Below are 70,468 nucleotides of genomic sequence, written 5' to 3'. Positions count from 1 at the left end.
TCAAGATCACCCAGGCTGTGAAGCAAACTTGGCATTCAAGGAAACTGTTTGTGTTTAACAGCTGATGCAATAGGAAAGCAAGAGATGAAAACATCCTAATAAGCATATTGCCTGGTAACCGTCTACGTCTCATTGATTTAACAGACATCTGAAGTAAAGTGGTCCTGAAGATATCGGCCCTGCTGCGCCTGCTCCTCTGTCCTGATGCTAGTTGACTCATAGCATTAATGCCTGTTTGCCATATAGCCTGTCAGTTCTTTGCCGGGACTCAACCAAGCAATAGGTCTGAAACTGAACTCCAATCCAAGGCACCATTCACTGTAGTTGCAACAGAGTATATGTGTTTATTAAATGTTAGTGATTATTAAATGTTAGCCTACTATTGATCACTGACAAAAGGCAAAGTTTGAAAAACAAAGAAATAGAGAAGAAAAAACATAATGACATGATAGCAATGTCTGTACTGGTGCTGAAAGCTCACAGTAGGGAGGCACACCAGCATCAATAACGTTTTTACATGGAGCCTATTCCACTAATAATCAGAATAGTAGCCCACTCAGAATAAAAATGCCTCATATAACGACCTCGATCAGAATAAACCGGCCCATTCCGAATGAAATTTTATTTCATCTGAGAGGGGTGGTATAACCCTTTTATAATTTGTGCGATGGATAAAATTTTGTCATGTAAATGCTCATAATGACATGCATGGTGGCATAAATAGATACTAAGAGAAAGGACATTTGTAGCTCTGATGCAAAACACTTATATTTTAAACAGACTAGACTAAATCTGCACAGGTGTAGCTCTGATATAGCACTTTTTTATTTTTGTTCAAAGGATGCAGTTTCTCGGCCATGTAAAGATTGATAAGGCTTTGTGATTACTGGCATTCTGTTGGTTTCTCTGACAGACAAAAACACACTGCGGAAGTGGAAATAAAACGCGGGAGGGCATATATCTCTTAGACCATTTTACAGTCTATGATCCTAATTCATACAGTAATTAGGCAGCCGTTAAATGGTTTATTAGCGTAAGGGCCTCTGGCATTTCTGCTCAACAGATGTTCAGAAATCATGCAGATGATATCACTTTATTTGACTGAGTTGTATGTGGTGGCAGCCACTATACATAAAATCAGATATGATGATAATGGTGATGATAATGTTAAGCGTAAGACTGCAAATGTAAAAAACAACCTCCTAAAAATCTATTGTTATTGTAATCAAAGCCAAATTATAGCACTGAAGACTCAAACCTCCACAATTTCTCATGATGAGTGGAATCTGACAATCTACCTAAGGGGGCAGAAAATCCAGCCCTCCTGTATTGGACATGCAAAACAGGCTTTTTCAGTTATCGTGGAACTCATTTCTTCGGTTAATTACACTGGCGAGATGAAACAGCATTTCATCCTGGGACTTAGCACAGAAAAAGAGCAGTTGAGCAGGGGTGGAAAACTCCATCACAATTAGATGTATGCACAGCCTTTTTCTGAATTCTGAGCAGGTTTTCCATCGGTGAAAATTCCTGATGATCTGAGCCGGTTTGAGCGTGCGCTGGGTGCTGATGTGACTAACGGAACACTCCAGCGACGGAGCGCCGGTCGGGCTGCCGCGGAGGACTCTGGGTAATAAGGCTGCAGATGAGTGCGACCCAAAAAACAAAATGGGAGAGTGGGGATTGGATGAGTGTGTGTGTATGTGTGTGTGCAAGAGAGAGTTTGTGTATGTGTGTGTGATAGAGAAGGCACACTTCTGATGCTGCCAGCCAAAAACACACTCTCTGATCTGCAGTATAGTTGAGATGACCCCAAGCCAGACTTCACCAAAGAGTACAACATGCTTAAGTGAAGGAACAAACAGTGCTATGGGCATTCTTCAGGTGGTGCACACTGAATGGCGGCACACCAGGCAAAATCAGTAATGGGTAAACAGTTATCTTTGTTGTATAAGTGTATCATGGATAAACATAAACAAGCAAAACAGATTATGTACTATCATTAGCATGTATTACTGCCTGCATTTATAGTTAAGCGAGCTTGTATGTTTTCTTGTTTTGACTCGGTGTGTTAGTATTGCATGAAAGTGTACTGCGGTGTGATTATCGGATGACAATAGCAACAGCAACTTTGCCTTTTCTCTGCTTTCTAATATATTCTGTGTAATTCTCCCTCTCCTCTCTGCAGATGTCCCCGGCAGTCAGGACGGAGACTGGCTAGGACTTGGAGGCTCTAACCTGGGTTAAAGTGTCCTCCATCTGGGCGCACCTCTCGCCCTCATCCCTTCTCTAGGCCTAGATGATGGATGGACTTGAATCAAGGTCAGGATGGAGGTTGCGTACCCATATTAACTACCCTCTTCCACTGATAGACTGTCAGGCCCTTTGCGTCTGGAAGCCTCCCTTTGGCCCCGATGTAAACAACGGGGGCAACAGCGGTTGTGAGGTGGAAGAAAAGAGAAAAGAGTAGTGCCAGTGACACATTACGCAGGCATAATACACATCACTGGAGCTTCGCTGTAATTAAGAGCATTTTCCTTTTTTACTACAACCTGTCTTCAATGGTCTTTTAGTGCCTCCTAATGCAATCAAGCCGCATTCCCCTTAAACAGGAAATGAGTAAAACTTAAGAGTCAGGACTACAGTGGTTTGAGTGATGCCGTGCCGTCTCTGTCTTCACTGAGTCATAAAGTGGAGAGGAGAGGGGAGGTCAACTGGATTTGATTTCAAGGATCTCCATCGTAGGCTGGCAGATTTGTTTTGAAACAGCAGGACAGCTCAAGGCAAATATTTGACCTAGCTTCGACAGACAACTCCCTAAATCTGGCTAGTAATACTTGGAGTAACGATTATACTCCATGCCAGTCCGGAGAACAGTGTGTGCGTTTGTGTCAGCTGTATCCTCAAATCTATAAGTATGCATCACTCTTTCTCCCTCACACACACACACACTTTGTCTCTCTCTTTTGTCTCTCTCATATCTCATATATACATGTAAACATGCACACACACACACACACACACACACGCACACACACAGAGAGAGACACACACGGCCATTTAGCACAGAGAGTGGAAGTCCACAAGTATAGTGGTAAGTTTTGTTGCCATGCAGGAAAACCTAACTAATGCTGAAACAGAATTGTATGTGTCTTCTGTGTGTGTATCTATGTGTGTGTGTGTGTGTGTGTGTGTGTGTGTGTGTAAGTGTGTGTTCTTTCTCACTTGCTACAGTAGGAAATGAACAGCAGTTTTTCTGCCCTTTCTGACAGGAGCAGGTGGATGAGGAAAACCCCAAAATATAAAGGCTTAAAATATAACTAAGTCCTCCACTGTGTTGCTGACAACAGCATGAGGAACAGGAAATCTTTAAACTTTTCTAACGCCACATTTGATCTTTAGTTGAAAGCCCTGTCTCTTATGAATGAATCATTACATGCAAATGCACAGGAGCATTCTTTTAGGTAAAGTTAGTGTTGGCTGTGCACCTATCAGTTAAAATGGGCTGGAGATAAATGATTACATCTGGGAAATATAAGTGGTATTAATGATTATAACTGATGAGAGTTACTGGAATGATAAAGTTGTTAAACCTAAGGCCTAAAAAACATGTAAGACCCATACGCTCCCAGTAACAGACAGACTCAGATGATCATCTCAGAGGATCCGTCTCTTTGTTTTAGCCTAATTTTACAAGTAGAAACAAATATCGATCCATTTCTCAAGACCTCATTCATTTCTAATTTCACAAAATCTCGAGGCGGTCTGGAGACAAAGTGCTTCCCTGCATTATCAAAGCCCGGGGCAGACGCTGATAGAGTGGCAGGATCCGAACATTCTGTCCAAACTCCACCGTATAGCCGGCTGGAAAAGAAGGGTGATTTGGCTTTGCCTGTAGAGTGTCCGTGTCTTCGCGCTCCGCTGCCTCCTTTAAAAGAAAGAGTGTTGCTCTGCTCCTCGCCGAGGTCTTTGGAAGGTGAACGGTAATTGCTGAGGGAGGATTTAGCCTGACGATGGAACAAAGCACCTCTTTTGTTTTACCAAGGTAACTCTTATACTCCGGGATGGAGCAGCAGTACTTTAGACATGAACTTTAGACACGACTATAGCTTGTCGTTGTTACATTTTGCATTTGTGTGTGTGTGTGTAGGTGTGCGTGTGTGTGTGTGTGTGTTGACCACAGAGAAAGAGAGCCTGCTGGAGACAGAGGGAGAGATTGATTCATTTGTGTACATTATGAGACTGCATGCTGTGCCTCGCTCTCATTAGCCGTAGTGTTGGCCCTGTGGTAATGACGTCATGGTGGCAGTATTAGCTTTTAAAGCCTGACCGCAGAGTGAGCGAACTGTGACGCCCTTTTAAAAAAGGATTCTTTCACTCTGACTTCATAATGTGGTTAACTTTTCAGGAAACCCCACACAGCTTTTCTCCCATTGTTTGACTGCCATATTACAGACATATTGGATGGACAGGCTATTACTGGATAAACACAGGCAGACCAACAGACAGACAGGAATTCAAATTGACAGACAGACAGACTCTCTCTCTCTCTCACACACACACACACACACACACAAGATGATGGGCAGCTAGTGGAAAGCTCCTATGGTTTGGAAAGATGGAAAGATGTGGAATGGGCAAAGCTTTTGTATGAAACGTAGTCAGTGGTAGTCTGGATGGCAGGCAGACAGACAGACAGAACTTAAGATAGACACACACACACACACACACACACACACACACACACATACACACATACACACACAGGATGATGGACATCTAGTTGAAAGCTTGTGCTCCTGCGGTTTGGAAAGATAGAAATATGTGGAATGGGCATGGAGATTTTGCATGGATCGTAGTCAGTGTTTGTGTGTGTGTGAGAGAGAGCAAGACAGAGAGAGAGAGAGAGAGAGAGAGGAAGAAAGGGTGAGAAAAGGAGAGCAACAGAGAAAGAAAGGGAAATGCAAAAAAAGTGGAAGGATGGAGGAACTGAAACATGGGGAGGTTTACGGCCGTTTCGAGATGATTAAACATTGTCCTTTCCTGGTACCACATGAAAAACATGTGTGAGTGTTGATCAGTCAGAAGCTGACAAAGAGGTTGGCTCTGCCTGGTTGTCGGGTCTTTCAACACCCTCCAGAGCCTCCTCAGCCCTGACCAGCATTGTTTGTGGAGAAGAAAGCTATCAGAGGATCTGCACAAGATTAGAGTTGCCAACTGTTCCCTCTGTGGCTTCCTGTTTTGCCGCAGGAATTCTTTCGGTGAGTGCAAAAAAGCACATAACTGCACAAATCTGACACGGTTAACCCTTTCCTCTCAGCACGCGCGCTATTGAAAGTTTCAAATATTTAAACACAAGATCTGCCAGTAAAAGAGAAGCTTTTCTAGGCATCGTTCTGGATCTTCATTGAACATGGTTCTTTCAGTGAGACAGGTTGTTCCTCTCTAAGCACATATTCTACCTGTATCTCTTTATTCCTCATTTTGGTTAAAGGTGTTATGTATTATTAAGAGTAAGTTGGCACATGGTGTTTACTTGTGTGTGACATGATGTACCAAACCTCTCAAAACTCAATCAGCAGACTCCAACCTCTCACTAACATCCCACCCTCCTGTCTTGCTAATCCACCTACACAATTTTTTATTTTATTTTTCCCTTTCCAAAACCATTTTCCCGCAGTGCACCCATCCTCCTCCTCTCTCCCTCTTCCCTGTCTTCTCCTTTCATCCCTCGTCTCCTCTACCCGCTTTCCCCGTCACTCCTTTCAGCCCTTCTGTTCCCTTACCGTTTCCCTTCTCCTTCACTCTCCCTCCTCATTTTCACCCTTACACTCCTCCTCCTCCTCCTCCTCTCCTCCTTTCCCCTCCATCTAAATTGCAAATGGCAGCAGTGCCGACTGCCAGAGGAGCTCCTCAATGTCATTAGAGCTGACCCTGTGGATTAACTAGAGGAGAGAGGCGGTGTGTAGAAACTACAGATCAATAACGCGGCTTATCCTCTGGGTTCTTTTACTTCACTTCGGATTTAGATCTAACTAACTGAAACGTCTACTGTATTCCTGTGCAGCAAACAATAGGGATATCACTGGGTGACACAGTGGAAACAGAAATCGTTATGGACACACGCCACAGGAGAATGATCAGGGGGAAGGGGAAGGTGTTTTATGTGGAAATCATGACAAGTTTATCTGAACATAGTGCAACCCCATACCCATTCCACTGTTCCCATACTTTCCAAGCAATTACTCTGTTTGCGCTCACATGAAAACTGGACAAGTAAATAGACATTTTCGATGAGGCGGTCTAACAAGGGAGGCATGTTGCACACACCTGCTGCCTCATTATGGGAGCTGATGAGGACTGCCATACAGATTCAGAGTGGAGAATGTCAGAGGAAATAACATGTTTTCAAATCTGTAAAGGTGTCTAACCTCCGGATATGGGCAACCAATATAACCAAGCTGGAAGAGAGAAATAACAAAGATTAAAAAAAAAACAGTTGTCACTAACTGAAAACCCAGATGACACCAATACTAGGTACAGCTAGATCAAAATACCAAGTGCTGCTGTCTGGATGATCCAATTAACAATGTGATGCGATATCTCCGAGATAAAGAGATAGATGGAAAGATATGTGTGTGTGTTTGTGTGTGTGTTTGTGTGTATGTGTGTGTGCATGTGTGTGCACGTGTCATACTGTGTGTGGTTGGTTTACTGAGTTGGCAGGCGAAGTCAAGACACAGTGAGCTCGACTAAACCTGATAGGTGCCCTTATCAGAGACAGCTAAAGTCAAAGCCCATTACAAATGCTGTGTGTGTGTGTGTGTGTGTGTGCTCCTATCCTCACACACACCCAAACACACACAGACAAACACACACACACACACACACACACACACACACACACACACAGAGACTCTACAGGTCCAACAAGCATCAAAGATCCTGTTGCCTGGGATCGGTAGCTTGGTAGCAGAACGTGCCAAGCACTCACCCACAACAAATAGACTTCCACGTTTACAGCAACCAGATCGCCTGTCTACTGGATTAGAATGTGTGCACAACGTCACGCTACTTTTGAAAAACATTTCCTTTCGTCTCCGTTATTGAAAAAAATCCAATGTTTGCAAAGCACTGAAAAGATTCACTATGGGAGTCGACTGAAACCCCGGCATTGTGTGAAATGAAGCTCAAGAAGTCGAGTCAAAGACCTCTTACTTGTAATCAGAAGAGCTATTGAGGTAAAAAAGGCAAAAGGATTATAATGACACAAAGCATTATTTCAAATTGGTAATCATGTCCAAATCCAGTTTCAGCTTTTTTTGATGATGAATGAAAGCTTCATTGAAAGCTCACCAGCAGGAGAGAGGCGCCTGTGCTTTATGTAATGGCTTATCCATAACCTAAACTTCCAGGGTTGTTGAGGGTAATCCTTATTAACATCAGAGTGGCCCTGCTGGGATCTTGATCGCATGAGAATGCCACTTTGCATGAGTCGCTGTCTGGAACTCCCAGTACCACTAACATTAAATTCTTTCCACTGTTTATAAACACGATGAGAGATGGGTCTTTGACCAGCTAATGGACAGTAGGATTGATTAATGGAGACGATTAAAGTTTGTTGATTGAAGCGACCTCTACCTTTGAGGTCTTGGGTGAGGGATTCTGATCTAAATATCATAAACTGTCCTGTCAAATTGCCCCGATAAAGCCCTGCATGCAATGTAAACACTCAGCGAAAAGAAAGGGAACCATAAAACAAGGGATGAAAGTTTTACTAACTTTGTACTTCTCAGCCCACACTGCTGCAGTTGCCGTCCCTTGCCAGAAGTTAACTGGGGCGTGACGGAGATTGTTTGAGATGGCAGTCATGCAACCCTGCCCCACCACTTCCCAAAATCCTTAAGGTGAATTCCTGCATAAAAGTATACTAATGACAGTCCTGTCAATCTGTTGTGGGCAGTTTGTCTGTGTTGTGTGTGTCCACCGGTGCTTCAGTGATTATCAACATCCCGTCTCCTGACAGCTCCATGCAGCTCTGTATCATCACAGCTGTCTAGGAATTAAACATCGTTACAAGAACTAGATACGCTCCGCCAAAGGTACGTCTTGTACAGTAAGCAATGCATGGCTTCTGTGCGTCTATACACACAGCCCAAGCACAATCTCTGACAAGTCATTTGTACAATACGCTGTGCCTCACTGCCCTCCAGTGAAAATTATTCTCATACTCTACAAAAAACCGCTGGCAGGCCCATTCCCTTCTCAAACAGAGCAAGACAGCAGCTATGAAAAGATATGCGGTCAAAGTAAAGTTGTGCCAGGATTTTTTTTATATGCCTTGCGCTGTCATTCTTAATGGGTCGTTATCAGCATTTTATGGCTGCATTGTGTATCATAAACCTATCAAAGGGCAGTTAAAACAAACGTTATTAAAACATAACACGCAGGCTAATGTTTGAAATGGTGCCGTCTAGCATATTCTAAGAAAACTCATGAAATAATTAATTTGCATCTGCTGGGGGAAAAAAACATGATGGTTTGGGTTCAGAATGACAACTCATGCTGTCCATGTGTTTTGAGTGTACAGTAACAGCCTCAAGCATATTGAGCGTCACAATAAAGTATTTACTGCCATCTAGTGGCTAAATTATTTCAGATTATGATGAAAACATCCACTCTCAAAGTACTACCTCAAAGCACAATACATTTAATATTCTAAACCCCAATTTACCTTACAACCTGGTGACATATAACAAATGTATCAACTGATTGTAACAAAATTAAGTGATAGATAATTATAAAATTGTCATGGCTGTATAACCACAGGACACAGAACAATTCTGACTTACTAGGCATATATGGTTTCAGTATCCAATATGTGAACACACACACACACACACACACACACACACACACACACACACACACACACACCCTCCTCCAGTGGAGTTGCACTGACAACTTGCCCATTAGAGTTGCTGATCAATCACTATGATTACATTATTATTGCTGGGCCACAGACATGCTGAGTGGACACAGCAGTGTGTGTAACAGAGTTTAGATGAGATACATTCCCACAAAGTTACATTAAGCAACATTAGACATACAGAATTCTGTTGCTTTCACAGCAGTAATATCATTTTTTAGAGCGAAACCTTTCAGCGCTTGCTTCAGTCAACCTCCAACATTAGACGCCCTGGGGAACCTCTGTCTCCACCAGCATCCACACTTCCTTCTGCCAGTCCTACATTTTGATAAATATAAACATGCAGACTTACATCTTAGCCTGGAGCCTGGATCTACTTTAGTGTGTCTTTATTTGTTTTCTAAGTATGACTTAACTGATGACTTGACTTATTGTTAATACATTTGTGAAGACACATGGGTGATGAAACATGGAAATGCTCAAAGTGAAATATTGTTTTAACAATGATGCTACTTGATATGATTTGATTTCTTGATACAGATTAACATGTTTAAGACTTTTTAATAGGGTAAAAACATCCCATTCAGAAGCTACTGAATTAATTTGTAATATTCCAAATCCAACCATGTTTCCAAAAAGCATCTTAGTGTTGAGATAAAAATGGTCTGGAAATTCAGACCATTTTTGGCACGGCCCTCAGGCCAAAGCTTCAGGAATTGTGGGTTTAGCTTATATCAGCGATTAATAGAGGAAGCGAGAAGGAAATTGTGTTCACCCTATCCTCATTAAAAACCCTTCAGAACAGACTACTTCCATTTTGGCTGAGATCCCAGTTGTAATATAGTTAGTAAGTTTCTGCCTCTACTCTCCATTTCAGACTTACCAATTCACTAAGTTGTGGTCATCAAAATGCCATCCAGCGACACAGACTTGTGAAAAAGGCAAGGGGTAAAAAAGGAGGCAGCTATTATGAAGTGTAGTCTAACTGAAACAAAAGCCATATTAACTCTGTCTAGCTAGTTAGCCTACATGACCTTCCAGGTTCAAACTGGCCATACTAGCCTGTAGGTATAAGCTAGTTTGCTATATTTTGACCAGAGTTCTTCTTTTCCATTACAACCAATAAGATTATTTCAACCTCCAGAGCAGCTCTGCCTTTGAGAAATGTTTGCATAACCAAAACTCCAGTCTGTCAATCTTTGGTTGTCTTTGTTTTAACTTTGCTACACGTGCTATACAAATAAAGTTTGACTTACTTTTACTTACTTACTCTGGTCAGGTTAGGTTGTCTGGGAGTCAATTAGAGTCAACGATATTAAAGTATTAGTGTAAAAAAACGCAACCACATGTTATGAAGGTATTATTGTAGCAATACACTCGAGAAACCACATAATATCTACACTAAATTTACTAAGAGTGATGTAGAATACGTAGGTGCTGGCAGTAATTTGAATTCAAATGACTAATGGCTCGTATGTCATCCATTATTATTAAATGTACTCAGATTAAATGTTTTGTTGTTGAAAATGCATATGTAAATGAAAATGCAAGCGTATGTGCTATAGCATGCTAGCTTGCTAGCCTGCTTGTGGTAATTGACCATAGATGTTAGCAACTAGCTAACTTGCTTTGATACTGGTAGCTCACACTAGCTGCTAGCACTTCTCACTGTCCCAACTCTGGCTCGGCTTGGAAGGCCGGATGCAGCGGCCCTCGCCTGGATCACACCATGAACCAGACCTGGGGCCGAAAACCCAGCGACTGCTGTGTAGTTGCTCTCTGCAGGGAGAAAGGGATATAATTATTCTTTCTCAGAGTATTAATGAATTTTGTATATGTGTTATTGATCTATTCTACGGTATCTTTATATGTGTTTGTTGGATTAAAGTTGTTAATCTGATCATGTAGGCTAATGAGGTATATTTGTATTTTTTTTCTTAATGTGTTTGAGATATGAAAAAATTAAATAGTTCATAACATGTAAGTCTCATTTTATGTGTGAAAGGGGAGAAAATTAGTTTTGTGTCAATGCTCCAAAACTAGCCAAGACAGCAGAATTTCACAGTAAGGAAACATTCCTATAATGACATCTATAGTGACATCTATGGCTCTACAATTGCACATTATTATCATTATTATACATTATATAATCACATTAAGGCTACAATATGTAACTTTTTGCCTTGAGGCAGCAAAGTGTGTTGCTAGTCCTGCCTGCCTCCTCTTCAGTTGGGCAAGTTCATGTCCCAACACTCATCACACCTTTAAACGGCATCTAGTCTAAGGCTGAGGTAACTGGCATCCATAAAACCCACCAAAGCTGTTGAAGAAGCAGACTTTGAATGCAGCCAATGGGCATAAGAAATAGCACTGCTGATGTTCACTCGTGTTTCTGAACAGGCCATGTCTGCCGCACATATAGCTTTGCTTCTTTTCCTACTGCTTTCTGCCATTGTGCTGTTGCAAAATGTCCCGAACATCATTTCAAACAGGGTCACAGACATATGCATACAGATAATGCATAATATATCATAATTATGTATTATTTAATTATGAATAAAGTTGTATATTGCAGCTTTAAATAACATGCTGGGAATCGGCTAGCCACTGGCTGGATAGCTGATTATTTATTATTATTATTATATTTATCACTAATTATTAATATTTACCTCTGAGGCTAATTTTAAATTCAGGCATATCTGCATCAGTGACCTCCTCCAACAAGCAGATTCATCTTCTTTTTTGCTGTATTTTCTGCTACTACTGCATAGTCAGTGATAAGTGGTATGGTTAAAAAGTAAGAGGGGATTTATCTGTAGCAGTGGTGAGTGGGTAGCTGATGACTTGTTTTGACAGCAGATGAGTAAAGGAGGGGGTTCATGTGTTAACAGCATTATGCAAAAGAGGGAAAATTATTTGCCATTATATGCCAAATGTATTAGTTGCTGAAAAGTACAATTTAGGCGCATAAAACATAACCAAAATAAGGATCTAAATATATATATATAACAAATATTTTCTAGAATTAAAAATATAGTCCATCACCATAGAAGCAGAATGGCCCAGCCACCACTTAGCACACCTTGACCAGAGCAGAGAGAGGCCGCTGAAACTCTATGCTTGCTTGCTTTTCTGGAATAAACTATCAAGTGAACAAACTAATGTGGAATAAAGTGGAATTAACAGTGAATCCTTTAGGGCTCTTTCATTGCTTGTATAAAACCTGCGTCGTGTTGCCTCAGTGGCTTTGACTTGTTTGAAGGTTATATTCCTTTTTGAAGATGATAAACTGCCAATACACAATTTTTAAGCAACATATTGAGGGCGTGTGATCAGTCCTATCCTATGTAGTGGAGGGTTTAGGTGGGTTTAACCCATATTTTTTATTTGCCAAGGAGAGTTTACACATCTTTGCAGGCTGACATAAATCTTTATGAAATAAAGTCATAGTAACTATACATCATAGCAAATAGTATCAAACTGATCAAACTTATAAGGGTCTTTTAATGGGAGAAATTGTATAAACTAAGGCCTACTTTTCTGATTTTTTTTTTAAATATATTTGTGGTTGTTTGCCTTATCACCAACTGATCAGCAACTGCGGTCACAGTTTACCCACCTTTTTATGAATCACCACATCTCTGGTCCTGTCCAGCGCACTGATAAGCTGAAAAGCCCTCCTGACTCCCCTCGTGGGACTGGAAGGGTTAAAATAGACACACCCGTATGTTCTGCGCTTGCGCAGTCTGTTGAACGCATTCTTGTGTTTGTGTAGTTTGCAGCATTGAATGCTGCCGTTTGTGGTGGCGTGAGCGTTATTTAACCGTATTCCCAAGTTTGTTTTGGAATATTTACTCGAGGTTCAACGATGTTCCAGCAAACGTTCAAGAACTACAATATCAATTTCAACGCTTTGAACGAGAGGAATACTTTCTCCAGCGGTGACCTAATAACAGGTCAGATCTTCTTCGAGCTTACGAAGCCAACGAAAATCAATTCAATAACGCTGGCGCTGACAGGAAAGGCGCATGTCCACTGGTCCAGCAGTGGAGGAGGGAGCAGAAAAAGGAGACGTCAGCGAAGAAACTTCTCTGCAAAGTTGGAGTTCTTCAACATAAAAAGGGACATCGTGCAAGGAAACGGTGGTATGCCAGCCTCCGCCGGCACGGTATCGGGTGCATGAGAACACATTGCAAACAATCAAATCGTCTCCATTCAGTGAAAACAGTTGAGTTACTCAGTCACTCACTCTCTTCCAGCTATCGGTGGAGCCTCAAAACTTCAGCCTGGGACGCATGTGTACCCATTTACATGCCAACTCCCCCAGGGGTGTGTATCAAGTGTTTCCATGTTGGGTGTGATTTTGCCTCTTTTGTTGCTATTCACTATGGAGAATATACTTTTTCCTAACATGATAGTTTTAAATTCCCTTGAATCTTCATGTTAATTTGTTGTATAAACTGTTGTTACACTGTTTGTTCCTTGGTGCCAGATTGCATCAGCACTCATATCTTCCACCTTCACTTATTTTCTGTGTACCGATGCAGAAACTTCCCATCCTCCTTCCGAGGGGTTCACGGTCACATCGCCTACTCCTTGACTGTGGGTATCAGCAGGCCGTGGCATCTGTCCAAGGACTTTGTGACCGAATTTAACTTTGTAAACAGCATAGATGTCAACCAGCCAGAGCTGCTGGTAAGTGACAGTCTCCTCCCACTGTTTTTGTGACTCATTTTGCCTTCGGACCTCATCAGTTTTTTCCTTTGGATTATCCTCACAAGTCCATGTTGATGTCCCCTAAGCAGGTGTAGGGATGGGGGATAAGATAAGACATAAATGGATTAAATTAAACATGGATTGCTACCCGTTGCCCACTTGTTCCGCTGCAGATCTGTGTCACTTTCTCTCTGTGTGCCTCTCTGTTGTTTCTGTGCAGGCCCCCCTAGCAGGCTCCAACAGCATGACACTGTGCCGTCTGTGGTGCGCCTCAGGTCCCGTCTCAATGACCGTCAGCCTGGGCAAGAAAGTCTTCACCCCCGGTACTGTAACGTGAATAATTTACTTTAAATTTTTACTGTGCCTGTGAGTGTGTCTGCACTCACCTGTCATTTGTCTAGTGATATACACTACCAGTCAAAAGTTTGGACACACCTGATTGCATGTACTATGTTTTTCATTATCTTAAAGCCATTTTGATCTAATAGCTTACGCTTAAATGTTTGAAATATGGTTTTTAGACAAATATAAATAGTGAAGTTGATGCCTATGTATGAATTTCTTTCCAAAGCCTTTGCCTTTCCATCAAGGCAAAGGGCGGCTACTTTAAAGAATCTAAAATATAAGATAGTTTTGATTTAACACTTTTTTTTTTTGGTCACTGCATAATTCCATTTGTGTTATTTCATAGTTTTGATGTCTTTACTTTTATCCTAAAATCTGAAAAACAGTGAAAATATAGAAAAACGTGTCCAAACTTTTGACTGGTAGTGTAAGCATAGAGTTTAGGAGCGGGGAAAACTGTTAAACTAAACAGCCGAACACTGTCTTTTGCCCCCCCCCTGCAGGTGAAACGGCCAAAATAACTTGCGAGTTCAGCAACGCTTCCTCCCAAACAGCCACTCCGAAGGCCCGCCTCGTTCAGAACCAGATGTTCTACACCCACAACAAGGCCCACAGCAGGAAGATTATCAAGGCCTTGGCCTCCGAGACGGGCCGGCCTGTCAGCCCTCACAGCTCCGACGTGTTCACCGAGATGACGCTCGCTGTCCCCGCCGCTGTCCCGCTCACCATCTCTAACTGCAGCATCATCGAAGTCGATTACATTATCGAGGTAGGTGTCAATGACAGAATGATGCCCTGATAGTGCGAGGTAAATAATAGTGCTGTTCATGCTTTAGTGATTCAGTGTCGCAGTCTGTTTGTCTCAGCTGTTTCTCACCCTTAATCTAAAGGGTTCTTGCAAATTTTATCCATACAATGCCATCAAGATACTTTAGGGATTGTATTTTTTTTTCAACTTTATTGCAACAAACATAGTCATATTTTCCATTGTATTATGTAAGACCTTTGAACTTTAAAATATGATTTACTTTGTTTGAAGTGTAGATAAATATTCACCCCAGCCTAGGTCTGGAGCAAAATGATCTACTTTAATGTTTATGAGCATTACAAATGTAAACAATCCTTTTGCTACTTCAAAGTACATCCAAACCTACTGTTAGTCTTTGTATCAGGAAAAAAACTCAAATGTTTTGATTTTCAGTGGAGAGGCAATCTCTCCTTTTCATATTGGGATTAAGGATTGGGTCTTTGATGAAGTTCACGCATGTTTTTAATAATCCTGTTTTACACTGTCTCCCTTACTCCCTCCACCTCATAGGTGCGCCTTTGTGTGAGAGCTTCCTCTGACCTCATAGTGCTGTTTCCCATCATCCTGTGTGATATCCCTGCATACACTTATTCGTGAGTACCTCAAGGGGTTATTCCACGGTTTGTCTTTTTTTGTCCTTTTTGAGGGAGCATGAGGTGTCCAACATGAAACTTGTTTGGTAAAGGTTTTTGTCTGTTGAAACAATCCAAACTGATTTCACTTGATAGTAAAAGGTATTTTAAGGAAATTATTTTTCCTTTACATTGTCTAGATTGTGTTGATTTGACACACCAAAGTTTGATGTCATGTACCTCTGAATTAATTTCACAGCATGCCCTGTTATTGGGGGAGCTGTATTTCTCAGGGTCTTCGTATCAGGATTGCCCTTTTGTCACTTAGCAGCGCCTGATGTTTGCTATCCAACGCACACTTTATGTTGAGAAATCATCTTAACATTTTTTGTATGTCATGCAAAACCATTTTAAAGATGTGTCTTTAGTCCTTGGTTAATTTGGGCCTCTTCAACTGCTACCACTAGTCTTCTGAAGGTCCAAGTCCGTCTTACATCTGTTCTAATATAAATTTATATTGTATAGTGTACTACTCGATGTTTTGCCATTCTCTCTGTGGTTTAGTGTTCAATACTGCAGGCATAGTCCTCTCTTGCCTTGTTTTTAAGTGAGGTGTTTAAACTTGTATTGGATGAATTAATTTTATGTTTACTGTTACAAAGAATAGAACTGTAGCTCAGTATTATAACTCCTAATTGTTTTACTGTCATTCTGCAACACTTTGTCTCCTCCATGTTTTCAAACTGTCGGGTTAGCTTTTTAAATACATGTCCTCAGTGCTCCAAATATGCAAAATGTGATGTTACCTTTTTATATTGACATGCAAAAACGATCATTTATACCTGCTGATAGAAGTATAGAATAAGAGACTGCATCTATGCCACAATGCCATTGTAATGGTTTGTTTTTTTTATGAATGACATGCCAATTTTAACACTCCTATGGACACCAGAGTGCTTAGTTTATACAGCTGAACTTCAATGTATTGTTCAGCTGAAGCCAAAGGCCCAAACTGACTGTGGAAACTGCCTTATAGCAACATGCTGCCATTGTATTTTAACTGTCATTAACAGTATTTTCAGAGTGTGTGTGTGTCTGTTATTGTTACTGTACTGCACAGTATGGAGTATTGTGTGTAGAGTAACTCCATTCAGTTTCAGTGTATGGCTGAGTAGATGGAGGCATGAAGAGAAAAGTTATATTACTATTTGAACACTTAGGCTATCCCAGTGACCTTACTATCGACAAAGTTTTTCCCAAAGAGATGAAATTATAACACTGTTAACAGTTAGATAGAAAGCCTGGGGTGATTCTCCTGTCCAAGCCAAAATGGAAATATGATAATTTCCAGCTGGATTTTGTCCAGGTTTTTGTGCATTTTAAAAAATGATACTGTCAAGAATATACATCTACATAAATAATGTTATAGGAAAAGTAAGTCATAATTTGTACTTTATAAGTGTGTAAACATTTTAATTTTCTCACCTGAACTTTAATCATGTCTGTCAACATATCAACCTCTGTCATATATATAAACTGAATAGAACAGTAAGTATATATTCTGAAGAAATTAAATTTTTCCATAAGTTGGATGCGGTTGATCTGCCATTCACAGAAAGGTAAAGTTTGCTCTAAATGATGATGATGATGATGATGATGATGATAAAGACAAAGACCAGCCAGGCAGCTGAGTGCTGTGGTGAACCAGTCTGATGCCATGCCACAGTGTCTTTCAGCTTCCCCTCTGCTACTCCCTTTAGCAGCAAGAGAACTGCAAGCACTGTGCAAACTAAGTTCAACCTGTTTCAGCATAATTATCTATAGCTTTCTGAACATCATCAGGTGAACTTTTTGTGTCTTGATAATAGCCGAGAGCAGCTTGCACAACTAACCCTTTTAACTGACTTCTCTTCAAAGACACTGTGGTGACTGAGCCGATAATGATGCTTGTTTCATAATTTGATTCAGTTGTAGGTTTACATCATTTCATGCCGTTTCATATTATTGCGTGAAAAGGTGATTTGGAGTGCATTTGTCTAGTGTGCAGATCTGTAGTAGGCCTAATTTACAATTTAGGCATTCAGCCAACGCTCTTATCCAAAGAGATTTAAAGTGAGTGAGCAGTGTCTTGCTCAAGGACACCTTGATAGCCGAAGTTAGTGAGCATACTGACTTAGCTGCTGTTGCTGGGCTTGAATCTGAGTCCCTCTGGTTCTGGGACGGTCTCCCTAACCACAAGGCCACCCTGCCACGGTGCCACCCCACCCACTTTAACTGGGTGTCAAACAGCTTGATGGTGCAACCGCTTCTAAAGCTAATTTGGAGTGTCTCTGCCTTACAGTCAGACTTGTGTCGTATTGCGTACACAGTGGTACCCTGCATTCAGAATGAGACGGCTCATCAGAAGTGAAGGTAATTTAACCGCCTGCGAGCCAACTTCATGCTCCAACTACCTCCAAAGCCATTCCTAAGTCCTGTCTGGATGACTGTGAAATCATTTCTTGGCATCTGTCTGCCTGGAAGGCTGGTCTACGTCAATTTGCATACACGTTATCATTTAGGGCGAACTCGGCCCGTCTGCGTGTCATTCTTCTCTGTTGAAGGGTTTCTCCCCACGATTCCTGTGCCTGCTAACATGATAGAATGTCATGTTGCTGAGTTTATTGAAAAGTGCACTCTTACATTAGACAGTATAGTTTTTCTATGGGAGAAGTAAACTGGACTGATTTCTTCAACTGTCAGGCCATTGCACTGGGTCCAAGATATGTAATGTAATGTAGTGTTTATGTATCAAATATTAAACAAGAACATGTGACATCACTGTGTTTTGTGTCTAGTTTTCTTCCCTAAGTCTAAGTATCAGGGTTATTAGAACTAATTGAATGTGCCTTTTCTGTACTGTGACTCCTGGCTTGCAAATATGGTGCAGTCCATCTCCTATCCTATAGGGGGCAGCAACGCTCCGGGTTACAGTGTGAAGAGCTACGCTGTCATTATTTACATAGTTTGGAGGCTATAGGCTTAACATGCTTCTCTCTCTGCTTCTCTCTCTCTCTCTGTCCCTCTCTCTGTCCCTCCCTCCCTGGCTCTCTCTAACAATTCATATTTTCCAGCTTTTTATGACGAAATCCCACAAACTTGTCAAATGAGTACTGCTGCCTCCACGAACCAGTAATCCCTTAAAATAACCTTAAATTTTCATTAATGTACATTAATTCACCCCTTAACTCATCCAAAATCCCCTTAAAAAAATAAGGGAGTTATTAATGGAGGAGATCCCATCAAAACCTCCTTAAACACTCCCTTAATCTTGACACCTTAGTTTCTAATTTAATGAAAAATTCAGGGAGAATTCAGGGAGAAACTTTTCCATTACTTTCCACTTAAAAACCCTGTAAACCATGCACAAAAGGCATGCAAAATCCCTTAATTACTAGTGTCTCTGTGAATCAACCCATGAATAAATCCCTTATAAACCCATGATACTAACCGTACTATTTTAATGGATAATTAATGTTTATGTAATGGAGAAATTAAGGACATTTCAGGGATAAAATGAAGGGGTTTGGTTTCATAGTGTGCTGAAAACTGATCACCACTATCGCCCTGCATAGCTGTTTCCAGGTTAAGTATGACCCAACCCTAGCAAGTAGCAGGCACCAAGTATATCATAACTGACATTTTAATGAAGTCAAGGGTGACAACACTAATGATCTCCTTATCAGCTGCTCAAGGTGACTCTTGGTCAGGTGACATTTTACCTTGACAACTGGTTTAGCCACATGCCCAGGGCTCTTGTCATGTTTTCACAGGCAAACAAAAAGACCATCTTATATTGCAGCCTGTTGCTAGTTACACTTTTACATCAATTGTTTTTTGCACAATAAAGGAACTCCCTATCACAGTTATGGGTAATAGCACTTATTGTAATACACACATGCTTTAAGGGACAACGCACTGCCAAAATATGGTGATTAAAAACAATGATCTTATAAGATTATTGACAGGGACACTTCTATCTTACATTTCTCTCAAAATAACTAACTGTTGTAATAGTTTTTCACATGATGGTACAGCTTAATGCTTTCAAGCATGTCCTCTTGTCTATGTTGTGTGCAGTTGAAAGGTGAGAAGTGTGTAAATTTCCAAGTGCACAGATGCACTTATTTTAGATTCCATACATACATTTTTTCCAACAAATATGTTTAGCCCACATGAGCCCAGGATGTGTTTGTACTGAATACTGGACACACCCACAATGGTAGTAGCCATTTCTACTACTGTATTGAATTAACTCATTTTCGTGTTTTCGTGCACGTGTGTGTCTCCTGGCTGTAAATCCTAATGTCTGTTGACCATTCATCCATTCATCCGTTCATTCCTTGTAATAAGTACATTTTTGGAGTCTTCAAATTTCATGTGCTGATAACAAAAATTGTGGGCAAAGAATATAGAACAAAATGGAGTGGCTACCTCTGTGGGTGTCCACCTGCAGGCCATTGGTTAAGGTGAAATCTTGTGGTTTAATGATTGCTGGTGTCATTCTGTATTCAGGGACACACCTTGCAACCTGTAGGCCTTTAGTCTCTGCTCATTATCTCACCTGTAGCACTTGCTCCTGGAGTATTCGTTGCATGTCAAGTCTCTTTTGCTTAACAGTGATCGACCATGTCAAACACTGTGAAGAGCTTTTCAGTGGGATATAACCCCATTAACAAAAGCAACACGTTCACCAGCGGTGATTACCTTACAGGGACAATTACAGTGGAGCTGGCTAAAGATTGCAAAATAGATTCACTGTGTGTGAAGCTGAAGGGAAAAGCAGAAGTCAAATGGACGGAGACACATAACAAAACCACCGTAGTTTACCATGCCAAGGAGAAGTACTTCAGTATCAAGCAGTTTATCATTCAGGACAGCCAGGGTGAGTGAACTGCTTATTATATTCATCTCAGACCACAATAACCTGCTGGAATCAGAATCTCTTGTTTAGATTGTGGTCTCTTTTATTTAAAGTGAAACATAAAATAACTTCCATTCCTATGAAATGGATTTGTTGAACTGGTGTGTTTATGATTTTTTTTTTTTTTTTTTTACAAGTTTAGTGTAGTTTACTTGCACATACAAAATGATAAAGCACAAAAAGAATAGTAAATTTATAATTTGCACTGGTGAGATTGAAGAAAACACAAGGGGTGCATTACAAAAATGTAAGAGCCCAACTGACAAAGGATTCATTGAATGTTTCTTTTACATCCAGATTTATGTTATAGTTGTCTTAATATTTCCCGCCAACCATTCAGAAAAAGAATTGTTCCCACATACCCAGAAAATCATCCTCTTTAATGTCACAGTGTCAATAAAGTTGGCCCCTTCTGTACGTTGTGAATAAAAATACATCTGTTGTCACTTAATGATCAGATTACAGTTTTGGCTTATTAGTGTTCAAATATCTGTTTGTGTTCCAAAGAGCTGGTTGTGTTTACAAATCTAGAACACACTGTCCAAAATGATAGAAATAGCATGTAGCATGTGAAAATGATTCAGTTATAAATTCAGTTTTCCCTCTAAAACTCCTCTACTTTTGTCTTCCTCACTCTTCTTCAGGTTTATGAGACACATCATACTAGTAATACATTATTTACTCATTGTAGTCAGATTTACAAACCTTGCTGAAAGGAGCGATGGTAGCCACACTGTGTAACTGGGTGATTTATTGCTTTTCAGGCAACAGTAATGTTGGCCCGGGCTGCCATGTCTATCCATTCACCTTTCAGATCCCTGCACAGTGAGTTTATCTAAATTAATTATACCTGCCACGATTTGACAGATACTCATCAATCTATCATACTTTACTAGCCTTTCTGAACACATACATTTTTGTTTATTGTATGTGATTATCTTTAAGTGTCTATCATAAAAATAAATAAAATAATCTGTAATTTAACTGAAATGTTCACATTTGACATAGTTCCACTCAATACTTGTGAGAATTTGCTGAGTATCAACTTTGGACTATGACACAGGGAATGTCACTCATCTTCCAGTCTGTTTCGTACATCGTCTTTCACTTTGTCTTTCAGAGATATGCCATCTTCCTTTAATGGCACCTGGGGGAAAATTCTGTACACTCTGCAGGCAAACTTGAGCCGATCGATGAGAATAGACAGCAAAGCCAAGGCTCAGTTCACCTTTGTCTCCAACACAAACTTGAACAGTTCTCCAGGGCTGATGGTACACACACACACACACACACACACACACACACACACACACACACACACACACACAGTCACAGGTGTTTGCTATTTGACTTCGGTCCTACTACAGTAATGAGAAGTAACCCTGTGTGTGTCTTTGCTTTCAGACTCCACAGCATGGTAACAAAGATCAGAAAATGAAGCTCTTTACCTCAGGAACAGTAGCCATGGATGTAAATATCGATCGAATGGGCTTCTACCAAGGTAAATTTGCATATAATTAAGATTTACGAGCTAATTTTTTTACTGCCAAAGAGTATTCATTAATTTCCGCTGTTATATTACACATTTTATCTTTATAATGAGTTGTGTGGAAAAAGAAAAAAAACAAACATCTGACACAGTTGCATAACTCCTTGCACAGCTCAAAGTTCCTTTCGCATAAGGAGCTGTTTTACGGTTTGAAGATAAGACAACAAGTGATGAGATACAGTATGCAGTAATAGTAATGAGAGTAATGAGAGGTTGTGAGAGCAAATCCAACTGTGTGCTCAAAGCTGGGTGGGCGGGGTTATTCTTCCCTAAGACTGGCAAGACACCAGAGAATGTTACAAAAAAAAACTGCTTTCATCACCTGAAGGCAGAATTGACATTCAAATTGAATACAATGACTTGAAATTGGATGAATTTAACTTTTGGCTATAATTTCAAATTTGTTTTTCCCAATTCAAATTCAGTTCGCTGATTCACACATCTGGGCACAAGGGGCTTTTATTCCCCGAGTGTCAACTGGAAGGCTGAAAGTTTGCTCCAAGGCTGCCAACAATGGACGACTTCTCTTCACTTAGCCAATCACAAGCTGTGTGGCACTGTGGCTTGTTCATCTGCTCAGCCAATGGTTGAGTCTTAATCTTCCCACTTGATCACAGAGTTGCAAATTGGATGCCATCTACTAGTACTGGGCTGCATAGAAGACTCAATACATCAGTTTGGTACCTTGCAGACAGCTGCTATTGTTTAAAGCAGAACTATACTTGTTTGCAGCATCGTCATATTTTGCCTTTACGCCTTAACTATAAATTAGTTGCCTATAATTTATCATGTCCTTACTTCTGCAGGTATCTCTTAACAAACAGTATACCTTAGTCCTGTAATGTGGCCGTGCAATACAGCTAAAAAAATTATCTCATTATAACTGTCTATCATTCAAGTGTTGGTATCAACCAGAGAGTAAAAAGAATAGCTTTATACTAGTATTATAGTAAATGTACATGTGTGTTTCATGTTCACTACTATATTTACTGCTGTTCTGTTTTGCAGGAGAGGGGATAAAGGTTGTGGCCGCCATTCAGAACCGCTCGTCCCGTGAGATTAAGCCCAAGTACTGCATTTACAGCAAGCAGAGTTTTTTTGCAAGGGGCAAGAGGAGAGTCAATACCAAAGACATCCTGAAAGAGGCGGGCGAACCCATCCCACCCTCCGCAAGCCAGACTGTCACCAGGATCATCACCATCCCTCCTGCCGCTTGTGTGTCCATCGTAAACTGCAACATCATCAAAGCAGAGTACAGGCTCAGGGTGTGTCTCTCTCTCCCTCTGAAAAACAATGATTTTTCTAACATGTCTGCCCAGCTCTGTTACTCATCACCAGTATATTTCTTGAGATATCTCTTGTTTCCCCATCACAGGTCTATCTGGATGTCAAGTACGCCTCAGACCCAGAGATCAAGTTCCCAATAGTCGTCCTGCCTGCCTTTCAGGCGGCTGATGTGGAGCAACCACCTGCTAATCCTGGCTTTGGATTTGGGGCGTTTGGAAACCCAGACCAGCCAGGATGGACCAGCTTCCCACAAAACCCCACAGCCTCCACAGGACCCTCTGCTCCCCCGCCGCCCTATGGGACATATGGGATGTACCCCCCCTTGTCCGATTTTGGTGGAAAATCCTAGTAGTTCAAATAAATTTGGAGAGGGCTAATCGAAAAAGATCGGTGTGGACTCTATTTCATATTATTATCATAGTATTAGAACAAGCAACCTGACACTTTCTCTTTGCTATCACAGGTCTTTTTCAACTCAGAATTACTTGAATGTATGGCATATGAGTCTAAGTTAAAAATGAATGTCAGTTATATTTCACATTATCTTTTAGTCCCTCTCAGCCCGACCAGCTGAGAATGATGTAATTGCAATCAGCAGAATGTTCTGCATCCCCATCATCAAGTAGCCTAATGTTGAAAAATATTTGGGGTAAAAAAACAAAAAAACAAAACAACAATATTAAGAACAAGAATGAAGGGAATGGGTTCTTTTAGCAGTTGAAATAATAGGTAGCCTAATCCATGTCAGCAAAATTAGCTCTGGCTACATGTACAGTGCATTGGTACCTGTAATTGCAATGATGTCAATATCAGTACTTGCTTCTTTCAAATAAACGACAAATGCAAATAAATGTAATCAGATTCAGTTCCTTGAATGAGAGACTCAACAGACCATAATAGACAGGCAACATTTTCAGAAAATGTAGATTAATTATGTTTACTAATACTCATCACTTGTAACCATTTAAAAAAAAATCACATTTCTTGTTTCCAGGATCGGGTCTGTAATATCATCATCATCATCAATCAAGGACTTAATTTACCTGCTGTACTAAATAAAGTACAGTCATTTGTTTTCACTTTTTGCACTCAGTTTTTTTTTTATACAAGTAACACACGGATATCTAATTTGAGGAGCAGTCTCTCTAATCACCGGGCCACCCAATATATATCATCACCCTGGAAAAAAGAGTAAATATGAAAAGAAATATGAAGAAAAACAAGGGTGGAGGAGAAGAAAAGAAATGAAAAAAGCAAAAAAGCTAGCTGGGTGTAACGTAATATAGAAAGTATTTAAGTGAATGATTACATTATTTATACTTTTTTGAGATGATTACATTATTCCTTTGGTGCAATATCTTATTGTAGTAAATAGAATTATAGTGAAAGTCACAAATGAAATAAAAATCACCTTTGTGGGGATCTAAGGAGCAACTCCACTTTCTTTCACAATCATTATAAAACATTGCTTCTCCATAAATGCTGGTTTATTACAGGCTGAATAACCTGCAGAGTCAAGAGATAAGCATTTGATCCCAAGGAACATTTATTTCCAAAATCCGTTGCTGTCAATCAGTAGCTACAGTACCTGCATCCACAGGTAACAAGAGCATGTTGTTTTCCATTGAGGAAAAGCCTGGAAAAGTCACATGATGCTGTTTGAGGGGGAGGGAGCTAATAAGGTCTTGTGACCTGTGTGGGCTGGAGGGTGTGTCTGTTTTTCCAGAGTGTCAGGTGACTCTTCACCTTGGAAAGACAGTTGAGGGGAGGAAATAAGGGATGTAGTGGAGCGTAACTCTACCTGAACTTAATTTTACCCACCTTTGGAATATATTAACTCACCTTTATAGGCTGACAAATCGTTATGATGTAAATCCCTTGCACACATAATACTAAGTAGTATCAAACTGATCTAGGGTCTTTTGAAGGGAAAAAAATCATAAACTAATGTTTTTCTGAAAATATGATATGTTGATATTAAATGTATGATATGAAAATATGTATGTTTTTCTGAAAATATGAGTGATTTCTGTTCATATAATAGATAATAGTTCTTTTTTGACAAGTAGCCTACTACTTTTGGACGTTCAGCCTTCTCTGTCCGAGCCACGCAGCACTGGAACACTCTGGCCACACATGTAAGGACCTGCACCACCCTTGGACTGTTCAAAAAAACTCTGAAAAACTGGCTCAAAGAACACCAGAGCTGACTAAATCTCCAGCTCCTGTGTGTACCACCTCCATTTATTCAAGTGTGGACATTGCATTTACTGATTCTTTTTAATGCTGCTGTACTGTTAATGTTTCCTAACATAATGTACTGTTTTTTTGTTTTTTTTTAACTTTATTGTTATTGTTATGTTGTTGACCTGCCCGGGGACTACAGATGTAAATTAGCCTCTTGGCTTACTCTGACACATTTACATTGAAGTATGAACTAAAATGTTGATTGATGTGTACTGTCCCTGCCAAATAAATCTTAAATAAATAAATAAAATAAACTAGTAACTAATTAGTGTTTTATTAGTCACTTTTCTCTTTTTAACAATTTAATAAATACTAGTTCTCATATCATAGTTACTAGTGGCTAATTTCATTTTTTGCTAGTCACTTTTATTTTGTTACTGGTAAAAAAAATATATATGTTTGTTACTGTAAATTGAATCCTATGGGGCCACACACATTAACTTTTCATTACTCGGTTTTGGTTAATACAATTCTGCCAGTTATTATGTGTTAGTTACTAGCAACTAATTAGCATAGGCTACTACTGGGTAATTTTTGCATTTTATGAAATAAATGACAAAAGGCCTTCCATAGGGAGAAGTATACAAAGGTAGGGTTTCCTAGATTACCCACCAGCTGTAGAGCCAAAGCAAACAAGTGCCACCAAAACACAAAGAGGTGCAAAGTCTTCAGTGTCCATTGTCATTAACTGATTGCGTGTTGGAAAGAGGGAGGTGACTCATAGTGAAAATGGAAACTGAAGTGTACAACACACATGCAAATTGGGCAGCCTATATATCCATGAACCAACATTTACACTGAGCTTTACACTGAGCGCAGCGAGCCCGCCGCCGGCCGGTCATGTTCAGTCCAGTGAAGAGCTTCACCGTGAGCTGCAAGCCCATCAACGCACAAAACACTTTTACGAGTGGCGACTCCGTTTCGGGTGAAATTACTCTCGAACTTACCAAAGAATGCAAGATCAATTCCCTCTCAGTCAAGCTGAAGGGGAAGGCAGAGGTGAAATGGACCGAGGGCGCTCCTCAGTACGGATCCAGGACCTATTACGCCAAGGACAAGTACTTCAGTACCGATAAGTTCATCATCGAGTCCAGCGACAAAGGTGTGTAGCCTGTGATTCACTGACGTTACAAATTGACGATATAGAAATATAAACACGCTGCAGGACATTGAAAACTGAAAAAATATATACATTTGACGTATCCTATGGGGTTAGACATAATTTCAAAACATACAAAATTGGCCATGAAATGTAGATGACATTCTTTTGAAATGTGTTCACTGGAAATACATTTTCTTCCTATGCGTTGTTGACAACGTCTGCAAATAGCCTACATCCATATTATTTCAAATGAATGCCATCTACATACAAGTACATGTCCGTATATATTTAACTGTATGGGATGAGAAAAAAGTATGACTACGATGGAGGCTAAATGGTGAATGAGGCTGTATCGCGCTACAGTCCAACACACAAACAAATCAGCTGATGGTAACTTGTTGCTTTTCAGACAGTGGCGTCATCGCCCCTGGTTTACATACCTACCCGTTCACCTTTCAGATCCCGGATAGGTAAGTAGGCTACTGCAAAAATATTTGATTAAAAACACGTTGGACCAAATTTCTGCAGCACTATCCTAGGTTGCTATGATAATGCAGCAGGTGTAAACAGGTGGTTCCCAAGGTGCAGTCTGGGGACCACCAGGGGACACTGAGAGGTCTCTAGCAGGTCCTCAGTCATATGAGGAGTAGTTTAATGTTCACTCAACAGAGGTCAGTAGCCACAATGAGAGTGTATAGGCTATTAAGGATGAAAATCAGAGGTTTCACTCTCCCCACTGTTATCTTCCCACCTACAGTTGTCAGTTATAAACCAAGTCACATCTAACAACAAAAATCTTCTCTGAATCTTTTGTACTCTTGGGAAAAAATCTTGTCAAATGGGAGTTTGTATTGTAATCTGGTGGGGGTCCTTGATGTGAAAAAGTGGGACACTCTGGTATAGATCGTAATCCTATTTGTGTTTGTTTGAAATGATCCTAGATTCTGAGTTGATGGGTCAAAAATTTTGCAAAAAGTTTTTTTCTTCTGTGTGCCAGTCAGTTTTTCTGTTTTTCAGTGTTTTTTCAAGAATCTACTGTACTGTATTAAACAATACTTTATTTATTTAGTGGCAATTCAGTTCAGAGATGAGTTGTGATAGCACATACAGCAGGGTTGGTAAAATGTGGGATACATTTTCTCTTATTTGTATTTTTTATATTAGGAACCTGCCATCCTCCTTCGATTTTGGTTTTGGATGTTATGGAAAAATCCTGTACACACTGCAGGCCAGACTGAGTCGACCGATGAGACCTGACAACAAAGCGACAGCAAAGCTCAACTTTGTATCCACAAACCTGGACAGTAAACTGCTGATGGTGCGTTTACACTTTTAGCACTGTTTAAATGATACTGATAACATACACACACACACACACACACACACACACACGCACACACACACACACAATGGAACTGTCACACTACACACAAACTATATAGGCTGTTATTTGGTGTCTGTATGTGGAGTATTATGGTCTCATTGCTTCTGCCTATGTGTCCCCTAATGCCAATGTATCTGCATTTCCATTCAGACAGCTCAGCATGAAACCAAGGATAAGAAGATGAAGTTTTTCTCTTCAGGAACAATAACCATGGATGTTAATATTGAGAGAATGGGATACTACCAAGGTAAGCATCCTGAGAATGAAAGCTTGGCATTGCTGTTTTTTCTTTATAATCACTTTTTTTAATCAATCCACACATAAGGAGAAACCTTGGCTTTTTTTTGGCTCTCTTTTATTCTCTACATAATATTTTTCTTCGTATTTTTCAAATCACCAACCTGTGCAAAGGTTAGAAACACATGTCAACTAAATGATAACTGTATGAGCATGTTACTGTTTGAATTGTGCTCAGTGTTTTGCTCCAAATAACTTGTAAATCAATATGCAGGATAGACGTACATGCTAAGACATTTTGACACAAATATCTGAAAATACATCAGCCATTGATTGATAAGTGTAACGTTGTGCTGAATCTCTTCATAGGAGAGGGGGTAGAGATCGTATCCTACATTCAGAACAAGTCGTCTCGTGAGATAAAGCCCAAATACCTCATATACAGGAAACACAGCTTCTTTGCAGAGGGGAAGAGGAAAGTCCACACCCGGAACCTCCTGAAGGAGGTGGGAGAGCCCGTCCCACCCTCCACCAGTCAGACGGTCGCCAAAATCATTACCATCCCACCTGATACACCCATGTCTATCCTCAACTGCAACATTATTAAATCAGAGTACAGACTGCAGGTGAGTATCTGCCTGATCAAGTGATAGTTATGACACGTATGGCTTTCTGAATGTATCACCTATCGTGCAACTCCCAGTTACTGGGAGCAACACTACCAGTCAAAAGTTTGGACACACTTGATTGAATGTACTATGTTTTTCATTATTTAAAGCCATTTTTTTTTTTTAAATCAAAAGGCTTATGCTTAAATGCTTGAAAATAGTTTCTTAGACAAATATAAATAGTGAAGTTGATGCCTATGTATGAATTTCTTTCCAAAGCCTTTGCCTTTCCATCAAAGCAAAGGGTGGCTACTTTAAAGAATCTAAAATATAAGATAGTTTTGATTTGTTTAACACTTTTTTGGTCACTGCATAATTCCATTTGTGTTATTTCATAGTTTTGATGTCTTTACTATTATTCTAAAATGTGAGAAATAGTAAAAATAAAGAAAACACATCTCGCACATATGCCCACATCAGGTGCATACAGGCCTGCTTGGCTAATGTTTGGTACTGTCTCATCCACAGGTTTATCTGGATGTCAAATTAGACACAAACCCAGAGATCAAGTTCCCATTAGTCATCCTGCCTGCTGCTGAAAATCCCTCTGTGCAGCAGCCACCGCATCAATCTGGTTTTGGATGTGCAATATCGGAGGACCAGCCAGGCTGGAGCAGCACCTCGCAGTATTCAGCAGCCTCAGAGTCTTCTGCTCCCCCCCCACCCTATGGACAATATGCAATGTACCCGTCTTTACCCAGTTTTGGTGAAAAATCCTAATGAAATAAAGGGGTGCAGTGTGATTTTTTCATGTGCAATAGGGGTTTGATTGGTTATACAGACTACAAAGAAACGCCTGTATATAGACATATAAATACTGCAGGATGCCTACCAGACTTTTGTGGGAAATGCCTGCAGGGGCCCAGCAGGCAGGATGATTGGATGGATCAGCCTGTGTGGAAGTCGCATGCCTAATATGAAATTACTATGGTGTACCTCCAGGTGCTAAAAGAAAGTTAGGAAACCTTTCATTAATTTCAACATGTTGAGCCATGGATTTATGTAAACTAGCAGCTTGTATATATTTATTTTACACTGTCAAGATTTAAGACAGCTTTTTTTAACTGTTTTAACTGTTGTTATAATACTTAACAAACCAGTGATGCCTGTAGCATTTCATGTTTTGAAATGGTGCCTATAGTTTGCTTGCCATCTTTGAAAAATCAAAAATTTACTCCAGTTAAATGATCATAGATCCAGGTTTAAATGCAGGTCTGAAACTTTGTATTCAATGCATCCACTGTTTAAAACCACATTTATAATAAAGAAGCTTGTAATTTGTTATTTGTGTGATAATATTGTATATTTTCTGAAGAAAATCATTTGTTTGCTTGCTCAAGCATAAAAAACACTATTACTATGTGCCTACTATCCCTATAGGGACTTAAGTGTGTGTACTCAACACAGTCAGTCACCTTATCATCCTATAAAGACTTGCAGTGCAACTTTATAATGACCTTATCATACTTTATGGTATCCTACTTTTTGGTATATGTTTTTATTTATGTGATATTTAATTAGTAGCTTATAGTTTGGACAGCAAACTTTATGTCAGACCTTCTCACCAGCACTTGAACAGTTTTGGCTAAAATAATAAAATTGATAATATAATACTTCCATGGTTATGGCTAAAAAACAAAATCACAGATCCTAATCATCACCAAAATCTAACTGATCCTTGGGCCAAGAGCTATCTGCCTGTCAAATTTCATCCAAATACCTTTTGAGATAGCCTACCTGTATGTTGCTATACAGACAGACAGACAGACAGACACACAGACATAAACAGGGGTGAAAACTTAAACAGACTTAACTTAAGCGGGAGCGATAAATACCAATATTCCTAATTATTGGTAAAGAGGAGGGGTCAATACTGTTGTCAGTAGGCACTCGTGGAAGTTTACCAGATTCCAGCTCGGCCCGTCGGACACACCCACACGGAAGTCACAGTGCTGCCTGGCCTGACGCGTGTGTTCTGTTTTTTTCTTTGCAAACTCCGCGAAGTAGTCTATCTTAGATTTGCCGTGCATCATGTCGAGCACCGTAAAGAACATCCGTGTGGACTGTAACCCTATTAATAAGGAAAACACATTTACAAGCGGCGACTTCGTCTCAGGTCAAGTCACACTGGAGCTGGCCAAGGACTGCCAGATAGATTCCCTCTCTGTCAAATTCAAGGGGAAAGCCGAAGTTTTGTGGACCGAAAGGCACGGCAAAACCACGGTGGTCTATCACTCCAAGGACAAGTACTTCAGCATTAAACAATATTTTATTCGAGAACAGAAAGGCCAAGGTAAGCGGTCGGACAGCTTATTCTCAATGATCAAAATATCTCCCGAATACACATGTCTACACCAGGGGCGGAAATCACGGGGGGGACAGGAGGGTCCGGACCCCCCCTTCCTGGGACTAACAGAGAGTCGTCCCCCTCAATATATCATTGTAAACATAACTATATAATTTTATAATATAATATTTAAGATTAACTTACCCTATGTAATTAGGTTCTAAGTATATTATTTTTTTCTTACTGCATGTAAAATGGCTGCCACTATGTTATTTTGTTCATAATTTTGGAAATAAATGAAGACTTAATTAATAAAAAAGACATAATTACAACAAACATTATGTTAAATATAAGTAAGTTTCTGGCAGGCTTCATAGCGTTCTGGACTTTTACACATTGACAGCAAAACATTAGAGATCTGCTTTTTCGGGAAAACAAAATCTAATTAGGCATATATTAGCTTTAGTTCAGTTAATGGGTGTTGCATCTCACCTACTACTGTAAATAACCTGCATGCTGTGTGTGTGTGTGTGTGTGTGTGTGTGTCTATTTGTCAGCCAGCCAGGTCAGTTAAAATGGCAGAGAAAAGAAAAACAGACATCCGATCATTTTTCAGTGCACCGAAACGCCAAGTAGAAAGACCCCAGTAATATCAAAGGCAATTTGATAAAATCTTCATAAGAAAGGAATGAAGTGCTTATGGAAATGTTTCATAATGGACCTCTATATACATTTAATACAACAGTACTTTTGGCGGCACCTTTGGTGTCCCCTTCAGGAATTGCTCTTGAGAAATGTTTCTGTTTATTGTCCCCCCCAACAGTGAAATGAAATATCCGCCCTTGGTCTACACATATGGTTAATTATAGAAAGCGTTGGAGGATTTTGCAGCTTGCACGAGAGCACACAAATGGATCTAACAAACAGCTTCAAAATAAAGGCTCTCCTAAGCCCATAGCCTAAATCTTAAATTGAGAGCTGAATTTGCAAGAAGTCATTGTGGGAGTAAAAAACATTCTGAGCAAATGTAGGAAGAAAAACAACTTTGGATACCCAGATATATTTCATAGTAGATAGGCTATATTGGCACATAGCAATACACAATACACTCACCGACCACTTCATTAGGTACACCTTACTAATACTGGGTAGGTATCAGCTTTCAGCTCAGTGTCAACCGGCTACCAAAGTGACATCCGCCTCAAGGTTCGACAAGATGCTTTTCTGCTCACCACAGTTGTAAAGAGGTTATCTGAGTTACTGTTGCCTTTCTATCAGCTCGAACCAGTCTGGCCGTTCTCCTCTGATCTCTGCCATCAACAAGGCATTTCCGCCCAGAGAACTGCTGCTCACTGGATATTTTCTCTTTTCGGACCATTCTCTGTAAACCCTAGAGATGGTTGTGCGTGAAAATCCCAGTAGATCAGCAGTTTCTGAAATACTCAAACCAGCCCCTCTGGCACCAACAACCATGCCACGTTCAAAGTCACTTAAATCACCTTTCTTCCCCATTCTGATGCTTGGTTTGAACTTCAGCAGATCGTCTTGACCATGTCTACATGCCTAAATGCATTGAGTTGCTGCCACGTGATTGGCTGATTAGATATTTGTGTTAACAAGCAGTTGAACAGATGTACCTAAAGAAGTGGCCGGTGAGTGTATATGTACAGGATATTTATGTTAATACAATATTGTACTGTTTTTTCTGCAGAAGATGACTTTCAAGCACTATTGACAGATCAGGGTGGCAAAGCATGTAAGTAACTGTATTCAGTTTCACAGTCTTATCTCAGGTTGTGCTAGGCTTAGTCACAGTGTTTTTAATATAACATTTTGAAGATCCTGTGCATTGATTTTAACTTAGTCAGAAAAAGCTTGCATTGGATTTCTAATGGGAGGAGTATTTTTATTTTTTATAGTTTTTAATGGTTCATCTAATTTGTTACTACAGCTGTCCCTTGCTCTATGCTCAGCCTTGGTATTTCTCACTGTTCTGTGCTGGTTGGATGCAGTCTTATGCTGCGTTCAAGACAACTGGGAACTGAGAAACTTCCACCTTGGAATTTCCTACTTCCCACCTCAGAGCGTTCAAGTGGCTGAGGTTGGAACAATATGGATGCCTGAAAGAAAGTGAGCCAACATTACAAGATACAAACATGATGCCAGGGCTAAGGGCTGCCGTGCAGTTACCATTAAAGGTTAAATGTGTAATATATATTTCTGCTTTACTGAAGCATAATATGACTAGTAAATATGAGCAGAGGTTGCTGAATGCTAGTAAGTGAAACAAAGTGAACAGCCACAGCGCACGCGTGCCAGAGATTTCAGCAAAGTCAAGTCAAAGTCAAAGTGTTTTATTGTCATATGTGCAGCATAACACAGGGTCATTCTGGACAATGAAATGCTTGTGACTAGGCTCACAGCAACTTTGTAGCAGAAAAATAAAAGAAATAGGAAATGTACAACAGGAAATATACATAACATATATCTACATAATATATTTTATAGGAAATAGGAAATAGGAAATATACAACACAAGAAGAACAATGTTGGTAGAAAGGAGATAGCTCTAAAAGAACTAAGTTGAACCATTCAAAAACACAGGAGCGCACACAGGAGTTTTTGCTAACTTCAAGAATGACTTGTCACATTTGATTTACATCATGGTTTAAAGGGCCCCAGTCTGAAATGGCGCTAGAAGGAGAAGGATATACCTTCCTTTACCCAACAAGAGCCTGGCAAAGCAGAAGGACAAGACTCCATGCCTATGAGGTTTAGCTTTTTTCATGACGTCACCTTCCATGACTTGCCTTTTGTTAGCCGGAGTTAGCCGGTTAGCATTTTGGCTGTTTACGACAAATGGATTTGCCGGCTGAAGCGATCTCGCTCAATACTGGACCAATTTCAAAAATTGTTGTCCCCTTTAGTCACTTAGACACAAAAAGATGGGAAAATAGGGTCCAGGTTGAAAAATACCAAAGTTACCCTTTAAGATCCTATTCTTTTGACAAATACAATAGCAACCTTATGATGGCAAGTCTTGTTGCTTTTCAGACTGCAATGTTGTCGCCCCAGGTTGCCACGTCTACCCATTCACCTTTCAGATCCCTGCCCAGTAAGTGTTGGCATTCCTTTCATGGTCAATTTAAAACGATCATTAATGAGTTAGAGTAGACAATTTATTTACCCTTTATCTTCTTTAAACTTTGTTTCTGTGAACAATGACCCCAGCTAGATTGTTTGAAATTGTCCCTGTGTACTCCTTCATAATCTTCTGAACCACCTTATCTTGATCTCGCCACAGGTTTTGCAGCTGTTGTTCATTTTGATACAAGAGATCCAAGTAAATCATTATGAGAAATTAAAGATTTGACTATTGTATAGACCTACATTCATGTGGATACTTATTTTGCTTGTATTTGCAATGTATTCAAAAATGTCCCAAACAATGCTCATGTTCATTTGTTTTCATACAGTACTGGCATCTAAAAATAAAAACCTACTGTGCATATATATCTCAGCTGTAATGAGCTAACTCTTCTCAGTAGTGAGGATTTTATAAGGCTTATAGGCTGGCCTTAAGTATGTTATCATCAAATGATTGACCTGCTGATCCTTTGCATTAGGGATATGCCTTCCTCCTTTGAGGGTTCTGTGGGTAAAATTGTGTACTCATTGGAGGCCAGGCTGAGTAGATCGATGAGGATTGACAGCAAAGCCTCGACTAAGATCAACTTTGTCTCGAGAGCGGACCCGAACAGTTTCCTTGTGCTGATGGTATGTCTTGACTTACATCTGTGTCAGGGTCAATACGTAGGCATTCAAACACACTTTGACACCTATGTACACACATGCATACACACACTCAATCTCACTGCATATGTGGGGTTACCACTTCTGCCATATACTGAAAATTGTTTGTATCTTTGAGCGAGTGTAATTTTTTATAATAGTTTCCCTCAAGGAGTGCACATTTGAAATGGCTCAATTGGTAGCATAGCCTTTCATTTTGCTGGCAGGCACTGGACTTTGGACTTGGTATTAAGATGGAAAGGAGACTAAGAAGAAGTGATGGTGTTTGCCAGAATGAAAGAAACCTGTATCATGAGTAGTATCTTTTGTCTTGTTTGTTGTTAAAGCAGTGTTGTATTGCATTAATTGATCTGTGCTTCCTTTCAGGAACCACAGCATGAGTCCAAGGATAAGAAAATGAAATTTTTAAACTCAGGAACAGTAGGCATGGATGTAAATATTGAGAAGACGGGTTACTGCCAAGGTGGGAGCCTTAATACAAAAGGTGCTATGGATACTCTATATTAGTCTCATACCAAAGGTGGTTGTGACAAAGGTATTGCTGGTGTCTTTTACAGGAGAGGGAATAAAGGTTGTGGCCTCCATTCAGAACAACTCGTCTCGTGAAATCAAGCCCAAGTACTGTGTGTACAGAAAGCACAGCTTCTTTGCCAGGGGGAAGAGGAGAGTCGGAACCAAAGACCTCTTGAAAGAGGTTGGAGAGCCCATCCCTCCGTCTGCTAACCAGACGGTCACCAGGGTCATTAACATCCCCCCTGATATAGACACATCCATCCTCAACTGCAATATCATCAAAGCGGAGTACAGGCTCAGGGTAAGCATCTAACTGACCAAGAGATTATTAATCAGTGTTCCCTGAGAAAGTGTTTTTTTTTTTTTTTTTTTTTTTACATATTTATGCATATATATATTTAATCTTCATTTCAGACACTAGCACAGGACTGGTAAAGGTAATCTAAGTCAACATGTCACTGAAAAATTATACTCTGCAATAATGAATTAAACAAAAATCAGTGGAAATATAATGCAATAGCTGGTGTTGCTCCCTTTTACAGAAATAACTTCATATTGGCATTTCTTGTAATTTCCTAGCCATTTCTCCCTTACAGAATTCCTTCAGCTGTGTGATGTTTGAAGGCTTTCTTGCATGTACGGCCCCACACAGCATTTCTATAGGATTAACATCTGAGGTGTGACTTGGCCATTCTCTAACTCTCCATTTCCTCTTTCTGAGTCATTCTGTTGTTGATTTGCTTGAGTTTTTGGATCATTGTCCTGTTAGAAGATCCGTTTCGGTTCAGCTTCAGCTTTTAGACAGACAGACTCACATTCTTCTCAGGTATTTATGGTCCAGTGTGGAATTTATGGTTGACTCTGTAATGGCAGGCTTGCCAGGCCCTGAGGTAGCAAAGCAGCCCCAAACAAATAATGTCCCAGCCACCATGCTTCATGCTTCTTCTGTTCAAAGGCAGTGTTTTTACCAAATATGATGTCTGGCATTGTGGTCAAACAACTCTACTGTTGACTTGTCTCCCCAGAGCACATTGTTCCACTGGTCTTGTTCTTAAGCAAGGTGATGTTGAAAATATCAGTCATGTATTTATGTTCCAGAGCAGAGGCTTCTTCCTTCCTGACCTCCCATGTAGGCGAAATTAGTGCAGTCTCTTTCTGATACTCATGCACTTAAGCATTGATTGTGGCTGGAGATGCCTTCATGTTGCTCTGGAGATCTTAGAGATTTATTTAAGCATGGTTTGGTGGTTAGGTTGCCTGTATCCTAATATGTCAAAAACAGCAAACCTTATCAGGGGACTGACTTAATGTTTCACTGCACTTTATGTGCACCAGGATAGGACATATGCAAAAGGTTGGGCAAAAAGTGTACTTGAATATTTATAAAATTACACTAAATTGGGGTTGTAGGCCCCCCAAAATGTCCCTTAAAAATTCAAAAGACCATGGAAAAGATGGTGGTCAGTCTTTGAACTTGAACGTCTTTTTTTTTTTTTTTTTTATCAGTTGAATATCATAATTCTTGTGTTCATGTGAGTTTTATGCATGAACTAAACCAAGTGTTGTTTTCCTCCATTTTTTTGCTGGCTCTCTGTGATGTTTTCTCATGTGGTTTTCTGATGTTTTATCAGTGAATCAAAGTTGCAATGAAAATTGCAAATGAAAAAAGGCACATTAATTGGGCATGGGTGTGCCACTGTCCAGATGGGTTGCTCCTGGCTCTCCCTGCCTCCCGATCAACACTCAATTCCTGCTTCACTTGCGATACCAGGCTTGATCAGTTTCATATCAATAAATTTGAGCCGCAGGTATAGCAGCACGGTGTCTAATGCTGTGTCAGTGCTGTGCCTTTTAACCACTTTTCATGCACTTTTGTTGAAAAACCCTCTGCCTACACTCAGCAGAACAAGTCTGTTCTTGAACTCTATTCTTCTCTCAGTCTTGTCAATATTTGCCAAAGGAGTTGGTTAAACAAATGTAAATAATAGTAACAGACCTATATAAAACATTCAGGCCCATAGGTTATCAGTGTAGAGCAAAGACCACAGATTGGCCATCTATTATTCACTGTTATCTCAATGGAAAAATTATTTAAAAAAACACCCTCAGGCTTTGATATTCTTAATGAATCCAGGGCATATAATAGGCCCTTTTCACATCGTCATGGTAACATCTAAACCGGTGCATTACAACTTCCTGTGGCAAGTTTCTTTTTGCGACTTATTGACAAACAAATCCAACAAAAACAACAAAATTGTAATGATTACTAGCACTAAATACATAATGTAACAAATCAAACATTTTGCGCAGGTTGTGGAGCGATTTAGTGAAGGCAGAATGTGAAACAGAATGTGAAAAGGACCTATTGTTTGTTAGGCCGGTGTTCCTGATAAAATCTTCAGTCATACCAAACATAAACGCTCCACTGAGATCCTTGGAAGATCATTCTCTTAACATGCTTTTTCATATTCAGGGTCACAGGGGACTGGAGTCTAAATCAAGCATTAATTTGGCAAAAGGCAGAGAAACTCCCTGGGCAACACAGATAGACAATCACACTCACATTCATACCTATGGGCCATTTAGAGTCTCCTATCAACCTGACTTTAATGTCTTTTGAACGTGTAAGGAAATCAGAGGAAACCTACGTGTACATGGGGAGAACATGCAAACTCTGCAAAGAAAGGTCCGGGAATCGAATCCTGGTATGGTTCAGTATGCTTTCCTCTGAATGTATCATGTCCTACTTAATCTTATGTCTGAGAGATTATAGCCCTCTTGTCAAGAAAGAATAAATGTCCCAAGACAAAAAGACAGATCCATGAATTAGATTAGTGGGAACATCATGAGGGACACATGATGCATGGTGTCCCTGAAGTCGGCAAATAACTACTGCCAACTTGTTACAGCAAATGCGTGTCTATAGACATCTATCTTGAGACGTGCAGAAAAAAATAAATAAACATCACTGTGTGTTCCACAGGTCTATTTGGATGTCAAGTATGCTTCAGACCCAGAGATCAAATTCCCAATAGTCATCTTACCTGCCTCTCAGGTTCCTGCCATGGAGCAACCACCTGCTTACGCTGGCTTTGGACTTACAGCGTTTGGGAACCCAAACCAACCGGCCTGGAACGCTGCACCACAGCACCCATTTGCACCCCAAACTGTGGAACACCCATTTGCACCCCAACCTGTGGAACCCCCACCTCCCTACGGAACGTATGGAATGTACCCGCCCATGTCTGATTTTGACAAAAAATGTTAGTGATGGGATTCTGCAGATACTTTGTGTGTCCCCATTACACAATTAAAGAGATATAAAGGGATTACAGTTGGCTGCTTTTCCTATCAAATTTCAACCTATATTACTTTCCTTTCTGTGTGATGTTCTTTTTCAATGTTTCATCACTATTGTATACTGTTACACATGTTGTAGAATAACAGACAAACTGTGCTGTGAAGTGTGAAATAGCCTATACCTCTCTGATGGCATGCTGTCTGTTTGATGCCGTGAGAAAACACTATAGGAACTACTAGTGAATATAGTCAATACATGTACTGTGTGATCCCAGTGGTGGGGTATCAGTTTTTTCTTATCTTTTTTTACATTTGCATTTGCATGCGTGTCCTCATATTTTACATTTAGCAGTGTTTATACTGATAATATGAAAATACACCTTGTTCCCTGTAAAACATAAATGTATACTGATATTGGAATACTTGTTCCTGATGTGTCTTTATTCTTGGGTTGTGTTCACACTGCACTACAATATCCCAATTTCTGATTGCAGTGGATAAGCAGGTAGTGAAAATGTCAAACATCAGGCGACCCACCTGGTCAACATATTGCTGTTTAAACCAGTTTATTGCATATCCATAGAGTGCAGTTCCTCTCAAACACTCAGAGCAGAGTGTTGAAGGAAATGGTTCACAAAAAGTACAGTTGTCTCTCTCTTACATGTTCCTTTCACTGCCAGTGTAGTATAGTGATTCATGAAAAAATGTATAAATTAAAGTATTATGCAGTTGAATTTTTCCATTCCAACTATTAATTAAAAAATGGAGAGAAACATCCCTTAAATGCTTATCATGATAATAAAAATTATGCAAAAATGGAATATTGTCATGGAATATTGTTTGGACCATGTGATTGGAGAGATACGTCATGGCAAATATTGTGTAAGTACGCTATATAGATTGTGACAATCATAAACCTGGAGTAATAAGAGGCCTGTGTGCACTCTCCGTCCACTGAGATCAAGAGGAAGTCTCGTGTAAAGGAGAACTTGTTCATTCTTGACAACACTGTTGTTCATTATCGCTTCGACTACGGAATGACCATCCAAAGTATTTCTATTGAATATGATGCAAAAAATGAAGAGAACTTATTTTCGAGTGGAGATTCAATAACAGGAAGAATTGTGTTGGTGGTTTCCCAAGAAACGAAGATCGAGTGCCTGTCTGTGAAGGCCAAAGGGAAAGCGAACGTGTTGTGGACTGAAAATTATGGGAAAGTTAGTGTCACGTATCGTGCCAAAGAGAAGTTTTTCTCCCTTGAAAAGATCATCCTGCAAGAAGGACAAGGACATGGTAGGCCTTACTTTTTTTCTCTTTAGGATTCAGACATTTTACGGAAGCGCTAAGCGGCAAGGGGGAAAAAGGTTTGCGGTCGCCTTTCAGGGGCATCGCATATACGCTTCTCTCCTCTCCTATTCTTCCGACCCACAGCTAACACACACTAACGGGATTTCTCTGAAGCGGCTCCTTGGCATGCCTTGTGTGAAAAAAGTGTTTCTGACGAGTAGCTGTCGATACTCATGTTTGGATATTCCACAGAAATACAAGCGCAATACTGCGCAATGAATCTTTCAATTTATCCACAGACAAGCTCTCCCATGTAGACAGGCTATTTCATGTCCAGGACAACTCATGTTAATAAAATAATGCGTGGCCATGACTTATTCCACTACTAGTCCGTATAGGGCTGTGCGCCAGTGGCGGTTCTAGGAATTTTTAACTGGGGTGGCCCAGGGGTGGCAAAGGGATGTCTAGAGGTGGCCACAATGTGTTGTTAATGTGCGCACATAGTGCAGAATTTTTTATATGCATTAATATTCTAATAGGCTAAAACATGAATTAATAGGCTACATGCATACACAGAACTGTTGATGGTCAGTCTCCTATTTTGCAGAACCTTTATAGTCAAGTAGGCTAACATTAACAATGACAAATAAATAGGACCTTTTTCTGAGCTCATTTACAAAAGTTAAGGCTATTAAGTAGTCAAATGCTTTAAGCAAACCACCAAACAAAAATGCATTATGCAAACCCTGGGTTCTATCTTCCTCTAACTCAAAATGACTAATCTGAATTATATAGTATACCATACATTATAGCATATACTGATATAATAAGACAATTAGCCTGGATGTTTTTGGATAAAGAATAAAAAACAGGTTCTGACCATATTTAAGGCCGTTAAAGTCATGGACTTTGTTCTGAAGAACAAACTGCAAGGTGTTAGGCAATCCCTGCCACGGTACACCAACATAACACCAATTTACAGGCTTGTTTTAATCTGAGTGACTGGATAAGTAACATGCATCATTACAGAGTTAGTGAATGTGATTTTTGGACAAAGCAACAATGTGTATTACCATCTTCAGGTTCCTGAGCTTTATTATAATAAATAATGCTCTGACCTGTAACTAAACCTGTGCAAGTATTTGTGGTCATGGATCTATAACAAGCCATTCAAAGAGCTGATGAGGCCTTTTACCAAAAGGTAGGCTACTTTTAAATAATAATAATAATAATAATAATAATAAGCTGACTTCATGAAAGCTATACCTCTGCTATAATGAAATAAGCTTGCAAGAGACTATTAATTAGAATCACAAAATGTCATGTTTATTGTCATTCCAAACAAAACTAGGACTGAGCAATAAATCACTTTCATCATATTCAATAGCACAAGCAGCACTTCTATGTGGAAGTAATAGGCATCTGATTAACAAGTGCAGATATTGTACAGTATTTGTATTTATCTCTTATCTGGATTAAACAAGTGGCATGTTCATATCACCAGCACCTGTAATAATCATAATCCAGAATTTACAGACTGTGAGAGGAGGGATGTGGACTTGGGCAACAGATATCAAAATAAATGGGGCGGGGCGGGGCGGGGCGGGGCGCGGCGGGGCGCGGCGGGGGGGGCTATATCAGGACAGAATTAGTGGACTGGAGAAACTGAAAAATCGCTATTAACGTAGCTGTCTCATTAACGTCAAAACTTCAGGGAGGGAGGGAGAGGGAATTACCGGAATCTGCTGCGCAGCAAACGTTATCTGTGGAAGGATACTTTGTTTTCAAGATCCTCTTCAGCTTACTTGGCAGCACTGTTTGCATCAGTTGGCATTAGTGAAGTTAGCTAACATAACTTTTCACTGCAGATCACGCTCTCGGGTTGAGGGCTATTGACATCTCCAGACAGTCCAAATAACTCGAGATAATTTTCATACTGTCTGTTGGCAGTTTTTACACTTTTTTCTTGATGTGGACTGCCTTCCTTGTATCACAAAATAGATGGAGTCGTTCATAAGATTTTGCTAGCAGCTCGTTATGCGTGGCGTTCTGACATTTGATGTGCAGCTAAATAATTATTCCCCCTCCTGTTACCAAAATGTAACGTTCCACTGAAAAGTTGTGTCCTGCTGGGGTCCCGGTGCTTTGTGGTGAGAGTGGAGTTTCGTTTGATTTATGTTCCGCCGATAGCAAAACAACTCTCCCCTTAAAGGCAAAGCGGGACAGACGTACAGGTAGAAACAGACGTGCTGGTCAAACACCCGCCCCACAGCGAGGTGGAAGCCAATGACGTGGCAGAAATTTTGGGGTGGCATCTGGGGTGGCCAATCAGATTGTAGGGGTGGCACTGGCCACCCCGGCCACCCCGGCCACCCCTTTAAAACCGCGCATGTTGTACGCCCTTTCAGCACCATGAAGGCACGGAGAGCGAGACAGAAAAGGGGGCAACTTTCCTCATCGTTTTTTTCTCCAAACAGGATTTTTATTCTAGTGCGAGTAAAAAGGTTTACATAATGTCACCAAATTGTACAATAATGTGGAAATAAGAATAATATAACATTTTTTTTTTTTTTTTACATCAAAGGAAGGTGATAAGTATTTTTTTCTCTTTTGTCTCCCCTTTGATGCAGGCCCCCGAATTCTGACACCTGGAAGCCATGAGCATCCTTTTGCTTTTGAAATACCTGATATGTAAGTGAGATAGAAACCTACATCACAATGTACAAAGCAAAACATGTATATTCACTTCTCTGTAATTCAATTTTCCCTACTTTGCCTGATATATATTTCTGTATCCTACTACTGTCTGCTTCAGGGATCTGCCAGCATCCTTCAAGGGTAAACACGGTAAAATCAGCTATTCACTAAAAGCCAAAGTGAGCAGGTTCATGAAATTGGCCAGCAAAGCCAAGACACATTTCACCGTGGGTTCAAAGGCAGACATGTCCATTCCTGATCTAATGGTAAGAGATCCATACATTTCTGGCGCAAACTCCACTTCTGTTTTGACTCTTTCCCCTTCTCTGTAGTTCATACTGAATCAATAAATGTAATTAAATGCATGAAATATAAAAGTACACAGCCCTGATTGTATCAACACTCACAGCTTACAAACTACTAGAATGAAGTATCAACAGAGCTTGCAGATGTGAATTATTGTGTCTCATGCCTTACAGAAACCTCAGCACAGGAATGTTGAGAAGAATGTCGTATTGTTTGGATCTGGAAATGTCACTTTGAATGTTCACACTGCAAGGATGGGATACCTGCAAGGTGAGGATGTCTGAGATATATGGACATGGACTCAACTTTCAGAGTGGATGACGCTGAAGAAAACTAATGACAAAATCTAATTTGATGGGAATGTTAACTGTATTCTCTGTTTCCATTTCATCCATTTCATCATTCATCATATAGTCACTGTCTATTACTCTGCAATTTCTAAATATTTAAACACCGTAGGAGGAGACCATATCCAGTGATAGATATCATTTACAGGACCCAAATTTACAGCCCGAAATATGATCTGTTTCTAATCTGTTTCTCTTTTCACAGGAGAAGCTCTTAAAGTCACCGCTGAAATTGTCAACAACTCACCTCGCCCCGTAACTCCCAAATACTACTTGTATGAAAAGCAGTGCTTCTATGCCATGCGAAAGAGGAAAGTCTACACCAAAAACATCTTGAAGGAGAAGGGTGAACCTGTGCCTGCTAGAGCCCAACAGAATGTGACCAAAGTGCTGAACATCCCTGAACTGCTCCCAGGAACCATCTTCAACTGTCCCATATTGAAGCTGGAATACAGAGTCAAGGTTCGACTCGGCTCTTACTGTCAACACTCTCATCTAAATGCTTGTGTCTGATGACAGAAAATGATTTATATTAAGTTTATATTCGAGTCCCAAGTCTATCTTAAGTCTTGAGGAACAAGTCTCAAGTCAAGTCCAAGTCTAGTCCATGTCACTAATGCCAAGTCTCAGAACACCAAGTCAAGTCAGAACAAAACAAGAGTGCAGTATCAATTTAATATTTTAAATAAAACAAAATATCTAGGACTTTTCAATGCAATATTGTTTTAATAGTATAAAAACTTGGTAAGAGCATCATGAGTTTGATTTCTATAATCAGTTTCAATAAATTCAATCATTCCATACAAATTCATAAAACAAAATTTTAATTCAGTTGTCTGGTGGAAATCTCATCACTTTCAATCTAAGTCATTTACACAAACACAAGATCTTTTGTCAAGACTTTTTCAAACCTTTTCAAGTCATCAAAGCACAAGTCAAAGTTGAGTCCCAAGTCACCAGAACCCAAGTCAAGTCTCAAGCACTTAAAATTGTGACTTGAGTCATGCGACCCGAGTCCCCACCTCTGTTAATTATGTATGATTTGTCTCTCTTTAGAGTACATAGGCAATCTTAAAAATGATCACATTCTTGCTCTCTTATGATTAACGTCATATGTTTCATGGTTTCCAGGTTGTTCTTGATGTGGCCCTCGCCAAAGACCCGGAGGTTAGGCTTCCTATTGTTGTCCTGGCAGACACTGACGGGTCGGCCTCAAAGGAGCTGCAGGAGCAGCAGCAGAGACAGAGCTGGTTCAACTGATTGATTTGCCTTTAATTCACCATGTTTGAAATGTTATGTCCACGAAGCACATGCACACAGTACAGCGCCATCTTCTCTGCACACTAACTGTACTCCTTACTGTATATTTAATAATTAGCGAGTAGCCTATAAGCTCGTTTAGCTACTTGTTGTCGTTGATTATAGTGATCATGAATGCAAAATGTGATGGATGTTTTTATTTTTTCAGTCTAATATTCATGAATCAAATGTGGTTTTAAAATGAAAAGAAACAGATGCTGGTTTAAATAACTTATTTCATGTGTCAATTGCTGTGAATTGTGCAAAGCGCAACAGTATAAAGTATTACTATGATCTCCATGTTTTTTAATGTTGTTGATGATGATAATCATGTTGATGCACTTTATAAATAGGGTTTTTGTTTAAAAGAAGACCACAGATTTTATGTCAGTTGCAGCTTGACATGTAATAACAAAGACAATCATTTGTCATAATTTTGTGTTTGAGGTTTTACATTATTTTTTTATGAAGTCCAAATAAATCAACCTTTTTATATGATGTATAAGTAAATATAAATATTGTAACCGTTAATGTAAATAGTAAATATTAACAATTTCAAGAAGCCCCATTGAGTCTTGCAAACTGGGGTTGTCAATATATCTTTGCTCAGTCATTCAGGGTTGGAGGAAACTAAATAAAGCAGTTTCCTCTCAAGTAGGAATCAGTTGTCATCCTTTCTAGATACTTGTTCCAAGAGGAAAAAAAAGACCATTGATGTTTTTGATTCATATTCCATCAATGCTCAAAACATGTTCTGCAGTGGAGATTCAAGAACAAGGCGATTCACTGTAGCTGTCTCAGGTCAAACCACTTTCCTTTCACTTTGCTGCTGTCTTTGGACTGAACATTATAGGCAGGATATAACAGTTGCATACTGGCAGCAACAAATGCTAGACTGAGTATGCTAAATTGATAAAGTATTACATATTTTAATTGACATTGAACTTTCTAAGCCATTCATGGTATTCATTGTAATAACCTTACCATATCATATATAATAACCATACCATATCCAGCATTGTGTTCCACAACAAGACACATTTGATTGATGCCTCACACCAACAACTAGCTACACAAGTCAATACCATCTGGCTCCAGGGTTGGGAGCAATGGACATGATTACATTAGTCACATTACAAAAAATGGGTAACTATAATCAGGTTAAGTGACTAAAAATCTCAGATTGCAGGTATTTCAAGAAAAATGGTGTTTACTTGTTAGACTACTGGAGAAAATGAATGATAGTATTGTAATGGTAATGGTCCTTTAGGTCAGTCATGATTGAAGATTTCTGAAGTCTGTCAACTGTATATTTAGTAATCTGTGTCAGACCTTTTGAAGGCCACCTTCCCAATCCTGGATCACCTTGGTTTTTTCTAAGGAGAGTTAAGAGTCCAGACATTTTAAATTTTTTCATTCAGACAGTGGGAAAAGAAATGAGAAAGACAGAATAGAGGAGACAGAGGAGAGAGAAAGATCTGGCAGTGGGGAAACGCGTGGTTCCAGAGACAGGGAATTAACCACTTGACTATCACCTGAATGGCCTTCTTACTGCAACTATTACATATTCTTTTCAGGTCCCGAAATGATTGATCCAGGATGGCATGCATTTCCTTTCACTTTCAACATCCCTGACAGATACCTTCATAAAATACTTGCTTACTTGTATGTTTTGAATAATCCTTTTCTTGCTTGTGATGATGTCTCACTTGTTGCCATTTCTCACATTCCTATAGCATTCCCAGGCATCAGCATGTCTTGAGATGTCTTGAGACATATCAGTGAAGACGTCTCAAGACATGCAAGACATCTCAAGACATGCTGATGGCTGCATATGTAACATGCCACTGACCTTCAAGGCCTGCTGAGGCGAAGTTGAGTACTGTTTGGAGGCAAAGGTAAGCAGATCGATGAAGGTATCATGCAGTGCCCAAATTTTACTTTGCCAGACAGCAGACATGGACTTCCCTGGTACTAACAAACTATCAGGCAATCTTATCTGAACAAACAACCAAGATTCGCATTGCACAAGATGTCACATGACAGTAATACAAAGTAGGTTACATAATGTTCAAGTATGGCTATAACGAGAAAGTTATGAAGTTGTTGTTTTCTTTCCTCATTCTCTCTTTCCTCTGTCAGGAATCCAGCCGAGGTCTTTTGATTTCCTCTTTATGCATATTCAGTTCATTTTGTGTTCTTTTTGCCTGCCTACTGGATTCTGTCTCAGCTCACTGTTTCTGTACTGTTGCCTGGCTTGTTTGGATTATCTGGTTCTGATTTGGATTTGGACTTTGGTTTTCGGCTCAGTAAAGACCCTTGAACTTTTACCCCTGCCTCTGCCTGGTGTGTTCCGCTTTTGGGTCCTAACTACAAACCTGACATTCCTCATTCTATCCATGTTCCATGTTCCTGCAATGTAATAGATCTAACCCATGACTTGAAATTAAAAAGTAGTTTTCTTGAATTAAGTAATGTCTTGAGCTATGATGTTAGAGAGTGCATCGAAATGGTACAGTCATACAATGACTCTTGGGGTAGTAGTCGATGCGAGGGAATGCCATCCCCCTTGAAATAAAAATTGTCAAAAACCATCCCCTTTGTAACACTGCCATCCCCCTTTCATCCTCTTTATGGCACAAAGATATCATTTAATCAAGAAATGTTTAAGCCACTTATTATTGATATTTCATCATTTTAGAGAATATAGCACATCTGGAGTTTTCAGCAAATCCGACGGCGGGGGGTCACACGCACCTGCATTGATACGGATGCATGTTTTTTTTTATTGGTTGATGACACAGCAAAACCTGCAACGCGGCTATGACACCTTGAGGATATTATTAGGGCTGCAACTAACGATTATTTTCATTGTCGATTAATCTGTCGATTATTTTCTCGATTAATCGATTAGTTGTTTGGTCTATAAAATGTCAGAAAATGGTGAAAAATGTTGATCAGTGTTTCCCAAAGCCCAAGATGACGTCCTCAAATGTCTTGTTTTGTCCACAACCCAAAGATATTCAGTTTACTGTCATAGAGGAGTAAAGAAACCAGAAAATATTCACATTTAAGAAGCTGGAATCAGAGAATTTTGACTTATTTTTCTTAAAAAATTACTCAAACCGATTAATCGATTATCAAAATAGTTGGCGATTAATTTAATAGTTGACAACTAATCGATTAATCGATTAATTGTTGCAGCTCTAGATATTATTTTGGCCCAAATGGGCTGGTGAGCAGGTAGATCTGTGGGACTTCTTCAAAAAGAAGAAAACTACAGGTGTGAGAAACGTCAGGAGTCACAATGATTATTTTCTATAATTTAGCCTACACTGTTCTAAGCGGGGCAAAAGAGAAACAGAGATTAAACAGAGATTAGATAGATAGTTGATATTTTAACATCAAAATTATATTCATGAAGAAAAAAAAAAACATTAGGCCATACATTAGGCTACATTTCATCCTCAACGGGATGTTGCCAGGCAACAAAATAAACGGGAAGTCAAGATTAACCTAATTTGAATTTTGTTGTTCAAGTGGCAGGTAATCACCGTCAAAGGGAGGAAGCCCTTTGTGTGTCGTTCTCACATAAGCCCAAATAAAATTTGACTAAGGATCATGGGACTTAGAGCACAAAGGCATTTACTCTAGTATGTGCTGAATTTTGTGCAGTGGCTCATAATTTGATTACTGCTTTGGGGGGTAATCTATGCTGGTACAGGAAACTGATAACTTCTAAGGCTGAAACAAATGTAAACACACGCGCATGCACACACACACAGGAGGGGTACCTTTGTACGAAGTAGCCTATTTGGCCATCATTGAAAAGCTTTTGACTAGTCTATATTTTCTCCCTAGACGATAGCCAGGTTCAGGAGGATGTTTTAATAGACGATGTAGCAGAGGCAAAGCAAGCAGGAGAAGATGACAAAGCGAGCACAAGTAAAGGTTTGATAACTATAAATTTAAAGTTTGGATAAGATAAAAGTGCCATGAGTATTAAGTTACATTAAGTTACACTTTATTGATCCCCGTGGGGAAATTTGTCCTCTGTATTTGACCCATCCTAACTATTTAAAAGCAGTGGGCAGCCACAGGGCAGCGCCCACAGACCCAACTCCAATTCTGAGAACAGTGCCTTGGTTAAGGACATTGGCAGGAGTATCTGATACCTAACATCCCTAACTTGCATGTCTTTTGAATATAGAATTACCTTTGTGCTGTTACAATATATACAAAAGGGTAAACAGCTAGTCCCCTACCCTCCATGCTGTCTTCGCCACTATCAAATTGTTTGTCTCCATAAGACCCCACCATCCCCCTTGAAATTTGTGTGCAAATCGACTACTGGGTAGAACCACCACCACACAATCATGTTCAGACTCATTGAAATGCATTGTTCTCAGGGGCTTCGATTCACTAACACCTAAGTTATGGCAAAGTTCCTGCACCTAATATCATCTGCCACCAAAACCTCCAAAACCCACTTATGCCGACTAAATGTCTGAAGCGGAGCAGTTACTGATAACTGACAAGATTTTATTATTTGAGCCAGTGTGATAAATTATTAGATGCTGCACAGCTGCACACAGCTCAGAGAGAACATTGGTCCTGAATGCTTTTTTTCCTGGCAGTTTTAAATAGACTTCTGGCAATGTTTTGCTCTTCATTATAATGATAAAAATTAAAAGATCACACTTGGACTCACTGAGGCTAAGATATGGCAAATGTCCTACCTCGCCTTACTGAATTAATGCACGATTCCTCTCTCTTCACGCCGCAAGTTACCTCCACCTCACAGGAGAGGCGTTAAGAATCCTAAAGAGATAACCATAAGTGCATGGAGTATTTAGTAATATACATGTATGTGCATATTATTTCATATTGATAAATCTTCATTTATTTTTTTTATTTTTATTTTTTTAGAATGAAAATATTTATTTGAGATCACATTCAAGATAATAGTAAACCATAAATTAATTTTAAAAATCATTCATCCCCCTGGGTCAGTACTTAGTTGAACCACCTCTTGCAACTTTTACAACCAGTAGTCTTTTAGGTTAAGTCTCTATTAACTTTGCACACCATGATGGAGCAATATTTGTCCATTTGCCAAGCTGGGTCAGGTTAGTTGGGGAGTGGCGATCGACAACAAGTTTAAGGTCTTGAAGTCCACTGATTTTTGAAGGGATTAAGGTCAGGACTCATTTAGTTTCTTCATTTTAAGCCACTCCTGTGTTGCTCTTGCAGTGTGCTTTGGATCACTGTCCAGTTGAAACACAAACTTCCTCCCTGGTTTGAGCTTTTTGGCAAAGGGTAGCAGGTCTTTGTCCGTAATGTGAACTATTCATCTTCCCATTGATCTTGACTAAATTGCTAGTCCCTGCCACTGAAAAGCTTCTTCCTAACAAGATGCTGCCACCGCCGTACTTCACAGAGGGGATGGTTGTTACCTTGTTTGGAAAGCTCTTTCGTCTTCATTTTGAGTCTTTTTTTTTGTCTTCACCATGCTGTAGAACCTCACAGAAAGAGGCGTATTCATATTTACAAAAGAACTGATAACAAGTGATCCACTAATTTCTGACACAGGTGGAGTCAATCAACAAATTGTGTGACTTTTGACATACCTTGTAGGGATATCAACACTTTCTAAATTTTGTCATTGCTGTTTTTAATTTTTAGTCAATTGTTTTGGGGAAGGTTTTGGAACATTTACTTTTTTTTTGACATGGTCCTTTTTACTTTGTGGATCAATGCCAAAGAGTTGTACTATTTCAAACTCAAAATCTGCAGCACAAAATGTAAAAAATGTGTTGGGGCTGAATACTTTTTCAAGGCGCTGTGTGTGTGACTGGTGGACCAAGTTTGAATTATGTCCTACACAGGCTCTCATACGTGGCTGCTGGCATACTTGGAAAGCTACAACAAAACAAAACTGGTTAAACAAGATTTGCTGATGAGCTATCGTCATCTGTTGAAACAACGTCTGCTGAAGAGCTGTTGGGAGTTTGCTTTATAAGAGATTTTCCTTTTGAACAGTGTATTTCTCCGAGGAAAATGACTATCAAAAATTTTGCAATTGAATATGATGCCATCAACAGTAAAAACACCTTCACGAACGGAGATACCGTTAATGGGAGAATCATCGTGGAGGTTTCAAAAGAAACTTGCATCCAGTCGCTCCTTTTCATCGGAAAGGGAAAAGCTAAGGTTTGCTGGCACGAACATTATGGACAAAATGTACATGTTGTGTTGTGGTCCAATGAGAAATATTACGAAATCAAGCACCACATCTTGAGAGAGGCCAGACAAGATGGTAATGTATTAAATCAATACAGTCATTGATATAATAGACATTGCACCTGACACGCAGACTTTCACACAACAAACCGTTCTTAATGGATTCTTTGAAAGGGAAGATCCTTACAGTAATGATACATAAACAGAAACTGTTTTTCAGGCACTGAAGTCATTGGGCGAGGAAGACATGTGTTTCCTTTTTCCTTCAAGATTCCTGACAGGTGCATATTATTCACAGTGCTTACTACATTTCTACTTTGATTTGATGTTTTACTTGCTTGTCATTTCATTTCCATTTTCAATTGTGGTATTTCTTAGGAAAATGCCATCGTCTTTCAAATCCCAGATAGGCAAAGTTGTCCATCAGTTGAGGGCAGAGCTGAAACAATCAATGAAGGTGACAAAAAAAGTTAAAACCAAATTCACGGTTGTGTCCAAACCAGACATGGATACTCCTGGACTTATGGTAGGAAATTGCTGAGTTAATATTTTAAAGCAAAATTATCTTATGATCTAATGAAATGTCTAAGAGCACAAGAGACAGTTATCTGATCACACTAACTTTTCTTTTAGGACCCTCAATATGGGTGCAAGGATAAATCTGTTACATTCTTTGGCTCTGGAAACATTTCAATGGAGGTTCACACCAAGCGGATGGGATACCAGCAAGGTAATAATCTAGTCTAGTGGAGTTAATCCTTCATTTGTCCTGTATCCAAAGTGTTTAGATTTTCTTCCCTCTGTTTTAACCACAACTGGGCATGCTTCTCCCATTTATTTCGGAGAGCAAGTGTGTTATGGTTGGTTGCCCTTCCCTCCCACATGCCTTATCAAAGAAGAAATATATGTTTAGCTGGTGGTGGGCATAGACTGTAAATAATAGGAGTGGTGGGTTATTACAATCCCTCTTATCTGTAATGGCCAAAGGTTTGTAAACTATTCTATCCTGGTAATCAACATTTTACTCCACCCTCAACTGTCACTGCCCCCGCACAGTCACATGCAGTGCTTAATTTGTAAATGATGAGGTCCCGGAACACCAAGTGGTCGGTGTTCCCGCGAGTCGGTCTGGAGGGAAAAGGTTCCGGAACATATCAAGACAACAAGCGCTTTGGAGGCACGGTGGTGCTCAGTGCAGCCATACAGCTTACTGTAGACCAACAGCCTAACCATTACTAAATGACCGACTATATGACCTTAGAGCTCCAACTACTGGGGACCTATAACAATATTTAATTATTGCATAGGCTACATAATGCTCATTTTGTCCAAAACGATGGGTTTTTACAAACCTGCCCTTCAAGTAGTGGACTAAAGATATAACTGCGCTGTACACAACATAAAATGCCCACATACTTGGCTGTGAGATATCCTAATGATACATAAACACATCAAGGAAACTGCAATGGCTTCAACCATTTACCAGACAAATTCTGGCTCGAGTAGTTACGCATCAATATTCAACACAAATACTTTCATAGGATATCTACTTTGAACGTAGGAAACAATGTCAGCGAATAATGAAATGACAGAAATAAAACGTGTCATGGTCATGCCATGCAGCCAAGTTAGTCGGCCTAAATGCAACACTCAGCTGGACCGCGCTGGTTTTGAAATGCCCACATTGATGTGAGGCTTAGCCCTTCACTCAACCAATTATATTACCAATTATTTCTGGACACTCAACATAACATGCGCAATGTCCCACATATTTAACTGTGGGACTTACAGGTCCGCACTCCAAATAATTTCTGTTTGAATCTATGCAAATATGAATTTAGATGTTATTGTCCCAGCAGAGAACAGTTTACAAACAAAAAAAACCATGCTTACCTTGTCTAATTTTCCAAAATAGTCCACATAGCAGACATATGGACAGCAAATTCAACTGTCTTTTAGCCATGACGATGTCTGAAGTTTACCATAACATACTCTGCAGAGTAGCTCACTCATGTGATGTGATTACTATGCGTTTGTTGTTACTTTCTAATAGGGTAATCACCTGTCTTTATATGGAAATGAGCCAATTTGGTTTTTGGAAGGGAGGGGAAAGGAAAAGTCAACTATTGGGATTATTACATGGCAGACAAAAAAACCCCAAAAACTTTCATGCCACCAGAGGTGCCGGGTCCACGCAAATAAGTACCGGAATGCAGGTAGTCCAAATGCAGGTAGTCCAAAACCGCAAGGTGTCACATGTCTCATTTTGACTACAGACACATTCTTGATCATGTGTCTGGGAGTTTACTGAGAGTTGTACCTGTGGAGTCACTCTCTCTTTCAATCCACTAGGGTGTTATATTGGTCAGCTTCACAGACAAAACAGGTGGCAAGCTTGGAACTAGCACTAAGCTAGTTTTCACTTGTTTTACATCAGAAAACAGATTAGGGATGTTTTATTAGTCAATTGATTAGAAAATTGAGCCGTTTTTCATCACAGAGAAGATGCATTTGTTCATTAAGATCTTCCTTTATGTTCATTCATTTGTTTCCTTTTGTGCATTTGGTAACAATTTGGCACCTTTTTCCTGTTGCCAGTATCAACTACTGATGTGATTCTAGGATCAGAAAGTAACTAAACATATTTTCCTCATCTTACAGGTGAAGCACTGAAAGTCAAAGCCGAAATCAGCAACCAGTCAACTCGCTCAGTGAAGCCAAAATTCATACTGTATGAAAAGAAGAGTTTCTTTGCCCAGGGTCGCAGGAGAGTTTCCACAAATGACATCCTGAAGGAGAAGATTGAGCCTGTAGAGTCCTCTAGCAAACAGACTGTGACCAAGGTGATCACCATCCCTAGAGAACTGCCTCCTTCCATCTTGAACTGCTCCATCATCAAGCTGGAGTACAGGCTGAAGGTGAGCTAGATTATGTTGTGCGATTTGTAATACTGACTCTGTGTTGGCAGTTAAAAAAGCATAGTTCAAACTCTTTAGTAGAAATTAAACGAAAGCTTTTTTGTCTCCAGGTGGTTCTTGATGTTTCCATGACCAAAAATCCTGAGGTAAAACTGCCAATTGTGGTTCTTCCATCTTCTGAAGCTGCTTCTAAGGAGCACGAGGAATACTGGAGCAAGCCTCTGAATACTTGGTAATACAGGCCTGTTTGCATACATTTCCTGACCAAGTAATACAGGACAAAGTAATACAGGCCTCACAGTGCACCAATGTATACGCAGCATCAATACTGTAATTCTGCCCAGGTGGAAGTATCATTCACCTTTTTTCACATTAACTGTATATCATGTTATTTCTATGCAATGTTTACACTTATATTTGTAAAACTATCGACTTCATGTTTGTTTCTACCTTGACTTGTAATGTATGTTGTGTTGCAACTGATATCAAATGTGTGAACAAAGGATCAGAGACAATGTCCAGTATAATTTTGTAAAATATAGTGTTACACGTGTCTAATGCAATGATAATGCATGGTCATTATGCTGTACTGTAGATTTGACATTATTTCCTACTAGGTTTTTTATTCAGGAATACCAATAAATATGCACACATATAACCTCCCATGTTATGAGCTATTGTCTTTGTGTCCTTTGGGGTTAATGTCAGCCAAGTTAGCCCACAAAGACTGCTGGCTAGGGTTACCTGTGTGAAAGTGACACCTGCAGGCTTGATCACATGATCATGTGTGACACAGATACAAGCTCTGGAGAAGCCCGCTGTTCCAGTGCGTATGCCAGCCTTATCTGCATCACTGTTCATAGATGAAAGGCTCCACTTCACTATAGACTGCCATGGATGGATTCAAATCTTCTTCCAGTGGATTCAAAGGATTTACACAGGTTGAGACTTTGTCCTCATGCTGTCACTCCACGACTTTCGGGAAGGTTATTTGATGCAGCTCATTAATGACACTACCTGTGAGAGAGCCATCTTACCATGACTGTAAAGCACCTCTATGTGGAGTACGACAAGGTGAACGAGCGAGGCACCTTCTCTCCTGGGGACACCCTTTCTGGGAGAGTCACAGTAGTGACCAGCAAGGAAACCAAAGTGCAGAGTTTTTTGGTCAGAGCCAAAGGAAAAGCGGAGGTGAAGTGGTCTGAACAGGACGGAGAAACTTCACTGGTCCACAGCGACAAGAAGAGATACTTTTATTTTGAAGATATTATTCTTCAGGATAAAAAAGGAGATGGTTTGTATAGCCTCTCTTTTGTGCCAAGAAATATAGATCAAAACTGTTGTCAGTCGAACCATGTTTTCCTAATTGATAAATATTTTATAGTTTGTAATATCACCAACTAGACAACACAGTATTGATGTATCTTTTTATTAGGTTCTGAAATCATTGGCCCTGGGAAAAATGTGTATCCATTCACCTTTGAGATTCCAAATAGGTGTGTTTTCCATTCACATTTGATATATTTGCAATTTTTATTTGACATCAATTTTTTAACATTCCTGAAATAGAATGCTTTCCCCCATTGATTTGGATTATTTCCTCGCAGAGATATGCCTTCATCTTACGAGGGGAAATGGGGCAAGGTTACATACAGTTTGCGAGCAAAGCTGACCCAGTCAATTTGGCTTGTACACAAAGCCAAGGTTGAGTTCCCTTTCCTAACCAAGGCAGAGTTCCCCTTTGTCTCCAAGTCAGAAATGATAATCATCGGCCTGAAGGTATGGAATTGATCTTTTGTTAAACTTGAGAGAAAGCTTTTCCTTTACTTTCCATTGACTACTTCTACTTGTACAAGAAGATTGTAACAGTTTATCTTCATAGACCTTCTCATTTAATGTTAGTAATCAAGCATTATAATCTCTCTGCAATTCATGCCAGTTTAAACAGACATTGGGAGATTTGTCACCTTGACACTTGTACTCTGTACCTGGCAGGAGCCACAATATGGGACCAGGATTTCATTCTATGGCTCTGGAAAGGTCACTATGAATGTTACCTCAGAAAAAATGGGACTAAAGCAAGGTAAATACATCTCATGAAGATCTTTTGATGAGTGCAGTAGAAATGGCCTAAATAAACTTGAGTGCTGTTTTTCTCTCCTTTTTCTAATTATTATAGGTGAAGCGATGGAAGTCAGTGCAGAAGTAATCAACAGCTCGGCGCGCACAGTAACGCCTAAATTCTACCTCTGTGAGAAGCAGACCTTTGTTGCTCAGTCAAAGCGGATAGTGCACACTAATGACATCCTGTTTGGGACAGGAGACTCTGTCTCAGCTGCGAGCAGCCGGACTACAAGCTCAGTCCTGAACGTCCCTCCACAGCTGCATCCCACCTTCTTCAACTGCTCCATGATGAAGCTGGAGTACAGACTCAAGGTAGTTTTATGTTTTGACAAATATAATGGGCCTAATTCAATGAAAATACCATTTGACTTTATCCCCCACTCCATTACTGGATCATAAGCAAATGACATGACCCACATCCACATTTTTGGTATGGATAGGGATTTTTTCATTAATCAAAAAAGAAAAACTGAGGAGAGTCAATGCAAAAATACTTTTAACACCAGGGTCACTTCAGGTCAACAACTTTGGCTTGGATATAGTTATACAGAGTTTCTGTGTATGAATCTCCCATCAAACCCAATTAGAGTATGGGAGATGACAACAGCACCACCTGCCGGCTATACGAGAGAGAGAGAGAGGGAGAGAGAGAGAGAGAGAGAGAGAGGGAGAGAGAGGGAGAGAGAGAGAGAGAGGATGGGAGGGAGAGAGAGAGAGAGAGAGAGAGGGAGAGAGAGAGAGAGGATGGGAGGGAGAGAGAGGATGGGAGGGAGAGAGAGAGAGAGAGAGAGAGAGAGAGGGAGGGAGAGAGAGAGAGAGAGAGGGAGAGAGAGAGGGAGAGAGAGAGAGAGAGAGGGAGAGAGAGAGAGAGGATGGGAGGGAGAGAGAGAGAGAGAGAGAGAGAGAGAGAGAGAGATAGATAGAGAGGGAGGATGAGAGAGGGAGGATGGGAGAGGGTGGGGGAGTGGGGGTGATATGAGGTGTCCTCATGACTTGCCCACACACTAATGAGGGTACATGTAGAAGAAGGTATCAAATTACAGACTAACCGGTTCTGTCGTGTCACCAACTCAAATTAGGTTCAGGTCAATGCTTTGAATAAAACAAGGGCCGGCGAAAGACAGACATACTTAAGGGACCATTTCATTTTGCACAATGAAAAATGGACATGAAAAAAATTAGATATAAATAAAACATCTATTTGTTGTATCATACTGCACTTAATATTTATAGTCTCAGCATCAGCATGCTTTTAAAATTGACCTACTCTCAATATGCCTGCATTTTCTACTCTATTTCTATAAACTACAAACTATACAAACTAAATATTGTTTATCTGTATTTATAGGTCACTCTTGATGTCCCACTGGCAAAAGACCCTGAGATCAAACTTCCTCTGGTCGTTCTGTTGGGTCAACCCAAACCACCGAAGCAGAAACCAAAGAAATCCACCTGGTTTAGAAAAACATTTTAGTTCAAGAGACATTGGTCCATATTCGAGGTGAACACATGTATGACAGGTTAGGTGACAGGATGCAAAACAACAGCACAGAATGACTGTCTGCTCAATGATAGGTGCATTAAAATGTTTTGTTACCTCCAGAACCTGAGAGAGTTTTCCCACTGTGTGTCCTGTTGTCCACTAGATGGAGATGTGAGCCACAAAGTAGCTGAACAGTAGATTGATTTAGCGTTAACAAGACTGATGGATCATTGATTGTACCAGTGATGGTTATACAAATACAAGTAAATGAGTGACAGCTATTTTGTAATGTCATTTTTCTGACTGTCTGACATAATGCATACTCCTCACCCAAACCAGCTCAATCCAACTTTGCCTTTTCCAAGTCTTTTTTCAGTCCTGACCACAATGACATATGGCCTTCAATGAATAGTCCAACCCAAAATGAGAATTCAGTCATTATCTACTCACCACCATGTCAGTTGAAACTCCATTTAAGTTCCCAGGACTTTCAGCCTTCTCCCATACTATTGAATTCAACAGGGACGTCTTTTTACATCCCCACAAATAGCATAAAATGTCCATCAAATTTCTCCAAACAGCTCATATAGCACAAGCCAAATGTTTTGTAGCCAAATGATTGCACTGTGGGTCCAAAAGACCAATATTTACCTCATTGTCCTATGTCGTTTGGTGGTCCTACAAATTTCAATGGAGTTTAGACTGACATTTGAGTGAGTAGAAGACTGAATTTTCATTTAGGGGTGAGCTATTCCTTTAATAAGATACACAGTAATAATATGACACCGATAGGCAGCTATGGGTGTGAAAGGCTTCTTCTATATGACACATTAGTTAATTTGAACAGATGTGAACAATTTCCATTTAGGAAGTGCCTCCTTCCTCACCTCCTCACAATCCAGTCTCTTTATGACTGTGAAAAATGAGAATTCATACTGCGGCAGAGAGTCAAACAATGAATCAGTAAGAGACGAGTTTTGGTTGTTGGGGATTTTCTCATGCTCATCCTTGTCCATTGATTCATTTAGCAGGAGAGGAAAGTATAAAACAAAGGAACATTCATGATTCAGATGAGCAGTACATGTGTTGCCCAACCAAAGGGCCTTAAGTGAAACCAGGCCCATGTTCTTGACAGAGACTCAGGGATCGTTCCCTGCCCAGAAGGAGAGAGCATGTTGAGAGCCGAGCGTTTTATGGTTGAGATCCATACTGGAGCCATTAGATCTAGCTATCGTGACACCACATAGAGCACACCACCTACCCATCCACCCACCCAGAGAGAGAGAGAGAGAGTTATACACTGACTTCAATTATATTTAATGTATTGAATTGCTTGAGTATGCTACTATGCTATTACATACTATTGTTTATATGTGCAGAATTTGTTGAATTGTTTGTCTATTATGCATTATTTATTTGACTTTATCCTTTGCAAATACTTTGGTAACAGAGACCCTTTCTCTGACATGCCAATAAAGCAGATTTGAATTTCAATTTGAATTTGAGAGAGAGAGAGCGAGAGAGAGAGAGAGAGAGAGAGAGAGAGAGAGAGAGAGAGAGAGAGAGAGAGAGAGAGGGGTGTTTTGTTCTGACTCAGCAGAAAGAGAGCCTCACATACCCTCAGTTTCAGGTTGAACCCCCCACAAAACAGAGAGAACTGGTAACAAAATCATGTCAATGGCCTTATCACAACATCAGTAATGCAAAAGAACAAGATCGAACAACATTGGCTTCAGATTCCACTGTTCTAATGTAAGTTAAGTACTGCACTGTATGAGCAGCACTGCCAAGGTGGGAGTTAAAAAATTAAACTCATATTTCAGCTCACATCTCAGACAGTTGCAACTGACCTTGTTGTCACGTGTGTCACTTGAGTCTCTATAAGACAATATATTAACATTAAACTGGCTACACATAAATAATGTAATTCCAATAATACATAAAATGGGCCTTGAATAGGTTTTTATGTGTTTATCTGCTATTGCAGGTAACTGAAATAACTTTGAAAGTATAATAACCATGTGGGCAGAGAGAGACTGGAGAGAGAAGACTGGAAATACTCATGCAGCAAACAGTTATGGACATAACACAGCAAATGTTGGGGAAAGAAATTGAAAATACAGTGACAAAACACTGTATGATAGAATATAATAGAATAGAATAGAAATTAGCAGTATGGTTTGGCGTGATACAGCACACAGCATGATACATTTCCTTAATCCTTGCCTCCTACAGCTGAAGACGTCTTCAGACCAGCAGTGTGGTTCATGTGTTACATAATTCTTGATTAGAACAAAATCTATAATCAAATAGAATAGAATAAAATAGAATAGAATAGAATAGAATATACATTTGCAGTATGGTTTGGTGTGATACAGTGCACAGTATGACAGTTTTCCTTAATCATTGCCTCCTACACCTGCAGGAAAAGACATCTCCAGATCAGCAGTGTAGTTCATGTTTGGCATACTTCATGATTAGAATATAGAATAGAATAGAATAGAATAGAATAGAATAGAATAGAAAAGAATAGAATAGGATAGAATAGAAAAGAATAGAATATACATTTGCAGTATGGTTTGGTGTGATACAGTAAACAGTATGTCAGATTTCCCTAATCCTTGCCTCCTACACCTGCATGAAGACATCTCCAGATGAGCAGTGCGGTTCATGTTAAGCGTAATTCTTCAACAGAATAGAATAGAATAGAAATTTGCAGTATGGCTTGCTGTGGTACAGTACACAGATTTCCCTAATCCTCGCCTCCTACACCTGCATGAAGACGTCTCCAGCCCGGCAGCGTGGCTCTGAAGCAGAGCCTGCCTGGTAACCGGCCTGGCTCCATGTACAGTGTGTAGGCCGTCCGCCAGCCAGCTCCCTACACACACCACAGCCTTGCCTGATTTTGGAGAAGGGGTAGGGAGGTGTGGCCTGTGGCACCTCCCACCCCCGTAGCCAGAGCGAGTACCATGACAACCATGCGGGCCTGCTGGCGACTCCCTGTCTTCATCGGCCGCGGTTGCCATGGTAACTCCCCACGGGGCTCCCGCAGATCAGCGGGAGGGGCGTCCAGTTGACTAACCCTCTCCCAGCTGGGGAACGGCTGAGGGAGAGCGAGAGAGAGAGCGGAGTGGAAGGGGGAGGGGGGAGGGTGTATGTGTAATATGTGTGTGTGTGTGTGTGTGTGTGTGCGTGCGCGTGTGTGAGCGAGTGTGTGAATGTGTAGGATGGCACAGCAGAGCCTGAAGAGGGAGAGACGCAGCAACCCAGAACACAGCAGAGTGTGCTAGACGGCACAGTTGAGTGCTAAGAAGAGACGGAGAGAGAAAGAGAGAGAGCGAGAGAGAGATAGACAGTAAGAGAGAAAGAGAAAGACAGAGAGCGAGAGAGACACACAGTAAGAGAGAAAGGGAAAGAGAGAGAGAGAGAGAGAGAGAGAAACCCCAGAAGGAAGACACAGGAGACAGGCAGTCTGAACTACAAAAACAGGCCCATCACTGCTTGCACACAGGCTTTAGCTTACTAGCCTATGATTGTACTTATAATAATTTAATCTGTGACAAACTGGAAAGAAACATGAACACACAGAGCAGCATTGTCAGTGTTCAATACAAGTCTAAAACATTCACTTAATTTAATTGTTCTCATCTCTTGGGATAGCAGAAACAGCTTTCATCCAACACAGCCTCATTTAGCTAGATGTGTAAATCCTGCTGTTGAATTATTTACACCATTCAAATGAATGTCCGTACCCTTTAGGCTCACTCTAACCATTCCGGGAAGGCTCATAATGACGCTTCTTTTAAAAAATAAGTATGTTTCTGTCATCTTTCCTCCCTCTTCTAACCATTTCAGTGACGAGTACCACTTTTTGGGTTTGGACCCGGTGTAATAGGGCCACAGATGGCTGTGTGTCTGTAGTGCGGTTGGAGAACGAAATGGCATCACTGGGTCCGTTGGCTGGAGAGTACTGAGGGGCTTTTTCTACTCTCTAATTGCTCCAAGCTGTGTCCCCTTGAAGGCCCAGAGACACACACATTTGCATGTGCGTGAGGATTCAGGAGGGATCGAAGCTGAACCGATTTCAAATCAGTGTTAATTCATTTAATGTGGATATTTCAACAACATTGTGCATCCCCTGTAACATACTTCTACATTGAGGTCTTTCTTGCTTTAACTCCACGTAAAGAAAGAGGTGATTCAGTTCAGTACATCATAATGAAGTATTTATTTTGGAAAAGGAGAGAGATAAACTTCCCATAGTAAACATTTGCTGATCTATTGTAAGTGCAGAAAAGTCTTTGTTTTTTTTTTCTTTTTGATATAAAATCCTTATCATATTTTCAACGTATAAAAAAGTGTGACACAAGGCAATTCTGTCAGTGTTATGGAAGGCAATTTGCCAAAACATTCTATACTAATTCAAATGATCTACAGTTTCTCAGTTTCTTTTCTCTAGTAATCGTGCAATAATATTTCTTCTATCCTAAAACTAGCTCTACATAAAGTATGTGACTATATTGTGCACTTGTAGTGGCAACCTTTGGATTTACAAATCTTTTAACTGTTAAAAAAATCCTTTGACACAAGTTGTTTGATTACACAAAGGTATAAAAACAAAAACCAGTTCAGTTTTATTTATGAAACTCAGAGAAGCACCCTCCCCTGCATAGGTGGACATTGCATATCTTGCAGCCGAACACACTTTCGTGTCGTAGTCCCTTGTTGGTGCAGTTCCTGCAGCGGCGGGAGCGCTCTGACATGCGCTCCAGGCGGTGTCCGTACTCTATGGGTGAATCTGCGTGTCTCTTGCGCGCCGCCCGCTCCATGCCCCTCGCCCCCTGGTAGTCCCCGATCAGCTGCTGTGCCAGGCGCACCCGGAAGTGGCGCTGGGTGAACTGCTTGCCGTTGAAGCCGGCCGGCGGCGAGCCCCCTCGGCTCTCCCTCAGGATGACGTAGGCGTTGACGATGCACAGGTTGACGTAGAACCACAGGAAGTAGCGCCACCACTTCTTGCACGGCCTGCCCACCTGGTAGCACTCCCTCAGCTGGTCGCACAGGTCCACGCCCCTCATGTTCTCCTGGTACAGCAGCAAGGGCAGCGGCCGCGGCACGCCGAAAGACAAGCCGCTGCCTCCTGAGCTGTCCACGCTGTCGCTGTCCCCCTCTGCTTCCGTCTCATGCTGCTGGCGGCCCGGGCTGATACCCACAATCCCCGGTGCCGAATTGGTGGACAGGCAACTGACCACCTTGGCGTCCCGTGTCACCGTGGCGACCAGGTTGCCTCGCTGGCACTGGTAGAACTCGCCCGGGGACAGCTTGCCGACGTTGCGCGGGCGGAGGACCTCTGGGTAACCTCTGCGACCCGGCTGGGTGGGGCCACAGGCGTACAGCCCGTCCCTCAGCAGCCTCTGCAGGAGCGGCACGGAGGTGAAGAAGCTGTCCATGAAGAGATGGTGGTACTGGCCCTCCAGGCCTCGCACCAGGGAGGTCACGACCCTGTAGCCCAGGGAGGACGCCGCCTCGTCCTCGCCCGGCTTGCCCACGTAGATCCTCGCCCGGTGGCAGTAGCCCGACCGCGAGTCGCACAGCATCCACACCGTCAGGCCCTTCTTCAGGGGCTTGGAGGACATGTACTGCGTGGGGGAGAAGCGACCCTTCACAGCAACGGCGCACTTGTCGATGGTCAGACAGCGATTGGGCATGTACGCGTCCCACATGGTGTTCTCCACCACGTCGAGAAGAGGCCGGATTTTGAAGAGGCCGTCATACCCGCGCTCTCCTCTCACGGGCTCAGACTCACGGTCACACAGCTGGAGGTACTGGGTGAGTTTTTCAAAGCGCCTGGCTGTCATTGTTTTTTTAAAGCCTGCGTTGCCAATGAAAATGTCACTGGCCCAGTACATGCCAGAGTCTGGAAGCTGATTGATGCCCATAAGAATGTTCAGCCCTACATAAGCTTTCATCTCTCTGAGATCAGTAGGGTGCCAGTGGGGGTCTGATTTCCCACTCCTCCTTTGCCGATAGAGGGCGTAATTGTTTGTTTGTTCTACCATGTGTTCAAAAAGAGAATCTGGGAAGAGTATCCGGAAATAGTCACGGGTGTCAGCATCGTCCCCCAGCGAATGCTGAGGGCCGCTGACAGCGGAGAATGGTTCGATTGAAATTACCTGGTCAGGTTCGCCCCAGAAGTCGGCAGAAGTGCAGTCCTCGTCCAAGTCATCTTCAAAGCTGAAAAAACTCGTGCGCTCCTCCTCCTCCAAATCGGAGAAATCAATATCCGAGTCGTTTGAGGTGGTATCAGAGCAGTTATTGGAGGCAGAATAATAGCAGTCCTCTGCGTACTCCTCCTCGTCGTGCTTGATCCCATTACCAGTGACCAAAATAATGTTGCAGCCTCCTCCCGCGATGAAGCTGGCCGCGTCTGCAGTCTCCGCCGCGGCTGCTGTGCTCGTGAATCCATTCTCCCCCTCGCCGTCTTCCTCCCGCACTTCGTCTTCCTCGTCGTCCGAGTCTGGCTTTCTGAAAGGAATTTCAAACCACTTCACATCGGCCGAAAGATTAAGCGGAGACTCTTGACTGTCACACACCGTGGTAGTTTCTGTGTCCGCGCTAGTTTCCAAAATAGTAAAAAGCTCTCCCCTTTTTCTTGCCGTCGCCATGTCGGGGTATTAAAGTGTCCCTGCATGAGTCTTTTTATGTATATTTTTTCAACGTGGAAAAATAATCGCAGAAACCGGTCATTCGAAATGAACCGACGTGCACTTACGGCCGCCTCTTCTCAAAAACTTGCTGGTCGTGAACCTATGCGGTTTCTATAAGCTTGATTCTCATTGTTTCCGCTCCTGGTTTTTCTAGGCTTTGTAGCGCAGTGTGGCCGCAGACGTCAGAAGCTGCATGCATGTCCTGCTTTGTAGGGCGTTTTGCGACTGCAGCTGGTGGGGTTGCTAGTTCGCTAGGCTGGCAGATGGCCGCTTGCTGTTCTAATGCCCGCTGGCATTCACCACTATCAATAAGCCGGATACCCATCTCCGAGGCCGCGGAGAGACAGAAACCACTGCGTAAAATCCAAATATGTTCACCTCCTCTAAATAATATATTGTCAGTCCACGGTTTGACCTCACATTTGGGAGTGTGAAAACTTTTTAATAGCCGATACACACAGATCCCAAACTGCAAATGATCTCCTTTCAACCCTAATCTATGTTGTCAATATTAAGCCTTTTATCTAAGGCTCCACAATCAGCCAACTGCGCAAAGACGCACACAATGATTCAAATGCAATGATGGATGTTCCCATATCACATAAGACTCCCCATTCATTCGTTTCCTAAACAGACTACACAGTGAACTCCGGCAGAGTAGCAGCTTGTTCATTCATAAACATGCTTCTTTCCTCTGACAGGTTCCTACATGAATCTGAAGCCCCATAGGCTATTGTGGAATTAGGGACCTCCCTCTATTCTATGAATGTGGGCAGATACTCTTATGTTTTACTCCAGGACTGAAGTTGAGGAGCTCTGCTGATGAGATTGATTGATCATCTGTAGATTATGCGTAGGCCTACAATGCAGGCTGTTTCTCTGTTACAGCCTGATTCTTTGGGGTCTTTGATGTGAATGTTAGCTGCTGAAAGTCCACTTATGTTGTGAGACACTTTTGAGTAACATGCCTCCTACATGTGCCTGTTGTAGCCATGTTTAAATTATTAAGACATCCATTATTAACATTTGAATATAATGGGCAACTTAATTCTGCTCAGGACATATAGGCAGTAGGCCAGTAGAAATACCTGTGTTTTTTAATGGCAAAATGAACATCATACTTATTTCATGCCAGCTAAGATTCATCTTGCAGTATAATCTCCCTCCGGTGTAACATCTCAGTGATGAGTAGAGGGAGCTCTAAATAGCCTTTGTAATATTTGATGTGACACAAGTCGAAAGTGGATAGTCCTTTTAGTAGGCTAAGGCCTAGGATAGGTATTATTCATTTTATTTTCCTGTCATCACAATGTTATTATACATTTAACACAACATAGACACTGTGTAAGTGTACACTAATACAATACTGTTGCTACAGTATTATAAATCACACATAAATAGCAGCTTCAGTTCCATTCAAGAGAAGGCTGAAGGCTTGCAAAAATGTCCCTCTAAGGTCTTTGTGTTTGACTTGAAAAAACAAAAAAAAAACACCCTGGTCATGGATTCCTTGCTCACTTGGGAGTAGGCTAGTTAAATCATGTCTTCTTGTATGGGGGATGGGCTGCAGGAAAGGGTCCTTCCAAATTCTTTTAGCTGCGGCCTGAGCCTACATGGCTGGCTGAGCACTGGGTTGCTGCCCCTGGGCCCTGCAGCGGAGGCACGATTTATGTGTCCTTCCTCACGAGCTTATTGCACAGATTCTTGTTGTCTCAGTAGTATCATATTGCCTCTCTGAGCTGGAGGCCTTACTGCTGTTTTTATCTGCAGAGAAGGGACTGAGGCTGTACTAGCAGCATACACTGGGAACCAGTATGTTGGAAAACAGTGGAAAATGAGGGAGGCTGTGGTCCTCCTGTGCTTAAAGATATCCAGCCCAAAAATAGAAGTAAGGGAAAAAAAATGGCTCACTCCAGCGTTTCCAGGCCCCTGGAGCAGAGTACTGCAGCAGACCCCTCAGAGACTCCCGCGGTGGGGTGGAGAGACGCCGACCAATGGGGGCTCAGACGTTCTGTGTGTGTGTGTGTGTGTGTGTGTGTGTGTGTCTGCCTGTGCGGCTAACTCAGCTTCTGCACAGCTCAGATGCTTCCCTCATGGATGAGTTCAGAGATGATCCCTGTTTGTGCGTACACGCTCGTGTGTATGTGTGTGTGTATGTGTGTGTGTGTGTGTTTGTGTGCATCTGCCAGCATGTGAGCGAATGGTGCAACCACTGCAGCCCCTGCTGAAGACAGACCAACCCTTCTCTCTCAGGACTCTGTTTTTCTCTGCTGGCAAGTACAGGCCAGCGTTCCCTGATGGGGGGGAGGTCACCATTTTCATGCTACAGAACAGCAAAGTTAGATTGAGTGGATTAATTGTTTTAGACATGCAGTTAGGATGTTAATTTTATATGATTGGTGGCTTGTTTTTAGTGATTTTTCCTCTTCTGCTGCCAGAAACATCCTTACGATCACCTGACGTGATTGGAATTGAGAGGACAAATAAATGACACGGTGGATTTGTCAGCGAGTCTCGGACTAACTCAGTTAAACAAAGGGGTAAACCTAATCTTGGACATGATTTGGACCAATTACCTACGCAACAGAATATTATTTCAAGTAAACTGATGTGCGTTATCAGAACAACTGCACTTTGTTCTCGGACGTCATTACGGTACCCGTCCAAACCGTTTGCATCACCTTTGCCATAAAAGTGGCCTTTTCTTGAATCAGACCATATTCTCTATCTTACTGTATACCTTGAGAACCCAGTCACCTGCTCAAATCATCAGTCTGAGGTGTAATCTTGACCTTGAAAAACATTCACCTGGCTACCCCGTCCCTGTCGACAGTGACACACCACCCTCTTGTGGTGGCTGGAGAGAAATGACTACTCATCAGGAATTTGGGCTCTTGGGCCTACAGCTCCAGCAGACATGGCCTTAATGTTTGTCTTGGGCGGTCACATTCTTTTAAAGGTTGTACATGTAGCATTTTTAAACATCAGTATATCATTGTCAAATAAAGTGTGATACCTTGGATGTGTATCTGACTTGGAAAAAACTATATACACTAGCAAAAAAAAAAAAAAAAAAAATCAAAACATATGCACAAAAAGTCATTAACCTACACATCTTCCTATAACCTGTATTATATGTATAGAAATGTGTTTTAGGCAGTGAGTTATACACCCCCAAAAATGTTTTTCTAATTTTAACCACTAGATGGAGGTAGAATACAGGCTGGGCAGGGGCTTGTTCCAGTTACTGTGTTGCAATTATCATACAGATGGAGGAGGGAGTTCATATTGTAATGAGCTTTGTGTTTGATGCTCTTTGTGTTCAAAGTTCTCTTAACAGAGCAGTGCACCTTAGCGTTTTAATGATAGTGTAATATCTCTCTCTCTCTCTCTCTCTCTCTCTCACACACACACACACACACACACACACATTCACACACATCTAAAATTTGAGGTGGCTCTTCCATGTCAGACCATGTGTTCCTCATTAATGTGTGCTGGACGAGGGCTGACAGACGATCATTGCAGTAATTCATCGCTTTTAGCCACAAAATTCTGTCTTCAGGGTTCCTGTTCATTTTCAGGTTTCATTTTGGTTTCCAGGTACTGAGTCGAAGATTAGCTGTACGTTCTTCTACAGCGAAAGACACAAATTGTTTATCCTGAAAGAAAGGACTGCAATGTCGCTGATCCATCGGAGTGTGAAGAATGTAAGCAGGATAAATACAACAGAAGAAAGGTGAATATTCCAAAATCTCAAACTCTCCTGTGTTGCATCTGGGAACCCGGTTTGTGTCCTGAAGTGCTCTCTGTCAGCGTGTGTAAACACTGTTTAATGAAAAGAGAATCGCTGGAAGATTATGTGCAATTAAATTGCCATTACCAATGTTAACACATCTCCATTCAGTTCAGCTGGCTTTGTGCCACCTTGGAATCGACCTCTCATCCTTTTTATTATCCCTGCAGAAGAATAAAGCTCCAAACAGCTGGTGCTGGTGCCAAACAGCAAGGCCTGGACGAGAGAGAGAGAGAGAGAGAGAGAGAGAGAGAGAGAGAGAGAAAGAGAGAGAATGGATGATATAGACAGATTTTCTGGTGCAGAACTGATGGCACTTCAAAAAAAGATTTGCAAAAAGTCCACAAATTTTATCCCCAATCATTGCAGCTCCAGCTTGCTTCTGTTGTTGCCATCACAGATATCAGTCTTGGATCTCTGGTTTCTGACTTTGGGGCATCATTGTTTATGCTCACAGATATTGATTTAACTGTTCAAGACCATAGAAATGACATACATTTTGTGGATATTTGCTTTCACATGGTGTTTTAGTTTTTGAAAGTTTATAGGATTTTTTTTGAAGGGTTATGTTTTGAAAAAGAAGATCAATCATTTTGGGGTTTATTTTTGAAGATCCAAGCCATCATTTTAAAGCCTTTCTATATTCCCCCCAAGCATTCTTCCCATTATCATGGACATCACATTGTCTTTTAACAGACACTGATCCTATCAATAGGACAGAGAATTAAGAGTCTGTCTCCAGACTCCAGTGAGGGACACAGTTTAATATTAACTTCCCAGCTGATAATAACTGAATTATGAACTGCATGTGAATGGATTATTTTTGTCCCTTGTCAAATGTCTCCCTGTGTAGGAGTCTTTTATAGTGTTTTTTTGGTCATTTCTCTTCTTCTATGAAATACTCTATATTGTGGGAATCCCATTATTTCAGTATTGTTGTCATGTGACACAAGACCTAGAAACAGATTCCCACAACGCCTCATCAAAGAGCACAAAATATAACACATTCGGGAATTGTGCAAAAGTGTTTTAATTGTCTGCTACATACAGAGGATTCAGGCTGTTGTGACCGGAACAGTTTGCAGACAGTAATAAACAAATACAATTTCTGTAAAGGATTTGTCACTGATCCTCCAACATATGTCAATAATTCATACCATCCTTTATATGCATTCATGGGAAACTGAAGATTGCTGTTGGATTCATCTCTTGTGTGGGGCAGTTGATACACCCTGAGAAGAGTGCTGATCACTGGCTTATCCCATCTTGTCAAATATTCTACTGTGATTTTATTATTAACAATAAATCATCTGTTTGCGTCTGTTTGTGTACGAGTTTCCCAAATTACAAGAACTGTTTACATGTTTCCTTTAATTAGATCCAAATGGACTGGTTGAGAAAAAAAAAGAAAACAATCAGCGAATGGATTATGGGTGTAGCACACTGTTATTTATCAGTGCTACGAATAACAAAACAATGCATTCATTTCGTTGGCAGATGTTTGCGACTTTGTCACATGGAAGATCCACAGTGTGTTGGTGCTGACTTGGCATCTAAGGATCATTTACAGTCCTTATTTACCAACCACTCTAAACAAGACAATGCTGAGGCTATGGGAGAAGTGTTTCTAAATCCACAGACACTGCCTGTTTGTTTTTAAAGTTCACACATTTTCCACAAAGCCCCTTGTTTTGTTTTTTTACGTATGGATCATAGGTAGCATCTCTTTGTTCTGTGTTTCTAACATTGTATTTCATCATTGTGGTTTTTTATACCACTGCCCTGCCAGAAATAATGAGTTGCTTCACAACTATGAGAAATAAAATTGAATATCTTGAAGAGGTCATGAGATCCAATATGAAGCAAGGTTCCAACTGTTGAACAAGTTAGAGGGGATTCTGCATGTTTTCCCAGTTCTTGATTGCCATCAGCCTTGAAAACCGTTAAAATCACAGTGGTTACGGTCAATATTGAGTTTCTCTGTTGTTTTTGGATAGTTTTAGAGTCTTCATCTGGGCCCACCCTAACCACTTCACAATGACCGGTTATTGCATCTATGATGGGAAGCAAAAATCTCCAGGTCTACTGCTTCATGCAGATCCCACGGTCAAAGTGAGTAGCTGTGCAAGGAAGCTTGTAAATGTCCCTTTCTCTCTCGGTGTCTTTCTTCCTTCTTTTTGAGAGTAAATCAATAGGTTTTCCTGACACTGCCATCCTGTTAATACTAACCCCCCCCCCTCCCCCATGTCAGGGCAGCAGAGGGAGGAAGTAACCACATATGGACCTTGTTACTGTCCCACAGACTTGATGCACACTTCATGTCACGGGGGAGGGGGGGAGGGGGGGATACACAGTCTTCAAATGCCTATAATCCAGATGGACAACTACTACTGCCGACTCAAATCATATCATAGGTTTGTACCACTGTAATTGTGTGACCACAGGCCCTATGCTTGATGTTCAGAGTATAAAAGGTTGATGTTTTTTGGTGTCTCCTTTTAAAGTCCCTGCAAAGCAAATTCAGAGATTTGTTTCTAAACACAT

At 40.7% G+C, this 70,468-nt stretch overlaps 7 protein-coding genes across 7 annotated transcripts; all 7 read left to right on the top strand.

The window, feature by feature from the left end:
- The first annotated feature begins 12,759 nt into the window (after positions 1-12,759).
- LOC139912064 (arrestin domain-containing protein 3-like) lies at positions 12,760-18,180 on the top strand. The gene is made up of 6 exons (XM_071899760.2): positions 12,760-13,074; positions 13,189-13,258; positions 13,477-13,624; positions 13,866-13,968; positions 14,494-14,759; positions 15,309-18,180. Exons 1-6 carry the CDS (start codon positions 12,798-12,800, stop codon positions 15,393-15,395), a joined length of 951 nt encoding a protein of 316 aa, XP_071755861.1. The 5' UTR covers positions 12,760-12,797; the 3' UTR covers positions 15,396-18,180.
- Positions 18,181-20,038: 1,858 nt separating this feature from the next.
- On the top strand, positions 20,039-24,056 carry LOC139912085 (arrestin domain-containing protein 3-like). Its single transcript, XM_071899787.2, has 6 exons — positions 20,039-20,294; positions 21,098-21,158; positions 21,454-21,604; positions 21,738-21,834; positions 22,891-23,147; positions 23,258-24,056. The coding sequence occupies exons 1-6, from the start codon at positions 20,039-20,041 to the stop codon at positions 23,516-23,518; spliced, it is 1,083 nt and encodes a 360-aa protein (XP_071755888.2). The 3' UTR covers positions 23,519-24,056.
- A 2,200-nt stretch (positions 24,057-26,256) lies between these two features.
- LOC139911987 (arrestin domain-containing protein 3-like) lies at positions 26,257-29,894 on the top strand. The gene is made up of 6 exons (XM_078285169.1): positions 26,257-26,518; positions 26,928-26,988; positions 27,683-27,836; positions 28,053-28,149; positions 28,509-28,765; positions 29,276-29,894. Exons 1-6 carry the CDS (start codon positions 26,257-26,259, stop codon positions 29,525-29,527), a joined length of 1,083 nt encoding a protein of 360 aa, XP_078141295.1. The 3' UTR covers positions 29,528-29,894.
- Positions 29,895-30,791: 897 nt separating this feature from the next.
- On the top strand, positions 30,792-39,512 carry LOC139912057 (arrestin domain-containing protein 3-like). Its single transcript, XM_071899751.2, has 7 exons — positions 30,792-31,100; positions 32,806-32,850; positions 34,149-34,209; positions 34,721-34,871; positions 35,274-35,370; positions 35,465-35,721; positions 38,404-39,512. Exons 1-7 carry the CDS (start codon positions 30,839-30,841, stop codon positions 38,686-38,688), a joined length of 1,158 nt encoding a protein of 385 aa, XP_071755852.2. The 5' UTR covers positions 30,792-30,838; the 3' UTR covers positions 38,689-39,512.
- Positions 39,513-43,188: 3,676 nt separating this feature from the next.
- Positions 43,189-44,693, top strand: LOC139911977 (arrestin domain-containing protein 3-like). The gene is made up of 3 exons (XM_071899617.2): positions 43,189-43,280; positions 43,563-43,819; positions 44,489-44,693. The coding sequence occupies exons 1-3, from the start codon at positions 43,265-43,267 to the stop codon at positions 44,615-44,617; spliced, it is 402 nt and encodes a 133-aa protein (XP_071755718.1). The 5' UTR covers positions 43,189-43,264; the 3' UTR covers positions 44,618-44,693.
- A 5,931-nt stretch (positions 44,694-50,624) lies between these two features.
- Positions 50,625-54,421, top strand: LOC139912043 (arrestin domain-containing protein 3-like). Its single transcript, XM_071899732.2, has 6 exons — positions 50,625-50,975; positions 51,120-51,180; positions 51,278-51,425; positions 51,533-51,629; positions 53,561-53,817; positions 53,928-54,421. The coding sequence occupies exons 1-6, from the start codon at positions 50,717-50,719 to the stop codon at positions 54,051-54,053; spliced, it is 948 nt and encodes a 315-aa protein (XP_071755833.1). The 5' UTR covers positions 50,625-50,716; the 3' UTR covers positions 54,054-54,421.
- A 193-nt stretch (positions 54,422-54,614) lies between these two features.
- Positions 54,615-57,686, top strand: LOC139912042 (arrestin domain-containing protein 3-like). Its single transcript, XM_071899731.2, has 6 exons — positions 54,615-55,111; positions 55,253-55,313; positions 55,425-55,596; positions 55,813-55,900; positions 55,997-56,253; positions 57,290-57,686. The coding sequence occupies exons 1-6, from the start codon at positions 54,856-54,858 to the stop codon at positions 57,413-57,415; spliced, it is 960 nt and encodes a 319-aa protein (XP_071755832.1). The 5' UTR covers positions 54,615-54,855; the 3' UTR covers positions 57,416-57,686.
- The last annotated feature ends 12,782 nt before the right edge of the window (positions 57,687-70,468 follow it).

The sequence above is a fragment of the Centroberyx gerrardi genome, chromosome 8 (genome assembly GCF_048128805.1).
Source record: "Centroberyx gerrardi isolate f3 chromosome 8, fCenGer3.hap1.cur.20231027, whole genome shotgun sequence".
NCBI classification, from domain to species: Eukaryota; Metazoa; Chordata; class Actinopteri; order Beryciformes; family Berycidae; genus Centroberyx; species Centroberyx gerrardi.
Note: the sequence above shows the minus strand (reverse complement) of the source record. Positions and strands in the feature narration are given on the sequence as shown.

Excerpts from the sequence above, each read along its gene's own strand:
- LOC139912042 (XM_071899731.2), top strand. The coding sequence starts at position 54,856 with ATGACTGTAAAGCACCTCTATGTGGAGTACGACAAGGTGAACGAGCGA. Across the intron at positions 55,597-55,812 it reads TGATAATCATCGGCCTGAAG|GAGCCACAATATGGGACCAG; the intron begins GTATGGAATTGA and ends TGTACCTGGCAG. Across the intron at positions 55,901-55,996 it reads AAAAATGGGACTAAAGCAAG|GTGAAGCGATGGAAGTCAGT; the intron begins GTAAATACATCT and ends TAATTATTATAG.
- LOC139911977 (XM_071899617.2), top strand. Across the intron at positions 43,820-44,488 it reads AGCTGGAATACAGAGTCAAG|GTTGTTCTTGATGTGGCCCT; the intron begins GTTCGACTCGGC and ends CATGGTTTCCAG.
- LOC139912043 (XM_071899732.2), top strand. The coding sequence starts at position 50,717 with ATGACTATCAAAAATTTTGCAATTGAATATGATGCCATCAACAGTAAA. Across the intron at positions 50,976-51,119 it reads GAGAGAGGCCAGACAAGATG|GCACTGAAGTCATTGGGCGA; the intron begins GTAATGTATTAA and ends ACTGTTTTTCAG. Across the intron at positions 51,426-51,532 it reads TGGATACTCCTGGACTTATG|GACCCTCAATATGGGTGCAA; the intron begins GTAGGAAATTGC and ends CTTTTCTTTTAG.
- LOC139912085 (XM_071899787.2), top strand. The coding sequence starts at position 20,039 with ATGTCAAACACTGTGAAGAGCTTTTCAGTGGGATATAACCCCATTAAC. Across the intron at positions 20,295-21,097 it reads TATCATTCAGGACAGCCAGG|GCAACAGTAATGTTGGCCCG; the intron begins GTGAGTGAACTG and ends ATTGCTTTTCAG. Across the intron at positions 21,159-21,453 it reads ACCTTTCAGATCCCTGCACA|AGATATGCCATCTTCCTTTA; the intron begins GTGAGTTTATCT and ends TTTGTCTTTCAG.
- LOC139912064 (XM_071899760.2), top strand. The coding sequence starts at position 12,798 with ATGTTCCAGCAAACGTTCAAGAACTACAATATCAATTTCAACGCTTTG. Across the intron at positions 13,075-13,188 it reads CATCGTGCAAGGAAACGGTG|CTATCGGTGGAGCCTCAAAA; the intron begins GTATGCCAGCCT and ends ACTCTCTTCCAG. Across the intron at positions 13,625-13,865 it reads TCAACCAGCCAGAGCTGCTG|GCCCCCCTAGCAGGCTCCAA; the intron begins GTAAGTGACAGT and ends GTTTCTGTGCAG.
- LOC139912057 (XM_071899751.2), top strand. The coding sequence starts at position 30,839 with ATGTCGAGCACCGTAAAGAACATCCGTGTGGACTGTAACCCTATTAAT. Across the intron at positions 34,872-35,273 it reads ACAGTTTCCTTGTGCTGATG|GAACCACAGCATGAGTCCAA; the intron begins GTATGTCTTGAC and ends GCTTCCTTTCAG. Across the intron at positions 35,371-35,464 it reads GAAGACGGGTTACTGCCAAG|GAGAGGGAATAAAGGTTGTG; the intron begins GTGGGAGCCTTA and ends TGTCTTTTACAG.
- LOC139911987 (XM_078285169.1), top strand. The coding sequence starts at position 26,257 with ATGTTCAGTCCAGTGAAGAGCTTCACCGTGAGCTGCAAGCCCATCAAC. Across the intron at positions 26,519-26,927 it reads CATCGAGTCCAGCGACAAAG|ACAGTGGCGTCATCGCCCCT; the intron begins GTGTGTAGCCTG and ends GTTGCTTTTCAG. Across the intron at positions 26,989-27,682 it reads ACCTTTCAGATCCCGGATAG|GAACCTGCCATCCTCCTTCG; the intron begins GTAAGTAGGCTA and ends TTTTTATATTAG.